Source organism: Choloepus didactylus, chromosome 2 (assembly GCF_015220235.1).
Source record: "Choloepus didactylus isolate mChoDid1 chromosome 2, mChoDid1.pri, whole genome shotgun sequence".
Classification (NCBI taxonomy): domain Eukaryota; kingdom Metazoa; phylum Chordata; class Mammalia; order Pilosa; family Megalonychidae; genus Choloepus; species Choloepus didactylus.
This window is the reverse complement of record NC_051308.1, coordinates 38,182,241-38,254,329: the sequence shown is the minus strand read 5'-3', so window position 1 is coordinate 38,254,329 and position 72,089 is coordinate 38,182,241. Positions and strand designations below refer to the sequence as shown.

Here is a 72,089-nt window from a genome sequence, read left to right as displayed (position 1 = left end):
TTCAGAGATTGCTATGTGGTTATCTTTTTATTTGGAAAAACAGAGAAAAGAGAAAGAGAGTTAGAAATGGGGAACTCTATGCTCTGGAGCCCTTTGATATTCAGGATTTTGATTCCTAAACTCTGCTTGATTCTCTGTTGCTGATTCTCCCTTTCTCACCACTCAAGTTTGTCAATTTCTCTGATTTTTCTAAATTGCCTTTATTTCAGGTCACTCATGACTCCAACGCAACTATGGTGTCCTCTTTGAACAGGTCAGGATTCTTGATGCTGGAAGAGTCTACCACGTGTGGGAAGAAGAATTTTTAAGACTAGATTGTGGAAAATTTATCCTGTTTCTAATTCCCCCAGTTGAAATAGTTGAAAAAAATATTTCGTTTCCTTTTAGCATCAGTTCAAGCATAGAAAACAGACTCACAGAGGAGAAAGATGATAGCAGGGTCACACATTAATTCATAATGGTGTCTACAATTCATTGTCAAGCACACCTAGTGTCAGTGATAAGTAAGGTAGGAAAATAAAAATAAAAGCATCTCCATCCAAATAGAGCCTCTTTGAAATAGTTTTATGGATTCTTGCCATTTGCATCAAACTTATGATTTGATCATTAAAATCCTCTTCACCTTGCTGTTTTTCAAATAGAGGACATAGCTTCTTTTCATTGTTTAAAGCCAATTATAACCCAAAGCTTTCCCCATATACAATAAGCAGCTTGAGGCTAGCTACCATGTTTTATGGATCATTATATTGAGGCAGGATAGAATAGGGCATCAAGGTTGTGGTCCCTGGTCTTCTATTCAGCTTTGGAAGAGTTAATGCGGAGCTGCCAACTTCAGCTGCAAACCTCATGGGACAAAAGTTTCCCCTAAAGCTCTGAAACCTCCCCAAACCATATGAGCTTGTAAAATCATGAGCTCCAAGCAAATTCTTAGTTAATAACAGAAAGCATGGAGTCATAAAGGCTATTAAGCATCTGCCCAAAGACAAATTTTAGATACATGATGGCAGCTCACAAGTTCAGGTAACTATCTACACCAGGAAGACACTTGGTATTCAAAGGTGGAGATAAGAAAATCACTGTAAAACTTCCCTACGTAACAAGGTAACCCTTTGCCACACAGTGCATGCTTCTCCCTTGAACACATGCATGTTATCTCTTTAAAGTGCATTCTTTCTCTGTTTCTTTAATAAACTTTACTACTTATTCCTGCTGGCCCCCCTCATCTCTGATTTCTTACTGTGGCAAGAGTCCCAAACCTGGAGCAGGGTTCTTCCTGGCACTGTTGCCAGCAGGGCACTGGTTGCACTGTCTCTGGTGTGTAGCATAGTTCCTTGGACATCTTAGGTATTCAATAAGTGATAAATTGGGTAAACATGGTCAAAATGCAGATGTCCCAATGGAGCTAATACTTACTGAACCCCCTGATGTGGAACAATACTTTTTCCAAGCAATCTCATTTATTACCTATGACAATGCTATGGAGTAAGTCCTTGCCTCTGCATTTAACAGATGAGGGAACCAAAGGGCAGAGAGGTAAGTACACTCAGCCCAGCTAGTTCATAGCAGAGCTGGGATTCAAGGTGGTCATGTGTGACTCCAAAGATCACTGGACTCCTGATTGCAAGAGCTGCCAAACAGGAAGGCCAGGCTGTCCTCACTAGCATCCTTGCCCTTCCAAATCCTCTTTAAACTCCTTTCTCCTCTTTTTTATTTTTAATGTATTTATTGAGATGCTAAATATCAGGCAAATTAAAGTATTTACATAAATGTCATTTAAAAGCTCAAGTGGGAGATGTTCAGAGAAAGAATATGCATATGATATTCATTACAATGTATGTGGATTCAGGCAGTTTTGTCAATTTTGTCAGTACTGATTAGAGATATCAGAAAACTAACCCAGAGGGAAAGTGTAAAATTTGGTTGGACTGTATAAAAATAATAGTAATTGTAGTTATTCACATAAACTGATCATCACCATGCCTAATTACCATGAATTACAATAATTTTTACGTAAATGTTTAAAGGCAGTTCTGATTACCTTGTGTAGTTTCTGCACTTCTCCAAGTAAGCCTCGGTCAAGACTGCTGCTCAGTCTTTGGGTGTGTTGCCCAGGAAGTTGGAATGAGAAGGCACAAAGGTGGGAAGCTTGCTCAGAAGGTAAAGTTGATTCATGTCATCAGAAGAAGAACCATAAAGGCTAGTCCTTTCCTCCATGCCTGCTCCTCTTTTCTTTTCCCACCCTAAATTTTAATATTTCTGTTAGAAAAGAAAAAGAACACTCAAAACCCAAACACTACAGCAAAACTGTCCATAGAAGTTTCCTTTAATTTGAAACAATCATCCTTTATTTGTACATGTCTGCTTATTGGAAATAGTGGCTTCTCCTTAGAATCCAATCAATTTCATAAGGTTTCATAGGTATGTTTTCAACTGTCTGGTGGCTTTTTAAAATGACATTAAAGCCTCAAGTAAAGGGAGAACACAGTCAAATGAAAATCTTATTTCAAGAATTAATGTACCGTCTCAAAATCTAAGAGGCAAGAAATGTGTGTTGAATTGCTTGCTCTTGGATATAAAGTATTTTGAAAAGCTCACTATGTGTTCCATCCTGAAGATATAAATTTGTAAACTTCCATGGTATGTTGCCTCACTAATGTATGTACCTAAAAGATAGACGTTGTTGAGGCAGCAAACAATGAAAGTTCACTATGGCATAATAAAAAGAGTACCTTGCTAAGCTAGAGCCATATTAATAACTGATAGCATAATTTGAAATAAAATTGGTGCTAGTAATTCAGGAAATGAAACACCTATAACTTAGTTTAGCAGAGATTAAAAAGCAGAGGTAGTTCACGCCATCTCTGCTTCCCCCCTTCCTCCCTTCTTTTCTACTTCCACAAGCTATCAGTACCCTTAGAATGTGCCCAGCAATATGGTAAGTGCTTTGGTGGGGAGGACATGGTAAAATAAGCAAGCAAAGCCACATGTAGTCAAATGCCAGATAACATGGCACCAGCTTCATAGATGAGACCTGACGGGAATAGAGAACCATCAACTTAAAAGAAACTAAATTGACAGAATCGTTAGGAATGATCAACCTATAATGAGATCAAAGTGATTTGAAGAAAGCAGACCTGGATTAGCAGGGGAGAGTGAGAAGGTTGTACAATCAGAGGAAAGAGCTGCCTTGGAGGTGATTCAGAGGCATATTGTGCTTTTAATTGGAAGACACTGCTGGGGATATTCATAGTTGTGAAAAAGTAGAAACATCCTTAATAGCTAATGATATATTAGTAAACAGCATACAGTCACAGTATGGTGTGTTATGCAATTATTTAAAATGATCAGTAAGGTTAAGTAATTACGTAGAGAAATACTTTTGATCTAAAGCTAAGCAACAAGAGTAATGGCAAAATTGTACACACAGCATGACTACAACTATACAAAAAAAGCCCTAGGGAAAAAATATTTGTTAGGAAATAAACCAAAATATTAACATTGGGAATAAGGGGTGAATTTTTCTACTTTTCTATTTCCCAAATTGTTTTTAATGCACATACATTATATTTCTAGTTAAAGGTGCGAATGAGCACGACCTGCTCAGGAGAGGAGGTCACTCGTGGCAAATCTTCTCTGAAAAGATCTCAAACACTACCTGTCTGGTCCTCCATTTGTGAAACTGGATTCCTACTCATAACAATTTCACTGAGTTGCTGTCAGGATAAATTGAGCTGAGCTAAGTGTACACACACATGGCAGTAGCCCAGTATTGTATTTACTGAAAAGACGGAGACCTCACTTTAGGACCCTTGTGGTCCATGCTTCTGCCTTTTGTTCTCTCACGATGAACAGTAACTTTGAACAAATTCTCACAATCTAAAATTGAATCATTAGTAATAATGAGTATAATGTAGTTTTTTCAACCTCCACACTTCCAAATTAGGACTTACCTACTAGTAACGATTGCCACAAAGTCTATAGAGACTTGAACAAAGACAGCCATTGGCACAATCTAACAGGGAAGTTAGTGAACACTGATAAAATTTCTCAGCTGTGAGAGGTCCCAAGTTTCTTGGGTTTATGAACAATATTTTTGAGCCAATTTCCAAGTTATGAATCTTGAAGAAACAAATAACAAAAACCACTCAGGCAAGCTTAAGAAAAAAGAGGGAAAATTAATATTATAGGGATTAAATAGTAATCCAAAGAAGCTAAGAAAAGATGTCAGATCTTAGGAAAGGGACAAGAATCAGGGACTGAAAAGCTACAAAAACCCAAGCAGACCTTGGTGGATGATCTTGCTGCCCTCCCCGCTATGTGGGACCTTACTCCCCGGGGTGAGGGGGTGTAAATCTCCCTGGGAATGCAGGATATGACTCCTAGGGGTGAATCTGGACCTGGCATTGTGGGATTGAGAACATCTTCTTGACCAAAAGGGGGATGCGAAATTAAACAAAATGGAGCTTCAGTGGCTGAGAGATTTCAAACGGAGTTGAGAGGTCACTCTGGTGGACATTCTTACACACTATATAGATAGCACTTTTTAGGTTTAATATATTGGAATAGCTAGAAGTAAATACCTGAAACTACCAAACTCCAACCCAGTAGCCTTGACTCTTGAAGACAATTGTATAACAATGTAGCTTACAAGGGGTGACAGTGTGATTGTGAAAACCCTGTGGATTGCACTCCCTTTGTCTAGTGTATGGATGGATGAGTAGAAAAGTGGGGACAAAAACTAAATGAAAAATAGGGTGGGATGGGGGAGGGTGATTTGGGTATTCTTTTCTTATTTTTATTTTTTATTCTGATTCTGATTCTTTCTGGTGTATGGAAAATGTTCAAAAATGGATTGGAGTGATGAATGCACAACTACAAGATGGCACTGTGAACAGTTGATTGTACACCATGGATGACTGTATGTTGTATGGTGTGTGAATATATCTCAATAAAACGGAATTTAAAAAAAAAGCAAATTAATAAATCTATAAAATACTTGTCATCCAAAAAAAAAAAAAAAAAACCCAGGCACACCTCTCTTTACACCTCTTATCTCTGTTCTCTTGTAATAGCGACTTTATTTTAATTTTCCACACATCAAAAACATAGGCACCAACATCTTCCACATTGCATAGTACATGTTCAGCCACACAGAGAGAAACTGACCTCTCATCTCTTGCCTAATTCCAAATTCCTAGAGATGTTACTCTAAATAGCTTAGCTTGCTCAAGTTTCCATTCTTGATCCAGTAAACAGTGGCCCAAAGTAGTGGTAGAGGGCAAAGATATGAGTTCCAAACAGCTATTTGGGCCCATAGGGCTACTATCACGTGATGTGTAGAGAAGAGACAGTCTTTAGAAAATTGTGTGCGTGTGTTGAAGGATGGAGGCCTGGTCAAACAAAATAACCCAGTAAGTAACTCAACTTCCTTCATGTAGGAACTACTCTTGTACGTAACATGGAGCAAAGAGCCTTGTTAAAACAGCTTTGGCTCAGACACTTATCTGACTTGTCCTCTCTGGGCACTACAATCTTAACTGCAGTGGTCAGTGAGGTCCACACGGCTAATTATCCACAACTGTATCCCCTGAGTGTTAAGTTCATGGCTTTATGAAGGCAGTGGAAGGATATGATGAAAACATCTAAAAATACACATGATATGGCAACAGTGGGTAGAACAAAAAAGAGATTTGGGGGATCTTTAGAAGTCACCTAATAACAGCCTTTAGCCTTCACACAAACCACCCCAAGTAGATGTATGATATAAGTAAAAGCCTACGCTTACTATGCAAATACGATATCAAGTTAAGTAACTCAGCTAACCACTTACATCCAGATCATCAACACTAAATCTTTCCTATATTTAAATTCTAGGTCCACTTCTCTGAAATGACTACACAATTTACTAAACAATTAATTTCAGTATAATTATATTCACCCAATGATACCATGAATACAGCCATGATATTCATTTCCAATTGCATCTTGCTAAGAAGCACATGAAGACCTTTAGCAAGTGCAATTAGGAAAGTCTGTCCTGCTCTCATTTAGATGTTGCATCACTGAGGTTACCTTAATCCTTTCCCAGATGCCCCTCCTAGCCTTGCCCTCTATAGCTCCATGCCAGAGCATTTGCTTGTCTATGTCTGGCCATCATGCTTGGGCTTCAAACTTAAAGTTAACTTTAAGAAAGCACGTTAAGAGAATCTTCATCAAAGATGTGGTTAAAGAAGCTGGGTTTGCTTCAACAAACTTGGCAAACATGGGCTACCAGTTCTTTATTACCAGAGAATGTCTTTTCTCTCCTATTTGGATATCACTGTAGCTTTCTGTCTCTCTTCATTTGGGAATATGCTCTGATTTCTGGCTGATTGCCTCAGTCATCTTTTGAAGCTGTGGTGTCAGTTGAGATACTTTATTACCCTTCCTATCCTATAACGGGAAGAGAAACTCTCAGATTAGTGAAATCCCTCTATTGTGCAGCAACATGAATGCATGGAAATTTCCTCATCCTTCTATTAAACAACTCCCTTGGCCTATAACATTCCAATATTTTGCCCTTTAACCATTTCATGTTGATTCGTGTGTGGTCTACATTTAGATTTCCAACTGCACTTTCTTTCTGCTCACTAAACTGGTAGAACACACGGGCAAGAAAGTAATAGGCAAATGCCAACTGAGGGGAGCATTTTGGACATCCACTGGCTGAAAGACAGGGTACTGGATCACCTGTTCCTTCTCTTTCTGAGTCCCTCATGTCTACATCTGGTCAATGTAATCTATCCTACCTATATAAACACCAAGTGGTTAAATCAAAAGGGAAGATATAAGGGGCTGTTTTCCTTTGGAATGTCCAAAAAACTTTTGACCTCCCTCTCCCAAAATGTATCAAGGTCCTTTGGCAAGGGGAGTTTTGTGTTCCAAACTTTGGCACGGTAGCATCTGAGCTTGGGATTCCAATTGTCTGCAGCAGTTGTCCTCATTTCCTGTTGGGAGCAGCTGTGAGATGCTGTTTATTAAACAACTGCCCTATTCGGCAGCCCACTCCCCACCCCACCACCAGGAAATCACTTGTATTTTAAGGTTGGATAACAGGAAGCCTGCCCATTGTCATGTTTATAGAAAAAGCTCTGTTAACTTGCAAGGAAAAGATCCTCTGTTATTAAGGGGGTTGTTAAAAGGTGAGTATGAGACCAAAATGATAATTGACAGCAATCCTGCACCTTCGTTGGGTAAGAAGTTGTGAGTGTCCTCTCTTAGGTCTGATGCACACTGGGGTGGGAGTGGGGGTGGAGGGGCAGGGATGGACGGGAGACTCCCAGGGACAGAGTCGCAGTCACGGTTTTTCTTTTTGCCGGTCTTCTGAACATTAGCAGTCTCTTTCCCTTTCTGAATAAGGACACCTAGGAAGTGTAAAACAAACCCAGGATCTAATTTGCTGCTGAGAACAACTCAAATCCCTCTCCAGGGACATAGACATATTTCTTTTTGATGGCTTTATTAACTCCACCTTTTGCCAATAAACACAAGCAAGCGTCCATTCCAGGGATGTGGGCTCTGATTGCTCCAGGGAACATGACTTAGGCCTTTTCCTCTAGGTCATTTCCTGTGCAGAATCCACAAGGCAGCTCCATTTGAATTAAAGACTTCTCTCCGAGATAAGGCTGCCAATGCCCCCAAAACACATACTGATCAGACGGGGTGGTATCATGTAAATTATATGTGCTTTTCATGTTTTCCTTGTAGGAAACCATAGAGACAGAGGGAGGAGAGAAAAAGAGAGGAAGGGAAGGAGTTACATCCAAGAAACTTGACAGCTTAAATCAGTCACATTACATGTGACTACAATATATTCCAGTTGCTCTATAGTCCCAGAGCAGTGCCTGGCACACTGTGACCACAAAGTAAATGCTTATTGAATGAATGAATGAGCTTCCCCAACAATCAATAATTAGGGAGGTCAGTTTAACTTTGGTTCACAGCCAATGGAGAGAAATCATGGAGACAAAAACGAACTATGACATGACAAATAGAAACTTCACTTTCCAAAAACACAAGCCTCTGTAATGTTTAAATGTTATTCATTACTCCAAAGAAATGGGATTCAGCACTCTTTCAGTATATCTTCACCTGAATGGATGGCTAACTTGGAAATAACTAATTTAGAGAAAAATGCCTAATCACTGCAAATAGCAGAAATAACCAATTGGAATCTACCCCTAACACATTTTTCATCTACTGAGTGGGACAACTTCCACAAAATAGGTGGAGTCAATGTTCAGGTGGCCCAGTCTCTGGACAGATTTCCAGGCTCTGGCCTCACCTGCAACCCACCCCCCCCAGCTCCCCTCTAAAATGTCACATTAGCCCAGAGAGAGCCAGAGAAATGCTGGTAGATTGCATAAGGAATGAAACCTTCCAGGGGCATTGGGAAGCCTAGACAGCCCCTCTCAGAGCCCAGCCCAAATGCTATTGCAGCAGCTGATGGGAGCAGGACAACAGGTAACGAGAAGGGAGGGCCATGGAGGTCAAAGCAAAACTAGAACATGAACCCTGAAACTCAGCATCACCAGCAATCAGACCTCCATTCCTCTCCTTACCAACCGCTCAGCTATAGTCAGTCATTTGCATTTCACAGGAGATTTTTCGGGGGTGTTATGGCGGTGGGCCCTGCCCTTTGTTAGGTGAAGGAATGACGGCAGCTCGGGTTCACTCAGGTACCGTGGCCAGTTCTTTTCACAGAACACATTCCTCTATTCAAATATTTACTTATTCTGCTCCTCCTTATTTCCTCTGTCAATGTTCCTAAAGGGCAATGTATACTGGGCACTGCTCTGGGACCATAAGTGACTGGAATATAATTTCACATGTGGATGGTGGCATGTTTAAACTGTTTGGTAAATTGGGTTCTGTTCATTCCAAAGGAATTTTATCTTCTCCACATCATATTGGTGTTGGGAGGGATCCAATAACAGAGGAGACTCCAGCTATTCCCTTTATATGTCAGCTTTCTTTACCCTGGTGGCACTTGAATAATGGATGTCACAGACTCACATCTCACTTCTTTACATTTGGACCCGTAGGGGTATATTTGCCCCCCTCACCACTCACCCCATACATGCCTTTAACTCATTTGTACACATACACCTAGATTCTAAATATTATTGTTTCTTTGTGTTGCATTAGGCAGCTGTTTTCCTTGTTTCATAATAATATAAAAAGAATGGTACCCTGAGCCCAATCCACAATTCATTCATACCAGCCTTATGTCTCTAAGAGTGCTTCTAAAGGAATTGTGTGAGATATGGTGGCCCCTTCTCTGGGAAATGAGTGACAAATTGTTGGACAGCCCTCAGATAACACAGAAGTATGCCTGAAGACATCTTGAGTTTGCTTACTCACTTCTAGCACCTCTTCTTGGGGCAATAAGTTTCTAAACTTACAATTATTTGTATGAAGGGTGTGTCCTGTAATTATTTTTCAAATATATCTCTTCACTCTGAAAAACTTTGCTACAGACAAGCAGTTCTCAAAGTGATCTGGGAACCCATGGGGATCCCTGTCTTTAAGAGAGTCCATGAGGTCAAAACTGTTTTCATAATAATACCAAGGCATTATGTGCCGTTTTCATTGTGTTAACATTTGCATGGATGATGTAAAAATTAATGGTGAGTAAACGTGCCAGTGCTTTAGCCCAAATCAAGACAGTGTCACTGAACTGTACTAACAGTCATTGTTTTTGCACTGCCACAAATTTCTATTTAAGAGAAAAGTATGATGCAAAGCTGGACTGCAATCTCTATGAGGGTTACTATATTCATTATACACCCTTAGTCATAGGCTATGATACTTTGGGGTACCAATTCAAAACACAGGAGATTTTCCAGTGCCCTTACCTCCTTGAGGGACTCAACTCCATTGTTTTCCCCAGTCCCCTAAATCTGCCAAAAGCTTTGCTCAACTTTTCAGCCTCTCAGCTGGCTGTTCCATAATTTGAAGATGTATAGGGACAAAGCATCCCCAAATTCCCAACTTACCTCTCCAGGTTTCCTTCTTGGGAATTTTGTCTCCATGACTCAGAATGGCCTTGGCAGTTCTCTGGTGTTTTCACACTTGTTGTTTATATTTTATCCAGATTTACTAATTATTTTCAGTAGGAGAACTGATACAAATGTACTCAATTACTGGAAGTAAAACCTTCTCTGGTAGCTTTTAAGATTTTCTAATTTTCCTTGATATTCAGTAGTTTCTCTATGATGTATGTAAGCATCAATCTGTTTTGTATATATCCTTTTTCGTATTCATTGCTCTTTCTCATTCTGCATCCAGGGTCTCCTTTCAATTCCTGAACTCTCTAACTCCATGTTTTTTAATATTACCTATCCACAATCTCTGTATTCTCCCCTTCTGGAAATTCTCTTAGACATTTGTTGGGGCCTCTCCTTCTGTCCTCTATGTATTTCAACTTTTCCTCCAAATTTTCTATTTATTTATCCTTGTCTAGTACATTCTAAGTGGTTTCCTCAGAATCATCTTCTAACGTATTACTCTCTCGTGTGTTGACTCTCAAATACTTTTTAACCTGCCCAATGTGTTTATGTTTTAATGACTATATTTTTCATTTTAAGAATTTCTATTTTTTTCTTTTCAAATATATGTGTTCTTCATAATTTCCTATTGTTACTTTCTGTAATTTCTTTCATTCTCTTATGATTTGATAAAATTTTGAAGTCTTTTTCAGGGTGAGCATTTTTTTTTCATATTGAAAAGATCTAAATTTTTATCAGGCCCTGTTTTTTGATAAGTTCCCATACTTTCCCATGGTTGGAGCAGTATCCTCAAAGCCATTTCATGGTTGCTTCTGCTGAGACCATTTTGAGCTCATTAGTTCTGGACCAGTTACATATTAGGGTCTTGTCTCTGAATCTCCTCATTGCATAATTAATATGAGTTTCATCTCGCTCCAAAGCATGATGCAGGCTAGGGGCTCTGATTTATTATGGTTGAGTCTGTTTCCACCACATTTACAACAGCAGCCTAATTCTGTGTTGTATCCTTAGCCAGGCATCAGAATTTTATCTGATGATTTGTCTTACTATAAGGAACCCATTTTCAGCTCCAGGTTCAAAGCTTGCTACCTTGGCTCCTGTCCTCACGTGGGTTTTCAGACCCAGTGTTTCAGCGGTTGTGTAACCCTCTGTACCATGTGGCTTCAAATCCCACTTACTCCTTATATTTGGATCCCTTTTATTTCCAATAAGTGGAGAGTTTACTTCTTGCTTTCAAAATTAGCAGTGTGTTTTTAAAAATTTATTTTAAATCTGTTACCTGAATTTCTGTGTGTGTGGAGTTGAGGTTGGAGCAGGAAGATTGCAGAATTTGTTCAGTCCACTCTTGAAAGGGAGTAAGACTATTCTTTAAACTTTTTAAGTACAATCATGCTTTTTCAAGAAGGAAAAGCTGGCTTTTACTTCTGTTATATTATATATATTCTATCTCTTATGTGTTCTCCTGAGAAAATAAATATGTAAATTAATTAGATCAGTAACCTGAACCCAGATTTAAATGATATGCATTATAGAGCATATTTGATGGTGGTAGTGATAGAGGGATATGCTACCTTATACCCCATTCCAGAGAAGTTCTCGATAGACTCCATTGTCAAATAGTCTTTATCTTCTGACCTTTAATCCTTGCAGGGTCTTCATAGACCATGGTCAGGATGTAGGAGGTGTGTGAAAGCATAACCCTATGTACACAACCAAATTTCTTTGAAGGACCTCATAGCAGTCTATCCGAAGAAACCGGAGCATTCACTTGGTAGCAAAATTGGCACCAAATCTATTTTTTGCCAAAGACTAGAACAGTACCTAGCCCATAATAGGATCCTAATAAAAAATAGTTGGATAATTGGAGGAAAATATGATTGGGGGGAGGAGGAATGAGTATGCTAAAATTACAGTATTACTGGCTCTAACTCTCAATGGAGCTTTCCCAAAGTCATAGGCAGGAGGTGAGCCTTAGCTCTGTTGTCTATGGGGATCTGGAATATAAAACCAATAACCCACTGCTCTTTCCTCAACTTCCTCCTAAGTATTTTCACCACATTAATAAACAAATTACTTAAAATCCCTTCAGTTCCCTGTGTAACAGTCATAATGTGTGCAGCAAGGATAAATTATTTTTATTCTACAATGGAAAGAATACTGGCTTGGGAATTAAAAGACCTAGCCTTGGCTATGTAACATTGAGCAAGTCCCTTCCCTCTTCTGGGCTTCAGTTACCTCATCTGTAATTACGCGTTAGAGGAGCCTTGACTAGCTGACATTTTGGTTCCTTCCAACCTGAATATTCTCCCATGGGTCAGAGACCTTTTAACCAAAGTAAAGTACTAATAAAACTGGTGATCAGTCGGGCCATTTTTCAGCAATGTGGCTGTATCTAAACAGCCAGTGGTTATTAACAGAGTGAATACATGTCCCTGTTCATTCATAATGATTCTCCAGAATCAGCAGCTGATTCGTTATGTTCTTCCAACAACACAAAACTCAGGCCTTATATTGATATTAGCTTCCCTTTATAGTGTGCATTTTATTCAAACCTGCATTATGAATTACCATGAGACTTCATTTTGCTCAGCAATGAAACGCAACTACTAGAGTAAGGAGAAAACTCCCCTATGCTCAGTCATGAATCTGTGTGGCCAGATGAGTAGAAAACAATGCATCTGCTGCATTTTGGGGAGAAATTTCCAACAGAGGAAATGAGGCAATTAAAAGACCCTTAACAGGGATCAGAATCTGGAATCCCACCCCTAACTCTGGTACTTCTACTGTGTGGTCCTGAACATGTTGCTTCTCCTTGGGTCTCTAATGAGTGAAATGGAGGGTTTCTCTAGTAATTTTCTAATTCCAATGGGATGGCTGAATCACCCATGCAACCTTTTAAATGCAGGGTCCTGGGCCATCCAATATAATGATACCAGAATTTCTGGAAGTGGGCCCCTATGATTAAAGACATTTTCAGGTGATTCTGACTACAATCACAGAGCCCAGTGTGCTAGAACCAGGTCCCTCTTAAAGCTGATTTTCTAGGAATCGATTAATGCCCCTTTGGATGGGTTGCCCCCAAATCACCTAATGATAGGTAATAAAATCTCATGTGTCAGTTCCAGGTCACTCTGAGGAAAATTTTTTTAAAAATCATCAAAAAGAAAACAACCATGATCAGGCCTCACCAATCTTAGAGCCTGCTGAGAGATACAGACAAGTAAAGAAGGTATTACAAAGCAGGATTACAAAGCAGGGTGATGAGGCTCTGATCAGAGAAATACAGAATGTGGGGGAGGGAAGAATTGGAGGGGCTTCCTGGAGGAAGAGGCATCTAAGTTGAAACCTGAAAAACAAGAAGAGTATTTTTTAAAATTCATTTTATTGAGATATATTCACATACCATGCAGTCATACAAAACAAAGCATTTATTCGATTGTTCACAGTACTATTACATAGTTGTGCATTCATCACCAAAATCAGTCTCTGACACCTTCATTACCACACACACAAAAATAATAAGAATAATAATTAAAGTAAAAAAGAGCAATTAAAATAAAAAAGAACACTCAGTGCCTTTGTTTGTTTGTTTGTTTGTTTCCTTCCCCCATTTTTCTACTCATCCAACCATAAACTAGACAAAGGGGAGTGTGGTCCACATGGCTTTCCCAATCCCATTGTCACCCCTCATAAGCTACAGTTTTATACAATCGTCTTCAAGATTCATGGGTTCTGGGTTATAGTTTGATAGTTTCAGGTATTTACTGCCAGCTACCCCAATTCATTAGAACCTAAAAAGGGTTGTCTGTACTGTGCGTAAGAGTGCCCACCAGAGTGACCTCTTGGCTCCTTTTGGAATCTCTCTGCCACTGAAGCTTATTTCATTTCCTTTCATTTCCCCCTTTTGGTCAAGTAGATGTTCTCCGTCCCACGATGCCAGGTCTACATTCCTCCCCGGGAGTCATAATCCACGTTGCCAGAGAGATTCAGTCCCCTGGGTGTCTGATTCCATGTAGCAGGGAGGGCAGTGATTTCACCTGCCAAGTTGGCTTAGCTAGAGAGAGAGGGCCACATCTGAGCAACAAAGAGGCATTCAGGAGGAGGCTCTTAGGCACAATTATAGGGAGGCCTAGCCTCTCCTTTGCAGCAACAGTCTTCCCAAGGGCAAGTCCTGTGGTACAGGGCTCAGCCCATCAAACCACTAGTCCCTTATGTCTGTGAGCACATCAAAAACCATGGCAGTGGGGAAGCCCAACACCCCTGCATTCTCCACCAGCTACAAGGAGAGTATTGAGAAGAGTGTTCCACTTGGAGTGAGCAGTTTGAGCAAGCACAAGGAACTCTCTGCCAGGATGGGTAGGCCCTGGTGGGTTTTGATGGAGCAGGACAGGAGCTGGGAGGTGAGAACAAGAGAATAAGACAAGAGTCTGAGGGAAAATTGGGACCAGGTTGTGAATATTAGGATCTGAGTTCCCAGCAGTGACCTCCCATTTGGAAACTTGTCACACCCTGACACAAAGTCTGGTAGGAGCACCTATGCACCCAGCTCAATTTGCAGGTGTGGTCCACATAATAGATAGTGAATCCTGTGCTTTTTCCTTCTCCCCAAGGGAAAGTAGAACGCAGCTTAGTAAGTGTGGAATTGTTAATTTTTTTTCCCTTAATACTTGCATTTTGCTGACTAGAGTTTTTCTGTGTACATTATCCTCACCACTGAGGCTCAGAAACGTTTAAGCAACTCGCCCAACATTACAGGATTGAAATCCCAATATGATTCCTAAGTCTTCTCTAGCCATGGTGTCTCACTGAACATATATATATATATATCTTGTTCTCACCTCCCAGCTCCTGTTCTGCTCCATCAAAACCCATCAAGACCCACCCATCCTGGCAGAGAGTTCCTTGTGCTTGCTCAAACTGCTGACTCCAAGTGGAACACTATTGCATTTATCTAACAAAGAACCAAGTATCTCCCAGCACTAAAAGAGGGGAAAAAAACAAAAACAAAAAACCTCTGGCATCTTGTGCATGATCTGTCATTTGCTAACTGTGTGATCTTGGGGTACTCACAAACTATTAGCTGCAGAATCTCAATTTCCTCTTTTGCAAAAGGGGAATAAGGCTTGCCATTCTTAACCTCACAAGATTGCTGTGAGAGTCACAGAATGGGTGTTTAAAGGAAAATAAACATTGTAAATTGTAAAGCTATAAATATGAGAAAAACCTAGTAGTGGCACATTCACATTAAGGTGTACATGACTGCTATCAGATCCCACACTGAGTAGAGACAAAAACGACAGAGCCAAAAAGAACTGAACAGAGTAAAAGATTAAAAATATTGGTCCAGAGAGGTAAATGGGTGCAAGAACAGGCTGGGGGATTTGAAGGACATGTTTCAGCTACTTCATAATTTTTCTGAACCAATCCTGCCTAGAACCAATGTGATATTCTTCACTCTTTCGCATCCTGTTGCTATGTTGACCCAAGATTCCAGAATCCGTAGACTGCTTCCTGCCCCCAAACACACACATGCACACACGCATGCACTCCCCCCATTCCTGGGAAGGAGATCCTTCCCACTCCTAATATGTACAAAACCACCAGCCCCAAGGCCGGCTGTGGGCTGGCTGAGATCAGGGCTATTCTGGGGCAGCCAGTTTGCACGCTGATAGGGGAGGATTAATGAGACAGTCTGCTCATCCATTGCAATTAGAAACAACACTGGAACTATTCTGGGGCTATTTCTATGCAGGGAACTTGAACTGCTCATCAGCCTTTCTCACTCAGAGACCTGTGGGTAATTAGGGCCATGTTAAATATAGGAGAATCAACCCCAAGCAGCCCCATCTGTGCCGATGCCTTTGGAGCAAGGATTCTCTGTGCTGTCAGCTAGCACTCCAAGAGCAGTAAATAGGGGATTTAGCTTCCACCTGGAGGATTTTGGTGTTGCTTAACTAAAGCTAAAAATGCCCTGGCCTTTTAGCCTCACCCGGCTGACAGATACAATTCAGGACTGAAAACCCCATCAGCCCCAGTAAGCATCCTGACATTTACCAGGTCTGACCTGATTAGCCAGGCCACAGGTTAGCCACCAGCTTAGGGCTGAGGGCATGGAGTGAGTGCAGCCTGTCTGTAAATCTTATGTTTGAACAAGAACAACTTGGGAAAACAAAACAAAACAAAACAAAAAGCAGGGGTGAGGAAGGAGCCGATGGCCTGTAATGTGCAATACCCTCCAATGACACTGGGTCATTACAAAGCACTTTTCTGTCCTCATGAAGAGGTACTCGTAAGTAAGGAGCTAATAACACTGTGTTTCTAAGTGCTTTCTTTTGAACAGTTTGAAAATACTTAGCAGACACTGAGCTATTTTTTTCACAATATTGCTGGGGGGTTGAGAAATAACAGATATTATCATCAGCATTTTACACACTTTATCATCATCTCTATTTTCTAGAAATGAGGGCATGGAGAATACAATCAGACTGTAGGTAAAGCCAGGATAGGTCCCAGAGAATGCATGGAGAGGGGCTCACAAGGACTGGAGAGTGTTCCTGGGATCACCAGTATTGGCACCCCCTGCAATGTCAGAAATGCAGAATCTCAGGCTAAATCTCACATCTAAAGTTAGAATCTGCCTTTTCACAGAGTCGCTGGGTGATCTATGTTCACAGCAATACTCTCCAAGAGGCCTCCTACCCAGTGTCTGGGAGGGGAGGGGATCAGAGTAGGCTTTCCAATAAGTCCCAGCTCTTTGAGTATACTGTGAAGCCATTGACTACTACAATGTCCTTGCTGTTTGGGGTGTGTGTGTGTGTGTGTGTTTTAATTTCCTAGTGCCTGAAGATCCAAAACTTTTACAATTCTTCAGGTTCAGGCTGGCATCTGGATAAACTCCGTTCATGTAACATCCATGCTAGGAGCCCCTGATTGTCTGCTGCTGAGCATGTCTTTGAGGGCCCTGAGGTGAATTTCTGGATCAAGCCCTGTGCATCCAACAAGCCTGATAAGGAATGAGAATTCAGGGGTTCTAGACTGGGAGGACCTCTCCCCTGGTTTATTCAGGATATTCAATTGTATTGGTGGTTACTGAATGTTAGAGGGGCTCGTTGCCTATTTATCTATAGCTCAGTGACTGGCATCCTCAGGAAGGGGAGGTGGCCTGGTGTGTTCCTACGGCTGTAGACCTCGTCTCCACTGAACCCATTTTTTATTTATGTAAACTCTGCCTGGCCTTGCAAAACCTCCAGGGTGGTAGCGGGGTCCATTCTACCCAAGGCAGATCCCAGTTCTGGAAACTGCACAGGGGCCAATTCTTGGTGGAAGTTGTTACCAGCAGAGGTCAACTGCCCCAGATAGGAAAGTAAATTGCTGTCTTTCCAGGCACTTATGGGACTTGCTGGCCATGAATGTTACCCTCAGGGCTTGAAAGCACTAAGATTCAGGGAGTAGACACTCAGGCCATGGCAGCTCAGCTGTTGAGACAGGTCCAGATTTTCCATATCTGGTAAGCCATATATCTGTGTATTTTTAGTTCTTTTGATTTTACCAACTCATGGGCTTCAGGCAATCAAAACTGACCAGATGACACCCTTTCCTACCGAGCAAAGTACCGAGAGGTGGCAGACACAGCACCATATTGAGAGACAATATTTCACAGATAATTTTGCAGCCACTTAGCTCCATCTGCAGCTGACTGAAGGGGTCTGATATGGGCATCAAAAGGTGCTAAGGCCACCCCCAGAGGACTCTATAGCAGCAGAGTATCAAGAAGGACTTTTATAATAAGGTGGGAGGTTGCATTTCTCCAAACCTGAATGGTGGGCCCCACATGGTCCTGTGATGGGAGCTTCTAATGGCTCCAAATAAAGAACATCACCATGTATTATGCCACCAACTATCACATGGCACAAGGGAGGGAGTTTCAGAGGAGGAGTATAAACACTCACCTTATTTCCCTAACTCCTGAACAATTCTCTCCTTGTCCAAGGAACCAGCATGGGTGCCAGCCTACTTTCTTAACAAAAAGTTAAGGACCCAGGCCTGACTTTGGATTAGGTGTAACAGGTACAGCAGTGAACAGGCAGACATAGTTTCTGTCCTCATGGAGCCTTGAGCTTAGAAGGAGGCAGACCTTAAATGATCAGAGAAATAATAGCATAATTAGAATTGTGAACAAGTATAGCAAAGGAAATGTTTAGGATACTACATACACTGGTGAGCTGGTAAACCAGCTTCAATAAAGTCCTGATTTGTAGCATTTGCCAGTTTCCATGGTGTAAATACTTCCACCATAGTTGATTTCAAGCTACCGACAGTTGCAAACTCAGTAGTTCCAAAATAGTTAACCATCTGATCTCATGAGCCAGTGTGAGTTGGCTCCAGCATACCACTGGTCATGCAGAAAGTAATAGAGAGGAACCGAACTGGGGGGTCAGAGATTTCCTACTAAAGTGAAATTTAACAGGAGACTTTAAGGATCAGCAATAGTTATCTAGGAGAAGAATGGAGGCAAAATTCCTTCTAGGCAGATGAAATAGTTTGTGCAGACCCCAAGGTAAGAAGGAACACAATGTTTAAAGCAAAGAGAAAAAGCAAATGTGCTGGAACTTATTGTGCCCCCAAACCAGATGAGATTGATACTATTCTTACTCGCATTTTGGACACAAGGAAATGGAGCTACCGACAGGTTAAGAAACCATGTAACTTGTTCAAGGTCATACAATTGCTAAGTGTATGGTATGGTTCTGAGTCTAGGCAATCTTTCTCTAGCATCTTCCATATTATCACAGATTTCTGCTGCTTTTCAGCTGAGACTGGAGCGGTATACACAGGACATGCCACACAGAAGATACTGAAATTTAGAACTTTTAAGAGTAATGTCAATAGGGGACTGGTGGTTTGATGGGTTGAGCCCTCTACCATAGGTTTTATCCTTGGGAAGACGGTTGCTGCAAAGGAGAGGCTAGGCCTCCCTATAATTGTGCCTAAGAGCCCCCTCCCGAATGCCTCTTTGTTGCTCAGATGTGGCCCTCTCTCTCTAGCTAAGCCAACTTGGCAGGTGAAATCACTGCCCTCCCCCGTACGTGGGATCAGACACCCAGGGGAGTGAATCTCCCTGGCAACGTGGAATATGACTCCCAGGGAGGAATGTAGACCCGGCATCGTGGGACGGAGAACATCTTCTTGACCAAAAGGGGAATGTGAAAGGAAATGAAATAAGCTTCAGTGGCAGAGAGATTCCAAAAGGAACCGAGAGGTCACTCTGGTGGGCACTCTTACGCACACTTTAGACAACCCTTTTAGGTTCTAAAGAATTGGGGTAGCTGGTGGTGGATACCTGAAACTATCAAACTACAACCCAGAACCCATGAATCTCGAAGACAATTGTATAAAAATGTAGCTTATGAGGGGTGACAATGGGATTGGGAAAGCCATAAGGACCACACTCCACTTTGTCTAGTTTATGGATGGATGAGTAGAAAAATAGGGGAAGGAAACAAACAGACAAAGGTACCCAGTGTTCTTTTTTACTTCAATTGCTCTTTTTCACTCTAATTATTATTCTTGTTATTTTTGTGTGTGTGCTAATGAAGGTGGCAGGGATTGATTTAGGTGATGAATGTACAACTATGTAATGGTACTGTGAACAATCGAATGTATGATTTGTTTTGTATGACTGCGTGGTATGTGAATATATCTCAATAAAATGAAGATAAAAAAAAATCAAGGTTCAGAGGCAACAGCCTCTTTAAGATCAACTATCAGATGCAGCCCTCTTATGCATACTGTTGACACCCCCTTTCAATATGAACAAGTTAGGGTGCTCACTGCCTAGACACCCCTGAAGATAGAGAAAGATTGAGAGGAAGGAGTGGCAACAAACAAGGTAAGACTAAAAAAAGGTCTATGAATCCTGAAACTTTATATCATTATGTATATATATATATTTTTGGATGCTGGGGTGTTGGAATGGCTGGAAGGAGGTAAATGACATGGTGAACTGTAGCCTATAGCATCCCCTGGGATTTGCTCTATAGCTGCTCATTGAATTGTGCCTTGAAGGTGTTCAACTTTCTGAATATACTTTGTATTGCATAATAAGGAAAGAACTGAAATTGTGGAACTGTAAACCATAACAATTTTTGAAATTACCTATATGACTGCTTGTTGAGCTGTGCATTGAGAGATGACACCTTTCTGTATGTGGGTTATATTCTACAATAACGGAAATGGCTGAAGTTGTGGAACTGTGACCCATGATATTCTTTGAGATATGCTCTAAGTACTTTTGAAATCGTACATTGAAAGTCATCACTGTTATGTATATATGTTAAAGTTCACAATAAAAAAAAAGGAAAAAAAAAAAGAGTAATGTCAACTCGAGATTAACTGTGTTATAAAACTTCAACTTCTGTGTAAGACCAAGGGAAGAGATGTTTTTCTGGTATGAGATCTATATTTTCTATAGCACACTAAATAATTTAACTTGTACAGTCAGTTTATTCAAGCACCGTTAATTACATGGAACTTTGAATAGGAAGTGAAATCTGGTAGGTTTATATAGTTTAGTGTGAAATTCCAATATATCCCAAAGTAATTTGGGCAGAGAATAAAAATGTATTTGCGGGGCTCCCCTGAGGAACTGGAGAAAAATGCAGAAATATTAAACTTCTCCACCTGGGTTATTATTAATGTTCTTGCAAGCATAAAGGACTACCAGTTTGGAAGGCCAAGCCCTCAGTCTTGGGGCTTCCCCTTATGAAGCTCGTTACTGCAAAGGAGAGGCTAAACCTGCTTATAATTGTGCCTAAGAGTCCCCCCGAGTACCTCTTTGTTGCTCAGTTGTGGCCTCTCTCTCTCTAGCTAAGCCAACTCAGCAGGTGAACTCACTGCCCTCCCCCCTACATGGGATCTGACTCCCAGGGGTATAAATCTCCCTGGCAACACAGGATATGACTCCTGAGGATGAGCTTGGGCTCCACATAGTGGGATTGAGAAAATCTTCTTGACCAAAAGGGGGAAGCAAAATGAAACCAAATAAAGTTTCAGTGGCTGAGAGACTTCAAATGGAGTTGAGAGGTCACTCTGGAGGGTAGTCTTATGTGCAATATAGATATCCATTTTTAGTCTTCAGTGTATTGAAATAGCCATAAGGAAATACCCAGAACTGTCAAACTGCAACCCATTAACCTTGATTCTTGAAGATGATTGTATGACTAGGTAGCTTACACGGTGTGACTATGTGATTGAGAAAACCTTATGGCTCACACTCCCTTTATTCAATGTATGGACAGATGAGTAGAAAAACGGGGACAAAAATTAAATTAAAAATAGGATGGGATGGGGGGATGGAACATTTTGGGTGCTCTTTTATACTTTTATTTTTAGTCTAGTTTTATCTTTTTTTGGAGTAATGAAAATGTTTAGAAATTGATTGTGGTGATGAAGGCACAACTATATGACAATACTGTGAACAATTGATTGTACACTATGGATGATTGCACAGCATGTGAATATATCTCAATAAACTGAATTTTGAAAAAAGTGTAATGCCAAATCAGTGTTTTTAAAGCAACTTTCTAGGTTTGCAGTTCTTAACCCATTTGGTTGAGACCATTTGAAAAATTCTGATGAAAGGTAAAACTCTTTCATCATAATGAATATGTTCAAACACACACAAATTCACATGTAGTTTCTGAGGGCTCATAAACACCGTGAAGCCTATTTATAATCTCTCTAGGGGTCCAAAGTCTATAGGAAAAGAACTGTGGGCTGTACCTTCCCCTTGCCTCTTGCCTACTCTCTACCACAGATAGTTCTTTGGATCTAGTTCTTGCTCTCTGCCTGACATCTTACAGGATCCTTTCTAGCTTTTCTTTCTATGCCTGGAGCAGAAGATTTTATCTTCTATCAGAGACCTGGGGCCACATCATTAAAAATACCTCTATTAAGCATGTTAGTCTAGGGATTTGGAGATGTTGGTTTTTCCCTCTCAACCTGCTACCTGGCCATTTTATCCCCTGGTTTCCCCATCTGTTACATGGAAGTGTGTTACTACCAATGTTTAATGTTTTTATTTGAAGACCCATGCCCTGGGACTTCCTTTGTCAAAACTACACAATAAAAATGTCCATGTGAAGGTCAATAATTCAATTTCTATTAAATCCATTGCACTGAATTATATTTCAGAGTAAAATTCTAATATAATTATACTTTGTTCTGCTTTCAGTAAATGCTTTTGAATTCAAAAGAGATATCAAGGAAAATGTTATGAGACCTTTGGAAAGAAAGTACCATTTAAATGTGGAGTATTACAATTATAATAATTATTTTGCTGCTATTCCAAAATTGATCCTGACATTGTCCCTCCCCTTACTTTCAGCCAGCTATTTTCTCCCTACCATCGCAACAAGGAGATATAGCTTTAAGTTAGCTAAATATGGAAAAACAGTCCTTTGGGGTACTATCACCATAATACATCTTATCATGTAAAGGATACCTTCTTGACACTATAGCAAGTAAATACAAGGTCCATGGCAAAAATCAGTGAGTTAAAATGCTCTTAGTCAATAATAAAATACTGAGCCCTTACTACAAGCAAGGCATAGAACTGGATGTCATAGGGCAGGCTAAATGCCTCCTTGCTCCATAAAAACACAAATCAAGACCCCCCAAGTGCACAGTCTTCTCAGTAAGCATGTGCCATGCCTTGGGCAGCTGCAAGATACAGAGAAAGCAAATGTTTGTTGGATTAACAAATAAATGGATAAATGTTAGGGTCCAGTGGTGCCTGGCATTGATGAAGATCACTTTCATGAGGCATTCCATTCACTCATGTCCAGATTAGGAGAACAAGTATCTCTCTGATGACCCTACTGAGACTGATATATCCAAGGAACAGGAGTTAAAGTATGAATTCTTTTGGTCTTTTCTTTGGGCCTATGCCTCTGCCTCTTTAGCTTCTTCTCCTGATATGGTAGAGTATAAGCCTTGCAAAATATTATTCAGTGTAGCCCCCAATGATTTAACAGATCTGTGAAATTTGATATTTTCTCCCAAAAGCACTTATTTGGGGGAAGTAACATTTATCGATCTCTAGTTTTGCCTTAGTCATTATATTGGTTGCTTTGCTCACATTTGCTCATTTAATCCTCATAACTCTGTAAAGTGGGAAACTAAAATGCAGAGAGGTTAAATGACTTGGTCAATATCACACAGGACTTAAGCACTCCTAGGCCTATTTTTTTTACCATACAAGAGAAACTCTTAAAATAAGAGTAAGAGTGTAACATTTGATGTTCTAGGGCATATCAGTTGACATTTTTCCTGAAGAGAAAACATACAACAGCCTCATAATAAATACCTCAACCTTATCCTGGCACCAAAACAACTGGCTTTTATGGAATTCTCTTCAATCACATCTCCTCCTTCAACATACTTCACAAAAGAACACAAAGAAATTCAAGGTTCTGAACTGCTCACCTGTTGACTGAATGCATGGTATTGGAGCAGGGAGAAAAGAAAACTGCAGTGCCCAGAGCTGGAGACTTGGCTCTGAATATGTGCAAAGCCAATCATCAGAGACTTGCTGGACCAGATAGGAATCAATATCTTTTGGAAGTAGAATGTGATTTACCAAGTTCAACTCTCTTAGCAAAAAAAGATGAGACAGAAATGAGATGAGAAATGAAAGAATGAAGGATGTGGGCTCCAGTTAGTAACAAATAACACCCATGAATGGGACAAGACAGGAGACCAGTTGTCATCCTGGACCTCCCCACTTATGGAGGAAAATTCCCATTCCTCTCTCAATATGTCTATTTTCACTGGGATTGGCAAGTAACCCCAAGGAATCACTGGTCAGTTCCACCCACCATGGGGCCTGTAGCAAACATTGTTATCATCCTGCCTTTATTCCCTGTTACGTCCCGTTTCCAGGTTATGCCAGCCCGTTCCAGTTTGCCAATGCTGCTGTTATGCAAAACACCAGAAATGGATTGGCTTTGATAAAGAGAGTTTACTTGGTTACATGGTTACAGTCTTAAGGCCATAAAGTGTCCAAGGTAACACATCAACAATTGGGTACATTCAATGGAAGATGGCCAATGGCATCCGGAAAACCTCTGTTAGCTGGGAAGGCACGTGGCTGGCGTCTGCTCCGGAGTTCTGGTTTCAAGATAGCTTTCTCCCAGGATGTTCCTCTCCAGGCAGCAGCTCCTCTTCAAAATGTCTCTCTCAGTTGCTTTTGGAGTGTTTGTCCTCTCTTAGCTTCTCAGGAGCAAAAGACTGCTTTCAAAGGCCATCTCCAAAATGTCTCTTTAAGCTGCAGCTCCTCTCTCAGCTCCTGTGTGTTCTTCAAAGTGTTCCCCCTGGCTGCGGCAAGCTTGCTCCTTCTGTCTGAGCTTATACAGGGCTCCAATAAACTCATCAAGGCCCATGCTGAATAGGTAGGGCCACACCTCCATGGTAATTATCTAATCAGAGTCATCACCTACAATTGGGTGGTTTGCATCTCCATGGAAACATTCAAAGAATTACAATCTACTCAACACTAATACATCTGCTTACACAAGATTGCATCAAGGAACACTGAGTTTTGGGGGACATTATACATCCAAACCGGCACACAGCCTGACCTGTAGGTGCCAGCACCTGTGATTCTTTGCCTGTGGGCTGACCATGATCACTCTGCCTGCCTTCTGAGAAGACTGGAAGTCACAGGGAATTAATGTCCTCACCCTTACCAAGCAGCCCTCACCTAATGATGAATCAGAGTCAGTGAATAAATATCTCAGCCCCCTCACCCCTTGGAAGGATAATACTAAATTTCATGTTCTACCACATCTCTCAGAATTCCCCATTAGAATTAAGCTCTAGTTATTCACAATGGTAATTTGTTGAAAACTCATTCTTTATTGGCTTCTTTCCCTACTCTATCTCAATTCCCGTCTCCCTTACTGGTTTTATCAGCCATCACCTGACCAACTACTTATTATGAATCCCTGTCTCAAAGTTTGCTTTTGAGAAAGCCAAAGATAAGGCAAGGTTATTCCAAGATCCCACACTTGGTTAACAAGAAGTCAAGCACCCTCTAGAAGGCCCAAGTCTGGAAGCTCATCCTATGTGCTTTCTACTTGTGCAGTGGTGGCCTGTCCAGTGGTGACAGATCATTCCAAGTTCCAATTTCGGCCAGCTTTGGTCACCGATTCTTGAGATGTTATCTATCTTTCCATCGAAAAGGAAAGCCCTGTGTTTCGTTTTTGTTTTTTTTTTCCCCTCCAGGAGCTTTCAGTTTTGTCTTTGTAATAAATCCAGCCAAAGAGAGAAGAGGATCAAAAAATTAGCATTGAGTTATGGAATATAATATGCCTCTCAAACAAGTCACCTTCAAAATTGATTATATTTTGGAAATCTGATCTGGGTGAAATAAGGGGATGGGTTGTGTGGTTCTTAAAAAGCTGGTACTCTTATCACAACCAGGAGCTCAAGCAATCATCAAGTAGGTTTAACTCTCTCCTGAAGTCCTTTTTCCCCCACAGGCCTTGGCTGGAGGAGATTAGTCATTTGGACAAGGGTGGAGTTTGAGTGTTATTCTGGAACTGCAACACTACCTGAAATAATTTATGGAGGAAATAAGGCCACTGTTTTTCTTACTGTTATCCCCATTATACCACCCTCAATAGACTGTTTTTCCATATATTAACTTAGTTGTGCAAAGTGAACTGTGGTAAATTTTAAAAAGCTACGAATTCTTTGCTATTTTTCCCAATGAGAGGTGGTGTCTATTTCCTCTCCCCTTGAATCTGGGCTAGCATGAGTAAGTCACTTGAGAAATAGAATGTGGCAGAAGTGATTCACAAGCCCTGTAGCTTTCTTGTAGGCCTCTTGGAATATTTGCTCTTGGAAACTAGCCACCATATTTTGAGGAAGCGCAAGTATCTCCATGGAGAGGCCCAGGTGGAACAGAGCCAATATCTCCAGTGAAAAACATGACTGAGCTCCCAGGCAACTACAAGAAGCAACTCGCCAGCCATTTGAGCAAGGCATCTTATACTTGGATTCTCCAGTCCCAATCAAGGTGCCCCAGATGACACTTCTTGAAGCAGGGATGAGTTGTTCCTGATGAACTGAATTTCAGGTTAATGAGCAAAACAAATTACTTTTATTTTAAGCCACTAAGTTTTAGAGTAGTTTATTACACACCAAAAGGTAAACTATCTGCCCAAATAAACAAAAAGCAATACTGCACTCCTAAAGGGTTACAGAGATTGTGCCACTAATAAGGACTGAAAAAATGCAGAGGTGGTGATTCCTACTATCTTCCCATTTATCTCACCTCTTTGGCCTATGCAGAACACAGGTGAAACTTGGAGAATTCCACTGAATTTATAAAATCTCAGTCAGGTGTTGGCTGCTGTTCCAAATGTGCTTTCACTGATGGAGCAAATAAACACAGGTCCTGACAATGGTGTGTCGCTATGATCTGGCAAATGCTATTTCTCTAATCCTGTTAGTAAAGACCAAGAGCTAGAAAATGACAGCTTATGAACTAAATCTAGTCTGCTATGTGTGTGTTTTTACAACATACAGAGCCATTTATCCTATAGATGAATCACAGAGCTGATATTTAGGATTTTGGAACTTTTATAGGAACACAGCTACCCTCATTCATTTACATATTGGCTATGGCTGCTTTTGAGCCACAACTATAGAATTAAATAATTGCAAAAGAGATATGTTAAACCATGGACTACAGTAAATAGAACATTTATCAAAATGTGTTCATCAGTTGTGACAAATGTTCCATACCAATGCAACATGTTAATAATAGAGTGGTGTATGGGAATCCTGTGTTTTATGCATGATTATTCTGTAAACAGACAAGTTCTGTAATAAAGAAAAAATATTTTAAAGAGATATGTTGTACAAAGTTTAAAATACTTACTCTCTCATTCTTTACAGAAAATATTTGTTGATCCTTGGTAAAGACCACCAGAAGCCCTTTGTTCTGGCTGGAAGAGCCAGAAATTCACCTTCACTGTCATACTTAGGGTTATTTCAGTTCTCCAGTCTTATGTCATAATTGAGCCCACAGGGACTTTAATTGTCTCTCCATTCCACAAGACATCACACAGGTATTTATATTAGTGATATCAAGTCAACTGGATCTGCTGAGCAGGATGTAGTAAATGTAGATACGTTGTTAAGATAGTTATATGCCAGAGGTTGGGGGAAAAAAAACTTACAAAAATTCAGGGGCCTCCCTTGAGGACCTGGGGAGGATGCGGAGGTGTTGGAGTTCCCCTCCTGGATGGTTGCTGATGTTCTCACAAACAGTGGGGACGGACAGCTTGACATGCTGAGCCCTCTGTCTTGGGGCTTGCCCCTATGAAGCTTGTTACTGCAAGGAGAGGCTAAACTGGCTTATAATTGTGCCTAAGAGTCTCCCCCTGAGTACCTCTTTGTTGCTCAGATGTGGCCCTCTCTCTCACTAACTAAGCCACCTTGGCAGGTGATCTCACTGCCCTCCCCTCTATGTGGGACCTGATTCCCAGGGGTGTAAATGTCCGTGGCAATGCAGGATATGACTCCCAGGATGAATCTGGACCTGGCATCATAGGATTGAAAACATCTTTTTGACCAAAAGAGGAATGTGAAATGAAATGAAATAAAGCTTCAGCAGCTGAGAGATTCCAAATGGAGTCAAGAGGTCACTCTGGTGAACATTCTTACACACTATATAGATAACACTTTTTAGGTTTTATTGTATTGGAATAGCTAGAAGTAAATACTTAAAACTACCAAACTCCAACCCAGTAGCCTTGACTCTTGAAGACAATTGTATAACAATGTAGCTTACAAGGGGTGACAGTGTGATTGTGAAAGCCTTGTGGATCGCACTCCCTTTATCCAGTGTATGGATGGATGAGTAGATAAATGGGGACAAAAACTAAATGAAAAATAGGGTGGGATGGGGGGGATGATTTGGGTGTTCTTTTTTATTTTTATTTTTTTATTCTTATTCTGATTCTTTCTGGTATAGGAAAATGTTCAAAAATAGATTGTGGTGATGAATGCACAACTATATGTACTGTGAACAATTGATTATACACCATAGATGATTGTATGGTACATGATATATCTCAATAAAGCTGAATTAAAAAAAAAATTTAGGGGCCTACACACAATGAAATATTTAGAGGTCCAGTGGGTTGCATCATGTCAAGATATCCTTTTCACAGAGAAGGAGAGGTTTCTGCATCTGGTCCCACCTACCATTAAGAAAGAGGTACAATTTTTAATGTGCCTCTTTGGATTTTGGAGGGAACATATACTTCATGGGCATACTTCTTTAACCCATTTACAGAGCAAGTGAAAAGTCATTAGTTTTGAGTGGGTCTCAGAACAAGTGAAGATTCTTCACAGTTCCAGACTGAGGTGCAAGCTGCTCTCACATTAAGACCCAGTAGATCCAATAGTGCTTGAAGTGACTGTATTACACAGGGATCCCATACAGAGCCATTTATCCTATAGATGAATCACAGAGCTGATATTTAGGATTTTGGAACAAAACTATGACAGCTTCTATGGAAAAATTATTCTTCTTTTGAGAAACAACTGCTCCCTACTGGGTCCTAATTGAAACCAGAAGTTTAATGATGGTCCATCAAGTTGTAATGCCACCTGGGCTTCCCACGATGAATTAAATGTTGTCTGACCCCCTAAGCCACTAAATTGGGCATGAATAACAGCATTCCATTATCAAGTGGAAGTAGAATATATGAGCTCAGGTTCAGGTTCATCTTAAGGCACAAATAAGTTGAATAAGAAAGTGACCCAGATACCCATGGTCCCTATTCCTGCTGTAATACCTCCTTTACCTGAATTCACACATTTGGACTGAAACAAAAAGAAAATGGTCTTGTTCTCAGATAGTTTTGCATGTTATCCTGGTATCATCCAAAAATGAATGGCTTCATCACTACAGTCCCACTCTGGGTATTCTAAAATACTGGTGAGGAAAAGTTTTCCCAGTGGGCAGAACTTCTGGTAGTGTGACTGGTTGTTCATTTTGCCTGAAAGATAGAGGTCTGGATCTGCAATACTTCATAGAGAGTGGCTAATGGTTTGGCTGGAGCATTAGGGACTTAGAAAATTGGTGCTAGGAAAGTCTGGGGAAGAAGTGAATAGAGCTTCCTGAATTCCCAAGTGATAAATGTATCTACTAGGAGATACAGCAATGGTGTCATTAAACTAGAAACTGATAATTCCTGCTGACCACTTTGGGCTTCTAATGCTAGTGAATCAACAGGCAAGAAAGGGGGTTACTGTAGTGGTTAGAATGACTGTGACTTTCAGGGGGAAACTGAATAAGAAGCATGCCTGGAATGAAAAGTTACCTGTTATATTCTCATGTCCTATAATGAAAGTGAATGGAAAACAACCCAATTCAGGCAGGACTGCCAAAGGCTCAGACCCTTCAGGAACAAAGATTTAGGTCACTTTAACGTGTAAGGTACCCTGACCAGGTAAGGTACTTGCTGAGGATGAAAAATAAATGGAATGGGTAACAAAAGAAGGAAGTTATAAACACCAGCTATGACCACATGATCAGATACAGAAATTAGGATAAGATTTATGGTAATTTTTTATTTTAATATGAATATATGTGGTTATATATTAGCCAATTTTTTTTCTCCTTTGTCTACCATAGAATATAAAATGTGTTAAAGGTAATTATCCTTATATCTCAGTATTTATATTAAAGGATATCAAAGGGAGAATGAGTTGCAGCTAGAAGAGGAAAGAACATCATTCGAATTTGGATAGAGTAACATATGGGGCTATGTACCCTCTTCTGTGAAGAGGAGTAGTGTGTTTTCAACTGTAGAAGTATAGAAGTGACAGTTTCATCTCATTAGGTGGAACTGTTATTTTTATAATGTCTTTTTTTGGAAGTTAGATAGAGTTAAAAGAGGTAGGGATGGATGCCAAGGTGCCAAGGGATGAACTGTGGTGGTTTTGTTTGTTATCAATTTGGCTAAAATGGAAATGACATTTCTCAGAATTCCCTTCTTCCTTGTTTCACACTGGGTTAAGGTTAACTTTAGAAGAAATTTGCCTGAGATTGGGAAAGCAGAAGTGAAGCAGCAGTCATTACATTTTGAAGGGGATACCAGGCACTATTGTAGCTTCCATGCATTTTCACTAATCCACAGGCTTACCTTGTTGACCTGGACCAGTGGCCATGATTACAGCCTCTAAAGCTCTCTCCAAAGCTCCTCCTTCATTATTGCCAAATTCCGAACCAGATACATGTTCAGCTCCATGGCAAAGGGTACATGATCCTCTTCCAAGTCACCCGTAACAATGAGTTTGGTTAAAGGCAGATGTGGGTTCTAGTTTTTCTTCCTGGATCCAGTTCTTTGTTCTCCTCCACTTCATGCCTGGCTTTTCTTCCTGACTGCAGAGACCTCAGGTCCCTCATTAGCAGCAGAGGCAACTCCCTCCCATTGACCTCTATGTTAGATCCCACAATTGCCAAAGGTCTAATCCCTAGAATAAACCCTTCATTCAATATCGGTGTTTCTGCTTCTGATCAAACCTGATACATCTTTCTTGTCCCAAACGTTGGCAAAGGTCGCCACAGAGGAGCAAATGGGAAACCATGTGAAGCATTGGCATTCACATTCTACCACCTCCATGCAGGCAGGGCGTCTTCTATAGACAGGTGTAATTTTGGCACTTTGTTCTATATACTTTATTATTGCCCACCATTCTGAGGGCCATTGTTTAAGTTATTTTCTCCCACTAGCATCCCACCGCCCATCTATACATAACTACTTCTCCAATCAGAGCTTAGAAGCAAACATCAACCCATATTTCCTGATATTGAATGTTACAAGTTTGAACAGAGACCTCAAACATAATTTGTAGCTTACTTATTATAGTTAACCCCCAAATAAAGTATAGGCTATTGTTGCTTGATCTGCATTCCATTTGGCTCCCTAGACTTCTTACCTTTCAAAAGAGATACTTAAAGCAATTTATTGACATTCTGTTAGTGGGCATCTGGAGTGTGATTCAGATACTAGTTCTTTACGCTGAACATACTTGTTTTATTCTAACCTCTCATTGTCTTCTGTTTCACATTTTTCATTATCCTTTAGAAGCTCATCTTCCCCCATTTACTGCCGATACATGCTTGCGGGGCTGTGTTCATTTCTTTTTTCATATCTACCCTTGTCCACATCCTCGATTTACCAGCTTCCTTGCCCCCACCTCTGCCCCCCAGTTCCTGATTTGGTAGTAGCTGACATCAGCTCTCTCATGAATGTGAACTCTATATCCTGGTTAATATGCAATTGATAGGAAACATACTAACTATTGCAATAGAGGAGCTGGAGCTGCTGTTCTGTTCAACTTAAGGTAACAATGTCTTCTATATAATTTTCTGTTAGAGATATTACAGATTCATTTATTATACCGTAAAACAAGTCATTCCGCATAAAACTGCCCTGCTGCGTTGTAAGAGCCATGTCTCCTCAGGAAGACACACTAAATTATTTCCCAGCTCAGCCCTAAAGCTTCCAGGCACGTAGTGAGGCCCAGAAACCAGGCAAGTCTGGTTTCTAGACTAATGACTTGGATAATCTGTATTATTTTCATGAAGTAGTCAGCACTCCTCATGAAGAAATGGAGGCTAAGTGACTCAAAGCAGAATTCTTGTTTGCCAGTTGGCAGGATTCCTGTCTGCCCCAGGACAGACTCTCTAAAAATCATGATCTCCTGGAAAAATAAATCATTTCCATGGAGATAAAAAAAGAAAAACTATTGATGCTTCTTGTGCATGTTTTTTGTTTGTTTGTTTGTTTGTTTTTAAAGAAAGAGAATAAACCTTATGCACTATCTGAAACGAAAAATTTGGACTTAGAATAAACAAAAAGAAATGTCTGATAAATCACTAATTATATGTCAACCTGACTCCTTAACTATGCTCTAGCACCAAGGAAATTGTTAGTTCGAAGAGTAGAAAGCACCAGAAGAGAGATTTACTTTTCACCTGATTAATACACTGTACTAAACTAAAGTAATTCAACAGCTCTCAGTTAATTCTTCTGAATTCAGTATTCACTTTTCTAAAAAAAAGAAAATTTTTAAATTGCTTCCACTAGAAAGGCTACTTCAAAAAAATAAATGTGAAAAATATTTCATTATATCAACTACAAGCTAATAAATGTTCACAAAAGTATATATGCCGAATATAGAATTGGACATGCTAGAATTCCTCAACTCTTTCACTCACTCGCAAACAAATTTGTTTGCATGAGTCTTCCATATGGCCAAGTTCCCCTGGACATCTATTTTTAATAAAATGTAGGGAATAATGGATTGTGTTTCTTTCGCTACCTGCACCTCCCAATCCCCTGTGGATCAGGAACCCAGCTATATATTAAACAAATGTTGTCTCATAAAGAAGCTGTACTTATGAAACTGAGTTCACTTTTCTGGGAAAAGAATAGGAAAAGCAATTTGCTGCAGCATGCTACATTGGTTGAAAGTTGCCAAAGGTGTCACTTGAGCAAGGAGGAATTGGGGAACAACTGAGACCCCTAAATGGCAGATTGTCAAGAATATATACATATTTTTAAACAGCCCCAATGAAGAACACTGAAGTTCTACTTAATCCACCTTTCAATGACTTGGTCACCAAGGTCCAGAAGCTAGCACAGAATCTGTTTAACCTGAGTTCTCCCCAACCTACAAGGAATCACATTTACAGAAAATGACAGAGTTTGTGGAAATAAAGGGGTTAATAACTGGGCAGATCAGTATTGGAGCTCATTTGCTTCCTTGCTAATTTTCTTTGGCTTCCCACTGAGAAGAAAGAATATTTTGTCTTCCTCATCTGTTTCCCCAAACAAAAATGTGTTCTTTTCCAATTGTGTTACATGTACAATAGACTGTAAGAGGTAAGAGATGCTTGAAGTGGAGGTGAGAAAAAGGGGGGGGAAGAGACACATCCCAAAATGAGTTTCATTTATATAATGAAAATAAGTTTTTACACAATCAACAGAAACACACAAAGTATCTTTTTTTTGCGAAAAATATTTTTAAATAAATTTTTGTCTTTTTTTTTTTTACATTCTGATATACATATGTAACAAGGTTTATGGCACTGTAACCAGAAACAAATCAAAAAAAAAAAAAAATTAAACAAAGGAAAAAGGTGGGAAAGAAAGTAATTTGTTTTGTTTATTTCCTTTCTATCTCCAAGCTGGCAAATGTGCATTATTTGTCTATTATTAGGCTGCCAGCTCTAAGTTGTTTGCACACTCAAAACACCATATTATTGCACAAGAAGCCAGGAAGGCATATGGTAAAATGGTCAAGTTCCTTGCTATTGAAAAGACAATCTCTTAAACCCAGAGAAGGGAAAAAAATAATCCCAAGCATAAACACACACAACCAACAGTATCCTTGCCTCTTTAAAGAATGTGTGAAGGGTTCTTAGACCACTTAAGCTGTGCTCATCTTCTCTTTGCACCAGTGAGCAAAGCAGGGCTTGGTTTGTTTGGGTTTTTATTTTCTCTATGGATGGCCCAGCAGATCCCAGGCCTTCATGAGTCAATGTCTTTTCTACTTACTTTTGGTTCTCTTTAATTGTTTTAAAGTATAGTATCTTCGGTCTATGAACCTGCACAGACTATTTAGCCATAAACTCTACAAATAGCTTAAAACAAAAGGGGGGAGAAACAAGTATTATTACAGTTTTATTGTTGGCTTAAAAAAATTCCTTCTTTAGCCTCCCTGCTTTACCAGTTTTGGGGAAGTGAATCTCAATGGCATCAAAAGTTAAATTCTTCTCACACTTGTTAAAAATAAAAAGTTTTTAAATGAGTTTGTTTCCATTCACAAACTTTACCCCCCCTTCTAAAAAAAAAACAAAAAACAAAAAAAAGATAATCCACTTTTGCTTCGTCTCCTAATGGAGAACAGCAATCCTTTCCATCCAGACTGTGTCACACAACTGTTTCCACACCCATCAGCTTTGGTGTAAGGATTCGTGGTGTTACGCCATTGTTTAGGTCTTCCTCAAACTCCAGCAACTGCCCCATGAAGTTAAGGTTTGGGGAGATAATTGGTCGTTTGCCTTTGACAAATTTGTAAGCATCAGTCATGGTCATCCGAGTGTGCTTCATCAAGTACGCGATGACGATGGTGGCCGAGCGGGACACCCCAGCCTGGCAGTGGATGAGAAGCCCCTTGCCACACTGGTGGGCTTCCTCTGGAAGAAGGGAGAAAGACAGGAAGTGAAGGGGAGGAGGAAGAGAGATTAGCATTCATCTAGACTTGACATTGGCAAATCTGTAGGGAAAGAATGAATCAAAATAGTTTTAAAACCAAGGACAATTTTACCAGTTAACTATGTATGTTTACGTCACAAACTATGATTGTTTATGTCACAATCTCCAGAACTGACTAGAATCAACATGAGCTTTAGTTATATTCCTAGATGTAGAGAAGCCTAGGTGAAAGAATCAGTCATAGTGACAGTTTACTTCACAAGTGATGGCAGCAGACTTAAGACAGACATACGGCACAATTAAAAGCACATGTTAAGCAAGCTACTGATTAAGTAGACCCTAACAGTTTTTCAATCTCTCCCTCAAATATTTAGTTCCGTTTCTTTTCTGGAATCATATTACTAAAAAGAGAGAGAAGGAGGAAAAAGGAAAGGAAGGGAGGGAGGAAGGGAGGAGGGAGGGAAGAAAGAAATGGGAACATGGGAGTATTCAGGAATAAATAAACCAGTATAGTTAAAGCCTAAGCCGAGACTTTGCTTAGCTTATATCAGACTCTCAGTAAATGTTTTTATGTTTATAAAACCTGCTGTGTTTTCTCTAAAATGAGACTGTGAGATTTCAGTTTATCCAATGGTATATTATTGTAAATACAGTTGTGCCTATGCAGGCTGTGACTCTGAATTGTTCTTCAGGCTAAATGCTGTTTGCGATTAGTTTTGTTTTCCTTCTAAAAAGGCAGGCAAGCCTGAATAATCTACAAAGAATGTGAGTGCTTTGGGTGAAATCCTCTTAAAACAGGCATATCTTATGCCACTCATTAAATGGAAAACACTTTCCTAACTTCCCCCAACTGGAATTGCTAGATGTAATTGTAGTCAGAACGCCATATACCAACCAGGAAGTTTTTCATCTACTTGATGACAAATATTTCTTCCTCAGGGCTCAAGGTTTGGCTAAAATGTTATTAATAAAGAATTTGAGGTACCTCTGCACCCAAAAACAGTGCCAGGTGTGAACTAACAGGGCAAAGTAAACACAGCCCCAGGGTGTTGTAGAAAGACCCCTGGCCTTGGGAGTCAGGAGCCCTGGGTTCCAGTCCCTTCTCTGATACTCCAATTCCTACAACCTTGGAGAAGTTATGTCACTTCTGTGAGTTTGGTGACCACTCAGAATTTCCTTCCAGACTGAACATTCCATGGCCCTAAGGTTAAGGTACAAAGAGCAGGAAAAACAGCTGAGTTTAGTGACCGGTGCTGCCAACTCTCCAGACCCAAAGTCTGTTAAATCAAAGGACTTTTACTGACAATGGAGCATCAAACATGAATGTCTTCTACCTGGGACAGAGACCCAGTAACTACTCACTGCAATATTTAGGAAAAGTACTAGGCCACTCCTTTATAGTAAAAAAGGGTGGTGTCAATTGAAAAAAATGTTGCTACATGCCAGGTGTTCTCCAAATGATAATCTGAACCTTGCAACAGTTTGAGACTATAGAAATACCAAAAGTTAAGGTGAGGATGAAGATTAGGCTGACAGTTGCTTCCTTTAAGAGATTAAAGCCTGCTGTCGCTAGAATATTTCTCTTTGGGAAGGACTCAGGGAACATGATTTGACCCTTCCTACTTCAGTGAATTTGGGGTAAATTGTATAAGGAAATCTAGTACCATCTCATTAGCACCAACACCCTCCCCCTCTTCTGCTACCCAATGTTTGAGAAGTGAGACAAAGCAGTTAGAGGGGAAAATCAATTCATCAACCCCCACTCTCATCTCCCTCCTCTGTACCAATATGATGACTATCCTGAAAATGTTCCTGCAGAACCAGCTCTTCAGCAAGTGCTGCCTTTGCCACAACCTCGTGTAAGGAGCTATACCACTCACAAATCAGATTAACTCAAGGTAAGGAAATCAAAACACCTTTCACGCTAGACGAGAAAGGCTTCATAGGGTGATGTGTGTGTGCGTGGACTATAGTGTCAGAAATTCATGATATTTTATTTCCTGCAGCACCAGTTCTGGCCTCAAATTCCTTACTTTCCATCAATTCAATTCTTCTGGGCTTAGGGTGTATAAATGCTACCTCTTACCACTTCTTGCGTTATGAGCTTGAGGGATGAAGATTTCTAGGTGAACTGTTCCCAACCAAATTGATTACTGTTCTTTCATGTCCAGCCTAATGGCTCAGACGCACCGGATGGCCTATGACTTAGAACAGTTTGACTGCATCGGGCGGCAGAGCCCCAAAACACCTCAGAGTAGCTTTTTTTGCAACACAGGAATAAAGCTTGGGCTTGATAGCAAAGCAAAAGCCTGCGGGGAAAGGAAGGCAGAGGATGAGAATGCCCAAGAGAAGATAGTTACCAATGAACTCAAAAGCCTCTTCAAAGTACTGCCGCAGGTTCTGCTTGTTGCTGTCTGTAGCCGGCAGCCGCTTGTAGTTAAACAGACCTTTCTCGTAGTGGTAGAGCGGAAGGTGAGTGGTGACGTTGATGATGTAGCCGATGTTCAGCCGCTGCATCGTGTCCAGGTCCTGAGCATCCTGCTCATTGCCGAGGAACAGGAAGGGCAGGATGGGGGTCAGCTCCGCATTCTCGATGTCCGGGGTGGCGGGGATGGACTGAGGTAGCATGCTCGAGGCCGCAGACGCACCGCCCCCAACCTCCGGGCACTCTTGGAGCTGGAGGGAGTTGTCACAGAGGTTTTCATGGTTCTGCTTAAAACTACTAAGTCCACCTGGAACCAAAACACAGAAAGGAAAAATGACTCTCCCATGGATTTCAGAGTTGGCAGAGAATGCCACCGACCCCATAGGAATGAGTGTGCGTTGTTGCTTACGTTTGCTTTAAAAAAAATAACAAAATAAAAACTGAAAGTCCATTTGGAGACCCAGGACAAGCTTCGGGGGATATTATTGAATGCAGTACTTTGTTTGGAAATGTGTTTTTTATAAAAACTGGGGCATATTCCCCTGGAAAGAGAGTTCCATGCAGCATCAGGCAATTTCATCAGCAGCAAATTTGATCTGCCTCAAAGAGCCATTTGCTCAGTGGCCTATATAGTCCCCTGCACTTTGGGAGCTGAGGAAGGCACAGATGACCTCTTCGGGTGGAGAATCTGCAGAGATCTCAGTACTGCAGGTGGGAATCCTGCACCCTTCATAAGCTCACCCCACCCAAATGCAGCAGTATGGCTAAGAGCAAGGACTCTGGAAGAGCCAGACTACCCTGGCTATAATCTCAGTTTCACCGTTTCCTGGCTCTGTGGCTTGGGCAAATTAATTTCTTTCTCTGTACTTTGGTCCCCTCATCTGCAAAATGATGATAGTAGTGTCTGTCTTATAGTTTGATTGCAAGTCAGGAATGAATGAATATTATGTAAAGTGCTTAGCACATTGCCTGGAACATAGTGTATGCTTAGCAAATATTAACTATTTTTATTAATAGTATTTATATTATTGTCTACAAATACAAGCAGCCAAGAAATGCTTAGGAAATAAAAAAAGACAGGGTGGGATGGTAGCTTGTCTTTATGATCCCTTTCTTGATATTCTCCATGTAGATGCCTGACATCTGTCAACCCTGACTTCCAGTAGAAAAGGTCTGAGAGCTGCCCAGTCCCTGGTACTTGACTTTCCGAGGACTGTGCGTACATAAACCCAGCAGGAAACCTCTATTGGATCCCGTCAATACACAGCTCTAACTTAAGGCTCAGCTTTGCTCCTAAGAGCTAAGGGTTAAAGCATAAAAAGTTTAAACTGAGCCTGTTTCCCCATGTTTAGAATACAAACCTCCCCCTCAACAAGTGTAGTCTTACTTATGGGAATAGATCTTCAGAAAACTATCTGACCAAATATATTCAGTTAGATGCATAAAGATGTTCACTACAACACTATCTGCTTTATGGAAAAGTCCAAATACATGACAAAAGGAAAGCTCAAAGTAAAAGTTATTACATTCATTCCATGGGATATTATGAAGCCACTACAAAAGTAGATTGTAAAAATTACATGAAAACAAAGAAAATGTTTCTGTTCAATAGTAAGCGAAAAAGGGCAATTAGAAACCATTCACCATACATGTGATCAAAAACTGAAGGACTATGCAAAAAAAAACAAAAGAACAATTGTTCTTAATTGAAGTTAGGAAATATATGGATCGAATTTATGGATCATAGTTTCTTATTTAAATTTCCTCTTTAATATTTCACATAGATAATACCAAGGGGCTATTAGGAGGCTCAAATTACACAATATACATGTAGGAACTATGAAATTTGAATTGGCATTTTTACCATCAAATGAGCTCTAATTCTAATCAAACAGAATTAGATACACTCAGTCCTTCCCTTTGAAAAGAGGGGGACATTGGAAAGGTCCTGTAAACTAAAAGCCACAAGAACAAAACATTTATACCCAAGATAGTCAGATGCCTTATGACCATCTTGATAGCTCCCAGAGATAAGGCAGGAAACACGAAGTGTGAACAGGATATGACAATGTTGAAATAAGGATAGGAAGTCTATCTGCCTGCTAGTTTCTGAACTCAACATCTGTTCTTCTCCATTTCAAGTCTCATCTTTGGAAACCAGAGCAGGAAACTCCAGACTGTAACCTAGACTGAGACCGTGACCATTCACAACTGACGGACATGGTGAGAAGTCATTTTTATTAAGTATGATAATGGTCTAAAGAAAATACAAAGGGTAATATTATGATCACTTTACTAATCTGTAAGAGTCAAAACTTACCTTTGCTTCTTGAAAAGAAAAACAAAAGAGCTAAAACTCATTTTGACTAATTTCCAGTATTAGATTCTATCCTTATATAATATTAGTTTATTCTGCTATGGAATCATGAAAATAAAGTTAGGCTGGGCCCAAAGAGATAATTTTCAAAGTAGAAAGAAAAAAATGGAAAACCAGAAAAACTTCACCAGCAAATACTTAAAAAAAAAAAAAAAAAAAAGGTTACTGTCACCATCAGAGGCCCCAGAAAAGGGACAGTAAAGAATTATTTTAAAATCTGCTCAGCTATGCCTCATAAATACTAGTAAACAGTTCCACATAGATTCTGAGACAGGGGCCTAATTCACTTCTTTTCTTAAGAAAAAAATGTGGTTGTTACACTTTTCCATATAAGATGAGAGGAAAGAACAACAAACCAAACTCAATAGAAGTCTCTAAGGGAAAAGAAAGAAAAAGAAAAAAAAAAAAAAAACAAAAAAACCCCACTTCTTTCTGTTCTTATTTAGGCACTGAAGCTGTAATTTGTCTTAAAAGAAGCCAGTTTTTTAAAAAAGCATGTCAGAAAACCCCACACACAGAAAAGGCAGCATACAGCTTTTTAAAATTCTGTCTCTACACCTCCCTTTGCAATGACATCAGCTGGAGGCTCCCCACCTGCCCAGTTGCCATAGCAGTTACACAAAGACATACAATGACATCAGTTGGCATGATATCAGCTCTTTGAGTGCAAACAATACAAGAAGAACTACTTTGTTTAAGGCTTTTCGTACAACTGTGTTCTGGGGAGCCAATGATGTAATGCTAACAGGTGGCATGGGCCTTCCATTTGCCTAATGGGGAACCCATGGAGGAAGGGGGAAGGGAGGGAATTTGAGACAGACACACTCAGAATGCACCAATTCAGAGGGGTGATATGTACAAATTAAGTGTATATTGTATGTTTAAGCCATGTGGGAACTCTATAGACAATATGTGGAAAAAGAATGGAAAGGAAAGGAAATATTGAATTTCAAGCATATTTAGCTGGACAACGAAATTTTCACCAAGGGGCCTAAAGAAATAATTTTCTGTTCAACTCAAGTCTGCGATCAACTTAGTCATCAGTTCTCATTAAGAGTTATGCACATCTGTACATTGCAATGCAAAACTCTGTAGTGGCGCTTAAAGCAAAACGAGCTAGTACAAACTCACAGCGATTATTTAGAAAGAGAGGAGTGAGGGGGGAAGATTGTTGTCTTCTTCTGGGGGTGTTGGAAAACAGAACTGGAAGCTGGCAGGGGGCAGAGCAGGGCTAGCACAGTTTCTCTTCCCACTATTTTCTCCCCACCTGACCCCATTAAATACCACCAGAGGCTGAACTGACCAATCACTTAATCAGGATCGTTGATTATTTTATATTTATTTTTATATAATAATATGAAAACATAGTAACAAACAATTAAAGTAGAGGCAGGATGTCACTGTGGTTAAGAGCAGGGGTTAGAGGCAGACAGACCCAGGTTGCAATTGTGACTCTGCCTCGTACCAGCCCTGAGACCAGTGCAAATCACATTCCCTCAGTAAGCCTCAGTTTACCAAAGTGCAGACAGCATCAGCTACTCCTAGGTCTTAGTACCGATGAAAAACAAGGCTGTGTGGACATCTTGGTATATAACAGGTGTTCAGTAAATAACATATGATTGCACCAATATCACCGTGGTGGTAGTCCTCACCTCCAATTGCTCCGTGTGCTTGTGCAGCCCCTGAGAGTCTACGAGCAGTGCAGGGAGCCCAGGAGGGACTCGGAGGGCAGACTGCTTGTGTCTGCACCCAGCACTGCCAAACACAAGCTCTGAGACCTTGGGCAAGCTTCTTACCCTCTCTGTTCCTCAGTTTCTCCACATATCTACAGGGGATAATAATAGTACCTACCTCCCAATACCTTTCTGAGGATTACACTTTTGTCCTTAGTGGATTTGAAACAATGTCTAGCACATAGTAAGTACTACATACATGTTAGCTTTTATGATTTTCTTTTATAACTTTGGTCTTTAAGACCCAAAACAAATATTAATATAAAGACCTAAATGATAAGCAAGCTAGTGTTCCAGAGTTTTTACTTTTAAAACTTTAGTCATGTTATGTGAGTTTTAACTCAACAAAAAGAAATAATTTCTTCTCAGAAAAAAAAAAAAGAACTAGGAGCCAAGATACCTGATCAGTTTTAAAGTCTGAAAAATATATTTTTACCATAAAAAAGCAACATCTTGCTATTCTTCCTAAACAAATGTATCTGATTTCATTTTTGGGGGGCCTTGCTTTCCCAATAATAACAATCACATGTCTTTGGATTCCTCATTTTTCCAGAGGAGGACTGAATTTTTAAAATAATTGCTCTTTTTCCCTTCACTCCCTCCCCCAGTCCCCACCCAGTTGGGTGAGTGCCCTATGCACACAAATATTTGCAATTAATCAGTGCAAATATTTTCTAGGCATGAGCAGCAATGCAAGGGGACAAACATTTTCAAACCGTATCTCAAAACTAGGTTTAGCTCTGCCAAAATGAGTGCCGTAGGCAAGTCGAGTCAGTGACAACAGCAAAGAATCCCCAGCACACCTAAAGAAAGATTATGTCGAAATACCATCCACTGATTTCTTCCAACAGGAGGTCAGTTAAGTGACAGTCCCACGGAAGCAACGGATTCTAGTTTTAGTGGGAACCAACTCTTCGTAGATGCACTTCAGCTTCTGTCCCTGTTAGGGCTACTGCAGTCCTAGAGACCTCTGCCAGGCGATTCTGAGTGGCGTTAAAGAAACCACATCCAAATACAGTATCTATAAGGAAGAGATTTCCACATCCTAAAAATGGTTAGCACTTTCACACACAAGTTGTTTGGTTTCATGCTAAGATGAAAGTACTTTCCAGAGATTTAAGAAAAACTCTCTCTGAAGGTCAACGAACAGAACAAAAAATAAATAATAAAAGAGGCAAGGGGTGGGGGGAGGGGAATAATTGGATTCTTCTATTAGTTTGCTAGAAGCATCTTCATCACCCCTTGTTGTTGCCTAGTCTTACTTACTGGGTGACTAGTCTTTTAAAGTAAGACGGTCCTTTGATGATAGTGGTTACAAATGCAGACCCTGGAAGCAGACTGCTTTAGTTTAAAATCCAGGCTCTTACTAGTTGTGTTGCCATGGACAAGAAAATTATTTAATAACTCTGAACTTCAGTGTCACACTGTTAATATAGCGATAAAAGTAGTATTAATACGGAGAAAATGCTATATAAGAGTTAGACATTATTATTATAAATGGGAAAGATATTAGTGTAAAATGAATCCCTAAAGGATACTTATTCTGTGGATCTGTCATGGAAACTGAAGTACATCAGGGCACACTATCAAAATTCTACCTGCATAAGGATCCTCATAGAAGAAACAAAGCTGGGACAAATGAGAGCAGATGTCAGACTTCCAGCACTGAAACTCTCCAAGAAAAGGTTGTGGTTATGGTCACTTCCTAATTTTCAGGGCAAGAGTATCATCCACCTTAACAGGAGAAATATTTAAGTTACCAGCTAGATCACAAAGACTACTACTTCTTGTCTTCTCTGAAATTGTCTTTTCAGCCCATAGACACAATTGGATATTTTACAGTAGGGATGATTTCAGTTCAATACCACGTGGTATCACTTAAATTGTCATATGATCCTGTGCCCAGGGAACTTGTATTTCTTTCCCAGGGAGAGTGAAAGGAGGCTATATTAAAGAGAAAGAGTGAGTCATGAAAGAGTTCTGTGCAACTAAGAGGCGAAGGGATAAAGAAACATTTCTATTACCCTGGGGAAAAACAGAGCTTTAGGGGGCCCAGTGCAGCAGTTTTGCTTGTGGGGGCTGAGTCAGAGAGGCGTCAGAGAGGCGTACTCTTACGGTCACATCCTTTGATTACTTCCCTCAGGCCAGCGTGACCTGGCTTACATGTGAAATGTCTCGCGTGTGAAAAGACATAAGCAAGGAGGTACCACAAGCACAAAACCTTAAGAAACCTCAGGATCCTGAATTCATTTGAGTCCACACTGATTATCTGGGCAAGGTATATTGTTAAGTGTTCCAGGAAGATACCCCTACGTAGATGTGGAGCCCTTGCCTCATGGGTTCTTATGGTCTGGTTTCCCTGGTAGGAGATACAGGTTATCAACAGATACGTCTTAAAAACCAACTACAGAAGCCAGTCTAGGATATACAAGTCAGCATGGAAAGAGCTTTCGCTTGGATCTAGAGGAATGTTAAATTGATTGAACGTTAAATTTATTGAATCATTTTATAGTTAAGGGATAGTTTCCTTAACTATAAAATAGGGATGCAACTACTCAGGGCTTTGTAATGATTCAAAGAGATTGTGTGTAAAATGCCCATCCTGGTAAAAAGACATTCAAAACCTGCAGCTCTTTGGAAGATAATTGTCAAGAGAGTAGCAAAGATAACAAGCACTCTAAGCAGTCAGATACAGGAACGTTTTGCCAGAAGTGAAACCCTGGAGGGTAGAGTTGGTTCAGAGAGGTGGGAAAAGGGGGATCAGAGGGGTGGAAGGAAGGAGGTCACCTGCTAGAGCCAGTCCAAAGTAAGGGCAAAATCAAGGAAAGGATGGCAAAGAGGAGGCCGCGGGGGCACCTTGACGGCAGCAGTACTGTTTGGTCACAGCTTATATGCCACACATGCAGGGTGAAGTGGCATGCAGACTGGGGACTAGGTCTTTGGGGTAGTGGTCTCCATTGGAAACCTCATTATATGTAGTCCTGAGAGTACAATAGACTTAAAAAAGATAAACTAAAAGACACCTGATCTTATAAAATGGCCAAATATGCATACCTGGCAAAATTTCTAGGGATATAGATACAGATATATAACTTTTCTACACCTCTATTTTCTCAATAAGTTGAGGTGTCCAAAATTCTTTTCAAGGTCACTCTATGGAACTTAGTTCCAAAACTTAATTATTATTATTAATATATATATGATCTCACTCTACAATTAAAACTATGCTATTAATATTTGTTTATTCATTTTTCATGTTTTCCTTCATATGAATATCCAAATTAATAGCTCTTCTAGAATTTAAGTTATTGGAGAGCAGAAACATTCATATTTAAATTCCTTTGTACACAGGACTTAGCCATGTGGCACATGAAGATTGATGACTTGCTAATATGTTAGAAGACAACAGGAGCTAAAGGGAAGAGATATTGAGATAGGTGATCAATCTATTTTTGGAAACAATGTACCAAAATTAAAATGTAAAATTAAAGGATCTCCCTGGTGTATACTTACCAAGTGACAAACGATAGGTAGAAATTACTTCAGGCATGCTTGTCACAAAACTATAAGTGTCTTCCCATAATATACTAAATATTATTCCTGTTCTTCCTTAATATGTTAATCTAACCAAGTTGTGATCATTTAATAATGTTTTGAGAATAAAAGAAAATCCTGAAAAGTTCACACTAAGATTTGCTTGAATTTTGAGTTAATAATGAAGTCCTTTCATTGAATTTTCTGCTAGAGAAAAAAAATATTAGACTGTTAATGTATACATGAAATAGACATCAGCATTGCTTGTATAGTCATTGTAGCTCTGATATCATAGTCATTTTGCTCAGTTATGTGCCATCTCTCATACACCAACATCTTGGTATATTATAAAACCTAGCATTCTAGGAATAAGCTAATACAATGCTCGACTGTAACACTTATCAAGAACTGAAAGGAGTCATATTTGCCCATTCCTAATTTTTGCATAATTTACAAAGTGCTTTCTTCTAAATTTTTGGTTCTATATATTTCTACAACTATTTTTCATCAATAAATTGTTTGGGGGCTCTTGCAATTATTATTATGTTTTAAACTATATTGCTTCCTTCTTTGATTGAGAACATCTTTGTAATGCTTTCAACAGAAAGAATTAAAAAAAAAAAAATTCTTATCTAAATACTTACGCCCAAAAAGCAAACTGAGTCAGAAAGTTCCAGTGATTTAGGAACTGTAATTTTTAAAAATTGAAAATAAGGCTTTAATTTTAAGCCTTCCAAAAGACTGACCCTGGAATGTTTGTATGAGAGTTTAAAAAAGATTCTCCATCTCAGCCCACCACCCACCCTCCCAGTTCGCAAAGTCTGGTATGCAGAAGTCCTCTAACTACAAAATTGATGCAGAAAAGGACTGGAAATTAAATTTCAGCCTGTTGAAGTAGCTATGTCCACACAAAAAAGTCAGCTTCATGTTACTACCCCAAGAAGTGAAGGAACGCTCCTAATGCCCCTTTTCTGCCATTTCTACTTTAAGGTTTTAGTGAGTAACCAGTATTGGGAATACCACAAGTTTAATTTGTGTGTATTTGAATAACACAGGCAGATTGTTTGAGAGGATACTTCGCAAGTATGTAAATACAGCCTGTTCCTTTAAATCTGTTACCTCATTTATTTACATTAGAACAGAAAGCACTGCCAGAAGCAACAGCTGATGACAGTCACGTAATTTTCCACAAAGACAACAATTAAACAGCTTTGTGTCATTTTAATGAGCAGATGATTTTTATGTGAGCAGGATTTAAACTGCAAGAGGGCAGATTTCCCACAGCCAGGGACCCCCTCAGGTTTTGCAGAAGTCAGTGTGACTTTAAGGAAGATCACCCTTTGGCCCCTACTTCCCACAGCCAGTTTGAGCTTGAGCTTTCCCTCCCTCCCCACCCCACCCTTGTATACCCTTCTGGAGGAGAAAGAAAAGGGAGCTTCTACACGGAATACATTTTGATTCTTGAATTTCCAGTGAATCCACAGAATACTTTTAAACCTATTTTTAAGACTTCAGGGGTGGGATAGGCTGGGGGAAGTGGTTGAACCCTCACCCAGCCCCCCGCTTCCACATTTTAATTGAGGCCGAGTCAGCGCACTTAAGTTTCCCAGCAAGTTGCAGGGCCCTGAGGCCCAGACAAGGAACCCCATTCTGTCGCAAAACGGTTTCAGTATGAACTGCCTGGAAGGCAGGGTAATGGTTAGCTGCTTGCTGCCAGAGGGGAAAGGAGAAGACTGTCTTCTACTCTCCATTAGGTCTGGCCTGGAATGGACAGAGCAGACGTTTCTGGTGGGTCTGGTTACTCCTTTCATGCCCCCACTTCCCACCAGAGGACCAGGCTGCGGAACCTTATTTTCATGGGGAATTCATCCGCCTCTAGAATGAGCTTCATTCCCACTAACAAAAATGCAAACTAAAGCATGTAAATGTAATTGTTTTTCCTTTCAGGACAGGGGTTTGGGATTCAGTCAAGTGAATTGCTTTCTAATAACAAGGGTACCTATCAAAATACAAGCTGGTTGTTTAGTGGGGAGTTCGGGGCTACAGGAAGGACAGCCAAGTTCAAGCCCCCACGTCCCTGAAAAAACTTGCAAGTTCAGTTTTGCTTCTGATTCCTCCAGCCCTCCATGCATAAACTTTACCTAAGTGACTCTGGTATCACAGCCCAATTCCCAGGGGGAAAAGCCCATCATAAACACTCAGCTCAGAGTTATATTAATATATTTTTCACTATTATAATCTCTCTTATCTAACAGCAAGCGCTCCCAAACATTTTGGGACTTGAGGAAGTAAGTGACATGCTGATGACTGTCCCTCGGCTTCCTCCCTAACCTCTCCAGTTAGGGTCTGATGGGAGGAGACAGATGATAAACATGTAAACCCTCAGATAAAAAGACAGTTCTAAATTATGTTGGGACACGGAGCTGCCCTCCAGTTCTTGAGTGCTGTGAGATACCAAAACTCAGGGGACAAAGGGTTCAGGGAAGGCCAGTCTGAGGGATAAGAGGGAACTGACTGCTTTGGGAAAGGGGTATGAAAAGGGAGGGATCCAGGAGAACAGCCCAGGCAGAGGGAACCAGACCCCGTGGAAAAAGGTAGGAAACTCATAGGGCCTGTGGGTGACTCAAAGGAGCGTGAGGAGGCCAGCCGGAGCGTAATGAACAGGCAGAAGGGAAAGAGTGACCACCGAGGGCAGAGGAGCCAGCAAGGTCCCGCAGCACAGGGCCTCGCGGGCCACATTAAGCAATTTGGATTTTATTCTAAGGTCAGTGGGAAGCTCCTGAATGTTCGAAAGTCCATCACGGGGGATCAGTAAGTGTCAGAAAAGGAAAAGGGAGGAAAAAAGGAGAGAGGGAAGGAGGGAAAAGGCATTAATATACCAGCTCGTACAATTTACCTGTACTACAAAACCTGGGCAAAAAAAACATGTCTTTTCTTTCCCAGAATGCTTTTCACAACTTCTAATTTTAATTCCCAGTATAACTTACTTTTTCAAAATATAAACCATAATTCTCACTTTCAAAGGGCCACACCAAAACCTGGGAGTGGCCCAGGTCGATGCCATACCTTAAAGTGAAGCCAGAAATGACCCAAGGTCGGGACAGGGGGCCCCTAAAGGACCGGCATGCACTTAAGGGGCCACGGAACCTTCTAGAACCTCAGATCCAGGAGCGAGGCAGGCACAGAGACCCACGCCTTTCCCTTTCCCGAAGACACATTTCTGCCATTACTTACACACTCCGTGTAGATCAGCCTTGCCCCATGTCCTCTCCGTAGTGTCTCTCTCCGGGCCTAAAGACATTTTAGCTGGAAGCTTTCCATGTCTTTGGGAGGCTACTCTATATCACGTTAGGGCCCCACCTTCTCTGCTCTCTATAAAGCTCAATACTGGTTAATCCATCAAGACAGATTAAAGGAGGAAAAAAAAAATCCATGAGCTCATGCTGGAAGGCTGCTGAAGGAAGAATGTTAACAGGAGAAGAGTGCTATAAAACACAAAGCCATATTTTTCCCAAGAGCTCAACCAGATACTCTCCATTATTGTTTAATTCTCTGAAGAGAGGGAAAACATTCTTTGCTTTTCAGTGCGGGAGAAGTTTAAATAGTGAAGCATTGCTAAACAAACAAACAGAGGAAAGCCCAGTCAAGCTATTCATTAAACAAGCCCACTGTACAAAAGGAAAACTGTTGCTTAACAATCCAACCCCCCTGAGGACCGACATTTATCTTAGACCCCAAATTAAACACATCACAACTTCACAGCAAAAGTATGTTTCCCAATGGGATTTAAGTAAAGTCCAATTAAATAAATCTCTAGAAATGTCAAGAGGAAGCCTCACGGGAGAGCATACTTCTACTGTGAAACATTCCCTTTGGAAATTACATTTACAAAAGGTCATCTAGAAACATTCATGACAAGAGGTAGGGAGGAAAAGCAGGAAGCGATGGAAGGTTACACCAGGGGAGCCCAGGTTGGCTGCCATCACTAAACTCGTACAAGAAAGCGCCCGGACCAAACTGTTACATGCACCTTAGCTTGCTTTGAATGTAACCCCATGTCCAAACAAACAGCTTTTATGACTATGTGTTTTAATATGAACTGGAGGTCAGAGGGCTGTGGCTTAGGGAATTCAGGAAGCATTAGGAGAGAGTATCAAGTGTCAGCATCAAAATCTGAATTGTTTTACTCAGCTAATGTTTTCAGTTCACAAAAGGCACAGCTACAGCTTCCTCAAGTCACCCAGTCGAATTCTGTATTTGGTAAGAATACTAAGCAAGGCTGAGCATTAACGATCAACTGTCAAAAAGAGAAGGTGTGAACTATCCTTTCAGATGGATTCACCTACTCAGCCATGCCCGACACACAGACTATTCCAGAGGACAGCCTGGAGGGGTCAGCCCGAAGCTAGGTGAGGCCTCCACGCAGGCCAAGACACTCAAGGTTGCATCAGGTAAACTTTAGGCTACATGTTCCCACCTGGGTGGACTACCTTCTGAGACTAAGGGGATGAAACGCAACCCAAAAGGCCAGCACATCTCTGAGGAGGTGGACTGGGATTATATATTGTCAACAAGACTTTGAGGCTCAGCACAGGGCCAGCCAATACCCACAGAGGGGCTCCGTCAGACTTCCTGGCCCCATCACTCTGAAGCCACAGGTAACAAGCCCCAACAGCAGTGACACCGGGTTCTAGCTCTGTGACCTCAGCTGCCCCCTCTATAAGATCAGAAGCTTGGATAATCTTTACCTTTCTCCCAATTCTAACATTCCGAAACTTCCACCCGGCTTTGGGCAGCTGGAGAGAGGTGCCCAACGGCAGGAACGTGAGCCGCTGTCTGAGGGTGAGTGAGGCCTGCATGATCTGGTTCCCACCGCAGGGCCTTTGCACTCACTGGACCCTCTTCCTGGAACTCTCTTCTAGTTCCTCATGCAGATGACTCACATCTCAGCTCAAATGTGACCTCCTCAGAAAAGTCTTCCCTGACATTCAATTTACAGCCACCCTCCCAAGTCTCTCTTTTATCATATCACAGTTTTATTCACCTCTGAGCACTTAATAGTATTGAAATTACTTGTACATTTCTTCATGTGTTTCTTAATATTAAAATGTGGACTCCCAAGAAAGCAGTTAGGTGTGCTGTGGTCAGGGCTGTACCACTTTCCAGCAGAATGAGCTTGGGAGGATCCTTGTACCTTTCCAGACATTCTTGTACCTTTGTTTCCTCTCATTTGTAAAAATGGGAAAATAGTACAACAGGTAAGAATAGTATTATTGAGAGAAGTGAATGGGGTGGCACATGGCAGTTGTTAATAGAAATGGTAAGTATTCACTGTTTAGCACCTCGAGCAATACCTGGCTTGGATAATAGGTGCTCATTAAATATTTCTCAATTAAATGAACAATGGGCACTGTTTAGCACTATGTAGGGATTCGGGGGATTAAAATATAAATATATATATGTAATACCTGGAGTTAAATATAATGAGGGAAAGGAGGAGGGATAAAGCAACATTAGAGGACACTTAGTGAAAGGACTGGTAGAAGAAATGTTTTAAGAGCACACTGAAGAGCGACTGGAAATGATGCCCGTAAGGCAGGTGCTGACCAACCAGTCTACCCAGCATGAGGACGGAGAAATCCTGTCCCACTCCAGGCTGGGAAGGAGGGCTGACAACACTCAAGGAGAAGAGGCAGCCTGCAGGAGTGCCAGGCCTTCACTGTGACAAGGGTAAATGACCATCCTCCTGGGAGGGCTGGGATCCAAACAAATCACACTGGGTGGCCTTTAACCCGTTCTCCATTCTCCCCTCTCTGTGCACCCCCACCCCGTCTCCGCCTTGGGCATTCCACATGAATCATGAATAGTGAAGATGGATGGAAAACAGCCATGAAAGGGGAAAGTGGGCTTAAAAGAGAACACTCATCCTGAGGGTCTTAAGGGAACAGTGAGAGGGACCCTCAGTTCAGTTCAACACATGAATCAAGCACTAAATGTGGGCCGGGGGCAGGTGCAAAGTACTGGGTGTGCAAAACTGAACAAAATCTGGTTCTGCCATCTCAGAGCTGGCCGGCCGTCCCACTTGGAAATGGTGAGCAGTAGCAGGTAGATGGTTCAGCAGGGTCTCTTTACCGTCCCCAGGTGGCTGCATCTCCCTTGCCCTGCCTCCTGCTGGAGGGATACAACATTGGATCTAACGTGGGGAATTCTGGGTTCTTCTAATGCTTCTTAGTAACTGCAATTGTGAGCAGGTCATCTAACTTCAAGGCCACTTTAAAACATATGGTCATATGGTAAGAGCTTTTACTTCACATCCAGGAGTTTCCTCTTCTCTAGGCCCAGTTCTTTCAAAGGGGTATTACAGGTGCTCTTGGGAGGTAGACAAGACACCTCGGAGCCTCTGGATGTCTGGGCACTGTGAGAGAAGGGAATGTCTAGTTTTCTGTACCTCTTCAGTGAGTTCAGATGAACCTGGCTCTACCTCTCTCAGAGACGGGGACTGATGTTCCCAGGATTACTGAGAGCGGCAAGGAGAGCTGCCTCATAGTTATCTGGTGTGAACTGCTGCCACCTTTACAAACACCTCTAAAGGCAAGCCTGGCTTAACAGTAGCATGAAAAGTGCCCAGGCTGGCCAAAGTCAGAAAGAAATCAAGTCATCTTGCATATGATTTGAGAGGTCTCCTTATACACCTCAAACCCTTTCTGTTTTATTTCTGATTTTCATGGGTGAAGGAACTCCCCATCATAATAACAACAGAGTTTAAGTTTGTCTTTTCTTAGAAGTCTGCGTTCCTAGGCAGCTCTGGGATGCACTCATAGGAGCCTACTTTCTAGGAGACAGTGACATAAATGGGCCTTGCAGGCCAACAGATGACCCCGAACACGAATAGAGGGGTATGGTTAGCAAGCTCCTAAGCAAGACACAGAGCCTATTTTAGGCAGGGAAGGAGAAAGCAAACGAAAACAAAAGAAAAAAATAAAGCACTTGGAATCATGACTTAAAAATCCAAACAAAGGCCCCTCAATGAAAGATAACAATTGATTTGTATATCCTGTTTATGAGATGTACTGGAATGCACCCTACAGAAGTAGGATTCTAGGCAACACAAACTATTAAAAACAAAACAAAACAAAACAAAAACAAACAAAAAACATCCATTCCCATATTATCAACCTACCTTTGTTGGGGACTCAATCCCAACACCAACATCTAAGAAGCACTTATCTCAAAGGGGTGCCAGCTCACGTGTTTGAAGCTACCGCACCTGCGGCGCTGCCTGGGAGATGACAGGTGGAGGAGCTCTGAGCGCAGCGGGGTGGGGGCTCTGGGCCACGGTGGGAGCAGAGGGCTGCCTGCCACCAGGCGGAGTCTAGTGGACAGAAGCAACTGCTTGAAGACAGAATCACTTTACAAGTCTAGAATGTAACTGACCACTGTCCCCAAGGAAACGGAGATAGAAAGATAAACAAGATAAGTTACAGCACCTAGCTTTCTCAACCACTGTGACTCTGAAACACAGGTGCAAGGCAGAACTGTCCTGTAGTGGGGCAGAGTGTGGGCCCTGGGTCAGGCCTGACTTTGGTTTTCTGCTGTGTGGCTTTGAGGGATTTACCTAACCCCTCACAGCCTTAGTTTCACCATATAAAAACTGGGGATAATAATACTGTTATGATATATAGGTCAGCACCATTCACTAGACATATAATGCAACCACTAGCTAAACTTTTTTTTTCCCTAATAGCCACATGTGAAGAAGTAAAAAGAAACAGGTAAAATTAACTTCAGTAATATATTTTACTAACTCAGCATATCTAAAATATTATCAGTTCAACATCTAATCAATATTAAAACAGTTATTAATGAAATATTGCACACTTGAAATCCAGTGTGTATTTTACACTTACAGCACACCTCAATTTGGACTAGCTCCACTTCAAGTGCTCAAGGGTGGCTTGTGGCTACCATATTGTTCAACATAGATGCAGTTAATAATACTGCTGTTATCTCATCACGTGAGCTAATAATACTCAATGTCATTATCATCCCCATTTTGTAATTGTTAACTAAACTGTATGTGTGGGGGCGGAGAGAGGAGAGCTAGTGACTACAATCTAAGGCGCTAAGAGCTAGCACACACTGTGCTAGAAGTTAGCTCCCACAGAACATCAAGCAGTCTCTCTCCTCAGGAAAATACACTTCAACCTGGAGACAGAGGCTCTAGGATAGATCACCAGCAAACTCAATGGACCATGGACGGTTGCTTTCAATGGGAAAAGATGCCTCCAAAGCACCATGCAGCTGGATGGGGAAGTCTCAAGGCCCTCTGCATGGGTGGGGTGTGGCAAGGACAAAAACCTGCAGGGAGGAGCTTTGGCTCATGAGTCATTGAGCAGCCCCTCCTCACCCTCTCAGGCTACCTCCCTGAGTCACTGCCAGGACACCAGCTAACTATATCTAGCCACCATTCCCAGGAGAAAACTCTGTTTCATAAATCCAGAAGAATGTTACTAGTAGGAGATTGATTTCAAGGTATTCATTTAGGAAGCTTGGTAGCATCTGATTCTCAGGCCTCAAAGCATTCTCAAAAAAAAAAAAAAAAAAAAATACACACACACACACACACACACACACACACACATATATGTAAATGCAGATATTAATATGAAAGCTCTAGGCCTTTCAATGGTGGTGTCCCACACTCATTTTCTCTCAACCTTTGCAAGAGAAAGCTTCCAGGAACCCATCACACTGATATTCATCTAGTTGGATTCTCATTGGAGTGGGAGGTGGGGCTTCCTACCCACCCTCAAGGTAGGAATGAAGAGATTCACCTAATAAGTGCAGACAAATGCGTTTTTACATAATATGCAAAATTAATTATAATAAATTCAATCCAATTCACATGCTTTATCAAGGAAGACAAGCTAATTATCTACCAGAGTATTATCTCCTATTTAAAGGGCATATTACCTCAATTTGGCAAAAGGAACTAATGGGAATTGTCTTTCCATTCTGATGTATTCTTGCTGCCTGCATTTGTTTAAGTACACAGAAGACTTCAGCACTGCCCTAAAATCTCAGGGCTTAAAAAAAAATGGAAAACAAAACAAAACACAACACATATTACTCAACATTTCAGAAAGTCTAACTCTTTCTGCTAATCTTGTCATGATGTCCCTTTCAAAGTGTTTTATCAACAGTGTAAAACTGGGAGTGACTCATATTTATGAAACAAGAAGCTGTTGTTGGCCCTACCAGATCATTCACTTCCACAATAGCTTCTGTTTTTGTTTTGTTTTTTTTCTTTAATAGTGCTGAGTGGTGCCTGAAAACTTCCTCGCTCTTCCCGCCAAAGAAGAAGTCTACGATTTGCAGCATGCCCATTAAAGTACACATGGTAGACAAACACACTCAGGATATTTGGGAAGACCTGTGATCAAGGATAAAGACTTTCCTAAGAACTAACAACCTTATTAAGTAGTTGTCTATTGTATTCTGAAGAGAAAAGGCAGGAATGAAAAAGTTAAGGGGAATAAGGAGGAGAAAAACATCAAGACAGCTGGCAAACTAGCAACCATTATACTAAATGTGGGCTGGAAAAGTACTCCAAACAAGAGATTCCCCCAAGGTGTTTCAAGAAAATATAAAAAAAAAATTTGGTAACAATCTTAACTTCCATTAATATGGAAATTATTTAAGTCAAATGTGGTACATCCATAAAATAAAGCATGTTATAGCATTAAAGAAGAAATTCTATGATGACTATACATGAAGCAAAAGTACATACAATATAAAGTGAAAATTAATTTCAGTTTCTGTATGAGAAACTTTGTGCAATATGCACATATATGGGTAAAGAATGAAGAGCATATGCAAAAATAAAACAAGGCCAGTCAGGATGGGATTAGTATATCTCTTTTTTTCAGTTTCTAAAATTCTCTTAATAGTCCAACAATGGGCATACAATAAAAAGTCTTTGCTAAGACTTAATTTTATAAAGATTTCTTTGATAGAAATATTATTATATCATTTTCCAGGATGACACTGACTCAGAAAAATACAGATGTAGTTATCTGACCACCTCACTAGAAACACTGGGTTTTACCAACCTTTCAACAAAAAGTCCTACCAAGCATCTAAGATTCTCTCCTACTTACATTGTACCAGTGGCAATGTCAAATCATTTTTCTGAATTTTACCACCCAAATATTCCTCAGATATAAGTAGATGATGAAATTCATCATCATCATCCATTATCATCATCATCGTCATCATGGTAAATATTCAATATTGTAATTGTCATAAAATTTAATAAATGTTAGTTATTATGGGTCAGGCATTGTTGAAAGCACATACACATATATTTAATTTAGTCCTTAATTAATTCCATGAGAAAAGTGCCATTATCCTCCCCATTTTATGGACAAGGAAACCGAGGCATGGAAAAGTTGCTTAACTCAGGTTTGTACTTCTGATAAATGGCAAAATCATAATTCAAACTCAGCAGTCTGGCTCCAAAATCTGTGCTCTTTACCTCCATACTATAGTTCCTCTGCCAGAAAAGATAAAAATTCCTGTAATATTTGTCCTTTTGTACCTGACTTATTTCACTCAACATGATGTGTTCAAGGTCCATCCATGTTGTCACATGTATCAGGACTTCATTTCTTTTTACAGACAAATAATATTCCATCATATGTATACACCACATTTTATTTATCCATTCATCGGTTGATGGACAATTGAGTTGTTTCTATCTTTTGGCAATTGTGAATAATGATGCTATGTATGATTTCACTCATTCGAAATAGTTAAGCAAACTCCTAGTCAGAACCTAGAATATAGGTTACCAGAGGACAGGGTGGGGACAGGGAATGGGAAGTTAAGGCTTAAAATGTATAAGGTTCCTATTTGGTAATGGATGGTGATGATGGTAGCACAACATTGTGAACATAATTAACAGCACTGAATTGTATATCTGAATGTGACTAACAGGGAGAAATGTCAGATTGTATATATGGTAACAGAATGAAAACATTTTAAAAATCCATGGAACTACACTACACAGTGAACCCTAAGTTAAAGCATGGGCTATAGATAATAGTACAACTATAAAAATGCACTTTCATCGATTGTAGCAAGTGTTCCACACCAATGCAAGGTGTTAATAATAGGGTGGTAAGTGGGAATCCTGTATTTTATGCATGACTGTTCTGTAAACCCACAACTTCTCTAATAAAGAAAAATAAATAAATAAAAGATATAAATGCCTAATAAGAAGGAATTTCATATGGAAGCATCAGCTAAATGATTCATTAAGAAGTCACTTGATAAGCTCAATCAAGTAAAAGAAAACATGGAGCAACATGGCTGAACACTTGTACACCCAGGATTTGCTTATTTAATAACAACTCGGATACAAACCAAAAGATTATACTCCCTGGGAGAAAATAAATAAATAAAAAATAAGCACTGAGAGTTAGGAAACATGGATTCTTGGTCAGCTCTGCTACCAGCTATTTATATGCTCTTGGATGAAAATCAATTTCTCTATCTCGAATGCTTGACAGAGTCTCTCCAAACTCTGTAACCCTGTACTCTATGAAAAATACTCCTTTTTTTTTTTTAAATTCAACAATTAGTGAGTAAGAGCTTGCTGGTGCAAGCAACTATCATCAACAGGTTTTTCATAATCTCTCAGGTTGCTCTGGAATTGCTGGGGTTCAGAAAATCCACCTTGATTTTCCACTTGTAAACATGAAAAACCCATCACCAATGAAGTTAACATCCTTGAATTTACTTAAAACTTTTTAAAAAAAACCTATAGCTTTTATTTTTTAGATTTTCTTCTCCATTTACTAATTCCAGCACCTTGATCCAGCACCTGCTCCCTCACTGGGGGACCTAGAAGGTTTGGAGTGACGTGACCGACTCTTACAGGGGTGTCTGAGAGGACAGTCATGCATTTCCCACTGTGAAGCTGGGTGTCCCGTCAGGAGAGAGATACTGCCTCAGCAAACGCTGCTGCCAGCCGAGGGTCCCCAAGGGTCTATCCTGCTATCCTTCAAACATGTCGATTACACTTTCCCAGCGTCTGTCCTTGCCACGCCCCCAGACTACCGGAGCTATACTTGTAGGCTTAGGCTGTCGAAGGAAGAAGAACAGTAAGAAAGGGAGGGACGAAGAAAGCAGTAAAAAGCTAATGGTTTGACAAGGTCCCTGTTCACTTCTCCCAGAGAATTAACTTTCCCAAAGGCTAATGATAATCTAGTAGAAATTTTTTCTTCATATACTTGGGAGGAAAATGTATAGCTAAGTTTGTTACTGAAATGAATAAGAATGGTAATGAATATAAGGCATAAGCAATCTAATACCTGTCTTTGGAAAGAATCATATACACATACTATATGCCTTCTCACTCACTGTACCTAACTTTATACCTGCCTTCCTTCTCATTCATCTAGTTCTCATGCTGAAAAGTGAGTATATTAAGATGTGCAGAAGAAGGAAACATGACCCTGTATCCATAGGCCTCTAGGAGAATGCACTCAGGTTCTTGCTGTTCAAGATGCACAGAGCAGAATCTTAACAGGGCTAGGCCCAGGTTTGCCATGCACCAGCTGAGTGACTTTGGACAAGTGCCCGGACCTTTCTGAGTCTCACTCATATGTAAAAGGGAGTGTTATCATGGGACATCATACTCACAGGATAGAATCTGGCATATGTGAAATCATAAGAACTGGGTTTCAATTCCAGTTCTCCCACTAGCTAGCTAAATGACACAGGGAAAATATTGGGGTTAGGATTATCTATAAAACTGGGAATAATACCTCTCTCACAGAGCTCTTTGGAGAATTAAATAAAATACACAGAAAACATCCAATTGCTATTAGTTTTCTTCCTTCTAAACTATCTGGAAAATCATCTAATTTCAGGGATGAACCTAATAGGTGACCAAATGATGTTCTGCTGGCAGATTAAAATATCACTTCAAGAGAACAATAAGACCCATTATTTTAAAGTTTTAACATAAAGATGTGGTATTTTAATCAGATTAGAAATACAAGCCCATGGAAATTTCCCCCGTCCCTTCGGAGAAGCCCCTCTTCGAAGTTCATGTCCAGTCTAATTATTTTAAGAGGAATGCAGTAACATAGCAGCTAATGACAACCGCTCACAGCCTTGAACTTAAGTTCAGGAACTGGAAGATAATGTTGACGTCACTCTGACAGTATCTTTGCCCTCAGACCATCTTTTTTCTCTCCCTTCCCCTTGTCCTTCCTCCCTCTCCTCCCAATATTTTTATTTTCCCTCTCTTGCCAGAAGCAACAAGTGGTAATAAGCAGCCCAATGATAGTGGACCTCAGGGTCGTGGTGCAAAGAATTTTGTAGTATTTATTCTATAGAATAAATACAAGCTATGAAAGAACTGGGCTGTGATGCTCCTAGGCCTCCTTACCCAGTGACACAAAATGACATCAGCTGAGTTCACATTACAACATGAGAGTTTTCTGTTCCTCAGAGGGAGGACAGGCATGCCTGATGGCGTCCCCTGGATTGGATGGTTTCATTCATTTGCTTGATATTAGAAACGGGTGACAGATGCAGGCCCGGGGTTCCATCCAGAGAAGCAAGACAAAGAAAGGGAAACTTTGTAGAACACTCAGGGAGATTATGGCTTTGGTTTGTTTTCATTGAAATTCTAGTCTTGGGGGGTGAGGGGGGGGATGGGGGTGGGGGCAAATGATTCAGCCTTCACCACAAATAAAACATTAATGGCAATATGGGTAATTTGATGACTATGCAAAGCCTTTTCTTCCTGTTGGTGCTCTGCTTTGCCGGAGGCTAAACATGCTGAAATAGCCTTTAACTTATATGAAAGCACCAGGCATGCACATCTCATTTCCTTATCTAAAATCTCAGGCTCAAAGCTCCTTTTCCTTCAAGTTACATAAAATATGAGTCTTGCTAGGGGAAAAAAACATATGTATGTTTCCCAAAACTTTTAAGTAAAAATAGATGATATAAACAAAACCTGGGAAAACAAATGATGATAAAATCTTGCTCTTGGATTAAAGATGAAAACGTCTAAAAAGCCAGACTTTAGAATTAGAAAGGAATATAAACATCAACTTGAATATAAAATGTATTTTTTTCAGTGTTCTACAGTTAAATTCAGGCCATGATTCATTCTGTTTTCTCCTCACCCCAATTTTTCTGAATAGTTTATACTATATGAATGTAGTTTGGCAACAAAAACAATGAAAATTTGCCCAAGAGGGATCTGTATGGTTGAGGGGAAATAACCCAGGCTTTGAAATCACAGAGACCTGTCTTTTTGCCTCAGCTCTGACTCTTAGAGTGATTTTTAATTGTATTCGCAAACAATTTTTTTAAGCAGGCCAAAACCTTGTCTCTGAAATGTTGTTAACAATGCTTGTTTGCTTAGCATGTCCTCTTTTCATAGACAGCCTACAGGAAAAAGAAGCATAGGCTTTGTTCCTATCAGCAACATGTCCAAAATTAGTGGGTCCAAAATACCAGATTCCTCTTTCCGGTACGGAAGAGGCCTGTCAGCCCTGAGCTTCTGAGGCACAGAGATCGCCAGCCATATCTTCCTTTTCATTAAAAACCAACAAATGATTTCTTTCCGGAACAAGGCTTTGGGAAAGAAATTCTGTTGGCCCATGAAGATGCCCCTAGGAAAGGCCAGGCTCTTTCATGAAAGGGAAAAAGAAAGGAGAAAAATGCCACACAAACCCATACTTCCCAGGAGAACAACATTTCCTGAAGATGAACCTCTCTCTAAACAAGATCACGTGGCAGAAGAGGATGACAAAGAATACAAAAGAGCACATGATTTGCAAGGCCTCTTCTGTATATGCTCTCATTTAGATCCTAAACTTTGCAATGGCAGATTCCCCAGCCTGCAAACTAGCTTAGCTCGCAGAAGGCATTCCATGATATTTGCTGAACAAATGAATGAATTCCTCTGCCCAAATGGTTGTACAGCCCTGGAGACCACCTACAAAAAAGACAGCACCTGTTTATACCCGGAAGCCTGAGGCGCTTGGGTTCAAGGCTGTCTTCTGATGAGGTGTTGTACCACCTTCCTTAAACCATTAAGTTTCCCAGAAGATGGGACACTAAGTCAATGTTAATGTGGATCCCCTACTTATGGGACCCACGTGAACATCTGGACCAAGAGCTGCTGGTTTCAAAAGTCTTAAACTCAGTTCCTTTTAGTTCTACACTGAAATCTCAAAATTCAACAAAATATATCCATAATCAATTATGGATTAAATATGTTATTTTATGTTAGACTTTAGATACTGTAATTATTAGATAGTAATACACACACACATCAATCAGCCAATCCTGGCAGGATCTTTTTTAGCACTAAGGACCAAGGCTCTAAAATTAATCATCCATGTGACTTTGAACACCTCATAAAGCTCTCTAGGCCTCATTTCTGTAACTGCATAATGAGAATCCTAGACTAGATCAATAGTTCCCAAATTTGCCACATATTAGAATTACCTGGGGAACTGTACCACAGACCAATTAAATCAGAAGCTCTGGAGAGGGGACCTGGGCATCAAAGATTTTAAATCTCTACCATGTGATTCTACATCAACAGCCTGGGGTAGAAACTACTAGACTAGGGAATCTCTAAAAGTTTCTTCTAGTTCTAAAAGCTGGGAATCTTCAGTTCAAAGGTGAGATGACCTCTCCTGGGTTTATAGTTTCTACTCACAGTGTGCATTCTTGTGGACCTACTTGGATTAAATTGCCTGGGTACTGCACTACACTACATTTTTATCCCCAGACTCTCCCCGGCAGTGCTGGGGCAGGGAGACTTGGGCTGCTGCTAATACAGGCTCTAAGGAAGCAGAGTCTGCTTTCGGTCAAGGGCTCACACCTAGCACCCAGGGGCCTATACACCAGAAGGCTCTGGCAGAGAGTTTTTCTGCTACTATGATTCTGTTCAGATGGATTTGCCTAGAGGGCCAAGTAGAAAATTGTACATATTCACCATTCTTCCCTCTCCTTTCTCCTATATACACAGTTTTAAAACAAAATTAGGCAAACTATCAGTTTAATTTCCTTCCTCTACCCTGCTCTTCTCTTTCTAATCTGAAAGCATTATCCACCATTGCCAGGAGAGAAGTTTCTTGAACTGGCCCTTGACAATCCAGATGGTTAAATTAACTGCTTGAATTGTTAAGGGCAAGGATGTTCATATTTAATATGCTCCCACAGTACTTTGCTTAGAACAACTCGCTACTCCCCACCCCACCCCCCACTCCCATGTAAGGGTATAAGACATCCTTAAAGGAGATGGTGGTAGGAGGCAGGGTCTGGGGCCTTAATTTATTGAGAGCTGTCCATGTGCCAGAAGCTTCATTTGCATCATCTTCATTTCATCCTGTGATGTTGGAATTATTCCTGCTTACAAGGGAGAGAAACTGGGGCTCTGAAAGGAAAAGTGAGCTGCCAAAGGACACACACAGTTGGTCCGTAAAAAATAAAACAAGATTTGAGCTCAGGTATAATTGAGCTAGACTTCGCTCTGCTGAGCACATAGTGAAGGAGAGACAGAAGGAGCAGGGACAGGGATGGGGGAGAGAGCTCATTTATATTTTCACTTACAATTTAATTTGGATAGTATATCCATAACCTCAGATAGAGTGCAGGTAACTGTGAATCAGTTCAGGGTAAGGATTCAGGACTCACCTAAAGAAATCAGCAGGCCTTTCAACTCATTCCCTCCTTTCTCTTTCACACTCCATCTCTTCGCAATCCAAAGCTTCATGGAACTTTCAAAATGAAGCACACTTGGCCCTCCCTCCACCCACCCAGTTATAGTCAGACTACAATCGGTATTCCAAAAATAAACCAGCCTGATGAGAGGCCAGAAAAAGCAACGCTTAATAGTTTTATACTTTCATTATTTAGTTACATGCCATTAGCTGGACAGATTTATGATCATATTTTTACAAATTTCCCCTACAAATAAATAATTCTAGGATATGCCCAAATTACTCTGGCCTCTCGACCCAACATGTTTTTGTAATTACTTGGCAACTCCAACTGCATGCTACTTAAATTAGTTAACAGTCACCAAGTTATTTTTAGGCCATAGCAACACATACATACACACACACACACACCACTACACCTACTAGAATTTGTACTCCTTTGGAAGAGGGTCCAAAATTGCCTTTTTACTGTACCATCATTTCTGTTCAGTAAGATGGTTATTGAGTGTTCATTGTATATACTCACTTATTGAGTGTTCATCATGTTCAAGGAACTCTTCTCAACGCTTTGCATGCATTAAATTCATTTAGCTCCCAAACTAACGCTATGAGATAATTACTGTTATATCCTCTTTTTGTAAATGAGGAAACTAGGAACTAAGAGATTAAGCAACTTGCCCAAGGGCACCTAGCTAGCAAGAGGAGACCCAAGACTAGAACTAAGGCAGACTGGATCCAAAGTCCTTTTTTTTAATTTTTCCACCATTTACTACAAGGCAAATGTTTGGCATGTTTGGACGTTAAACAGAGGTTCAGAATAACAACAGTCAGTTTATGAATGTAGATACGAATTGATTTTTTTTTTTTTTAAAAAAGCCCTCATAACTTCCCTGAGAGATGAGAGGGGACTTATGTTCCCCCCAAAAAACAAAGCAGGAATAGAAAGAACATTTTCACATATTCTTTCTGAGCATAGCCATTCACTTCTAAGCATAGCCATTCATTTTGTCATCAAACTCTATATTGCCTCCAAGTGTTTATTTCAGAATCATTTTTGATGGTGGAAAAATATTCAATGTATGTTGCTCATTTCTTAGGAGATATGATAGAACATTTTACAGTATAAAATTCTGACTCCATATGTCATCAAGTCTTTTATGTACTACCTTCCTAGTTTCCCAATAAATTCCTCTGGTATTGAAGCAGGCCTGCTGGCGAGTGCACAGTCAGTTTATCTTTGTTTGCTAACAGCTCAGAGCAAGCACAGGCCTGGGTCTGACATACTGTGGGAAGGTGTAGATGTAGACCCCGAGGAAGCTCCTGGAGCCTCTGGCTTTGAGGGAAGGAAGCTTCTCCGCTGACCTGATGGCGAGTCAGTCACATGGGATTCTAAGTTTGGAAAAGATCTCAAAAGTGGGCACATAACACTGACTTATTTAGGAGTGAAAATACTATCAATATCATACCATAAAATATCCCTATTTTATTAAATTTATGACATTAAATTTTAACATTTCTCGAAGGATGACTCGAAGGATGTCTAAACAATAAAATATTTCAACAGAAAAGGAAGAGGAAGTAAATAGGGAAAATATGAATAATTGTTTAATCTGGGTGATAGGTATATGGATGTCTGTTACACTGCTTTCTACTTTTCTATGTTTAAAATTTGTTTTATAATAATTTTTTTTAAGGCACATGTCTTTAAGGAGGAGGAGGTAGGTAGTAAGCTCTCCTTTCCTTCAAAGGTAAATAACAAATTATCTCCCTGAACCCACCTTTGCTGAAAGAGAGGGAACCTTGCAAACATCTCAGCAAAGTGGGTCTCCCTCACTATGGAATATCGAGAATTGTGTAATCTTCCCAATCATTTTGATTAGAAACCATATTAAGAATCAACTTTGGGCAAAATGGACTGTAATTCTTTCAAAGACTTCTCAAACCCCTGAATACTTATTCATTTGGATCATTTTCACCAGGCAGAGTGAAAACACATGTCTGATGCCATTTATTCTTCAGAAGAAGAAAATAAAACATGGATTCACACATACGTCACAACGGGGAGGGGACTGAAATTAGAACAGTACTTAATCCCAGGGGCTTCTGCACCTCTGATCAGTTTCTTCCCAACCTGACACAGCATTACGAAAATGGCAACAGAGCAGCCACCCACTTGACAGGCAGCACCAAAAATGGAGAACATGGCACTGAAACAGGGGGATAGGGAGGGTAGCAACCAGTGTTTACAAACATAAGACAGAGAATCAGATGGGCCAGCCATAAATTACCCGAGATAGCACTGAAATCTCTGAAAATCAATTAACGAGGCCTTAGAAGTGTCTACTCTATATTCTAACTGCCTCTCCACCATGCCTCCTCGGCAAAAATCACTCATCCCCAAGTGGTACTCTTGCTGAAATAAAATCTTAAATCACCAAGGGAGGGGATTACAAAAATAAACCTCTTGTCAGAGAAGGAAGACCACAATGGTCTGCTCGACCCACTGAAGAGTATTCTTCAGAAGAAACTAAGAGCAGCAGCTGGCCATGACTTTTGAGAGATGCCCACCCAATCCTTCACATCAGTGATGCTATGATATTAACCTCTGGTTCACCCAGATGGGAGGATAACTAGGGGTATTCTAAAATTGATCCCTTTCCCTTCTTTCCCATCTTGGTTCCAATGTTAGTCAGGCCATTCCCCCCAAAGACACCAAAATAATAACGATGTTAATAACAAAGATTACAGACCCTTTTGCTCCTGAACTACATATTTTCAACCAAATTCCCAGATATTTCAAGAAGAACACCCCAAAGCTACAAATAATCCAACCTCTACCACCAGAGCGTCTTCTAAGTCGACCGCCACAGCATCGCACCAATCTGAAAATGACGAGCCCTCCCAGCGCTGCCCAGGGCGCTCATGGTGAGGTCAGCAGCATGTCCAGCCCCGCCCCACTGAGGCAGTCCTATTCTCTTGACCCCGAGGAACCAGCCCAGGCTGCCCTGAGTCTCGGCTGCATCTACAGCAAAGCGGGAGAGGAACCCCACTTTCCTCAGTAGCACCAAGGAGATTCATTCCTCAGTGATTAACAGGCCACCCCCATATGCAACACAGCCCACTGCAAAATAGAGGGTAGGATCTACAACTCTTCCTAATCACCCCCAGGGTCAAGTACAGAGTCCTGTGAACTTGTATTTTTCAATGCCTGTCCTCAGATCATGCACACAAGCAAGGCCTCCTTTTTATCAAGAACATCTACTCTATGTGAGGAAAGAGGGGAGCAACAAGACTGTTGGCCAGCCCTCTGAAACCTCACCAAGACAAATCATTACAAATGGGAAATTTACAGGTGATCTTTTCTCATCTGTAAAGGACAAGAAAACCAAGATCATGGTAAGAGAACATTAGCAGGGTAACCCTACTGGGAATCACTCAAAGTCACCCAAATAAGAAACAATAAAGCACAGAGCTACATAGGAAATCTGAATGTATTTATAACTTCAAGAAAACCCATAAGTAAAGAATATGCCTGGGCAGTGCTGGAACTCTATGATACAACCTCCACGGTGTTCCTCGTCCCAACAGGGTCTAAGGAAAGTTGCACCTTTGGTAATTGAGTCCAGTGAAAACAGGCTTGAGGAAGCGGATAGAGGTGGGAAGAGAGGGCATGTCAAAGGGATTCAGAATGATTTTTTCCGGGAACATTACTTAATAAAAGGCAGAATGTATCATTGGAAGACAAGGAGGGCTGTCCTACAAAGGGCTGTCCTATAAAGACAAAGCAACCACCTTGCTCACCCAAATGTCCTATTGCAATTTAAATATGCTAGATGTTCAAAAGCACCCACAGTATCTTTGGTCAACACATTTCATGAGATTGGCAATGTGGCCCAGAAAATGCACCTTGGCTCATGAGAGTAGAGAAGAAAGATGACTAACTCTCACTACCACCACCAGGAAGAAGAGGCTAAAGAGGAAAAGTCATGTGCAGGACCCCAAAGGATGGTGCCTAAGGGCAAAGAGGCCTGACTGAGATGGATGTCAGATGAGAGCTCCTCTGTTAGATCAGGGAACACTGTGTGGAAGGAGCTCAGAGAGGACTGAGCAATTCATTCCTCCTGCAGGGGCTCAGCTCCACTGACCTGGTACTCTGTATCTGATGTACTGGGCAGGGGGCTCCCCACCCCATCTTGGGAGGAGCCGTGATGCCCACAGCTGTCAGGTAAGGCCAGAAAGAATTTCGGGGAAAGTCTCTGTCACCTTGGAGCTTTGACAGAGGAATGGACGTATTTGGCAAACATATACTTTCCACAGGGCCTTACAAGTAATGTTAAGGATCTCTGCCCTTCTTGAAGGTCACTTTGCAAACCATATAAATGCCAAGCTGGTCAGAGAGGTGAGATGGAGGAAGAACTTCTGAGGTTTACTTGTGGTTCATCGTAGTTGCTGTTCCTTCCATTCCATCAACATTGGTTAAGTCTGAGAGACCATAACTTTCCAATAATTGTTGACTGGAATATAGAGCTACCAGACTACGCATGACTTGAAGCCCCATTTTATAAAGGGGAGTAAAGTTTCATGGAGGGGAAATGACTTGCTCCATGCAAATTAGAAGCAGAATCAAGACTAGGACCCAGATCTTCTGGCTTCCAGTTCAACATTGCCAGTTGTGTTTTGTTTTGTTTTTCTGACTATACCAAAATAATAAAGAGTGAGCATGGAAGGAAAGACAAGAAGAAGAAAGTCTACTTTGATCTTTTGTAGCTGGGGTAAGGAAAATGCAGTTACTTCTAGGAGAAAACCCAAAGTGAACCCAGGCTAACAAGGATTGTGCTTGGGAGGGGAGCAGGGGCATTACCTTTTAACACCAGAGGTTCTTTGCCTTCTCTCTTCAGGGACTCGAGGACTATGTGAAGTGGCTGGGAGGGCATCACTCGGCTCGGCTCATTGGTATTCTCATCATAAACTATAATTTCTTTGGAAAAGATCCTCTTGAAAGAGTCCTTGCCTTCCCTACAGGAAATCAAGTCTAGGACAGTGATCTTGCCCTGCTGCAGTCTCCGCCGGCTTATCTTATCGGCACAGTTAATGTGGACAGCTCCTTGGATGTGACTCTTGTTGTACTCCATGAAGGGCCTGCAGTCAATGATGACAGGGCCCTGGCTCGGCAGGTGGCTCTTGCATTTGGTCATCTTCTTCGCCAAGTCATTGGGATAGATGATTTTGATGCTCGCTAGCTGCTTGGGAGTCCCTGACACAGGGCTGCCCACCCCACCTGATGGACTTAAAGGGCCTGCATTCTCATTGTTGTTGACCATCTGGTTAGCAGGGCAGGTGGTAGAGGTTCCTATGGCGGTAGTGGCACTGCCAGCAGCAATGGCTTGGGTTTGGGCCTGATTGTCCTTATCGTAGGTTGCCACAGTGCAGCAGCTGGCACTGCTGCATCCACAATTCAGGGAGCGGGCAGAGCCGCTGGATGAGGGCATATACGTCAGATTCGCAGCCTTGAGGGACACAACGGTGGTGGCGATGACCGGAGGGTGGCCGTTACTGCCCGGGGTGGCAGAGCCAAGGTAGTTAGAGTCTAAACAAAGGTTGAGATCCTGAGGTCGGACAGGCCTAGACAGTGCCACTACTACCCTGTCGTCTAAAGGAGATGGAGGCATGAGGAGGCTGAAAACTGGCAATTCAAGAAGAATTCAAAATAGTCTGTAAAGAAGGGGGAGGGGGTGAAGAAAGAATAAAGTCATATGACACAAAAGGCACTCTAATCTGATCCTTCAGGGAAGACCGTTTCATCCCTCTGAGCAAAGTCGTCCTAAGTGCCCTTTATCATGCCACTATCAAAGCTTGAAACTCATTTTTACATATTCAAAGATGATCCAAACCTGAGGGCCCCCATTGGTAAGTCTAAGGTTAAATATATAGTCTGTGCAAATGTTGATGAACAACATTTCATGGACCTACATCAACGTTCAGCTCTCAAAGGTAAAAACAAACAAAAAATTACAAATGCTGAAGACAGAAAGGAAGGCACTTTAAAAGGCCATCTGTTCTTGGCTTTATCTCCCAGACAGAAGTATATGGCAACCATCTGAAAAAGACCCACTTGTCCCCCCTTGCATGCTTTCCATTTAATTCCTTCACCCACTGCAAAAGCAAAGGGATGGCCAAGAGCACTGGCAAGGCTCACAAAAATACACAGTAGCTGAATACACATTGGGGGTGGATGTCAACTTTCTACAAATCAGAATGAAAGTAGCCCCCTGAATGAATCTCTTTGACTAGGAGCTATTCTTGCTTTCCATTTTACTGGGTCCTTTGAAAAGCACAACAGAGTCATATTAAAACTTCCCATGTTTCCTGTTAGCCTCTTGTAAATTAAACTGCATTTCCCCTTTTTAACTACCCACTGGTGTCCTAAAACAAAGCCTCAAGCCCAGAACCCAGGCCTGGAAACTTCAACCCTGGCAGATCCATCACTCATTTCTCCCCTGCTATACCCTCCACTTCTGTCTCTAAGCCTTAAAGGACCATCTCAAATCTCCTCCTGGCTTCATCTCCCCCACTGGCATAGACTATGAATTGGAGAGCTTCTCTCAATGGGAGGCAGCAGGTCTGTATACTTCAACTAATACAGATAGAACCCCTCCCCCCCTTTCAAAAGGAATGGACCTCACATGGATTAAAGAGACTTCCCAATCAGCCCGTCTCTGTTGGAGGGGGCAGTGAGTGTCGCCCACCTGGACTACCTGCAAAGGGACAGGTCCTTTCTCCCTGGCCCCGCTGGCTCCTCTCCCTCTATTAGGCATGCACACGGCGAAAAAACCAAACCCCAAGCAAAAGCTGCTCACCTAAACGAACTTCAAAAGCTGTCTGGAAAAATGTCATCTATCATCCATCTACACACCACCATCACCATTCTCTGACACAGAGCCAAAGTATCACAGGCGGAACAACACACACACACACACACATACCCGTCTGGCACCCATCACATCCACAGATCCCCATCGACTCGGGTTTCTCTCACCCACCTTTGGATGGAGCGAAGGATCCAATCCCCCTCCCTCCCTGCCTTGCGTAGTATTTTTTGAAGAGCGAGTACTATTCCAGAAGCTATAACTGTTTCCCATCTGGACCAACCGGTGGAAGTCTTTGCTATTGTGTTACCTGGTAGGCTATGTCCCAGGATCAACAGTCTATTTCTTTTGAGAGGGACGCATATGCGTGTTCGTGGAGACACACACTGGGACCCCCACCTCTACACAAGTGCGCGGCTCGCACACACGCACAGGGTGTATAAAGAGATCTGCATCCCTGCAGCAGACGGTCGGGCGTGTATATTGCCCGTGAATTCATCCAGTCTGGAACAGGAAACCTTCCAGGGAAATACTGAGTGAGATATGCCCCCTCACCAGTCGCACTCCCACCACTAGGCAGGGGCTGAAAAGAAAATTAAGTGCTAAGAGAATGCTCCCTCCCCGCTCCTGGAGCACTTATCTCTCTTCGCAACGCAGCGCACTAGCAAACCCCAGGCATTTAAAACTACAGCAAAGCATCCCAAACGAACCTCATTTTTGCTTCGTCCCAAATCCAAGTAGACTGCAGTGAGTAGACGCACAGGACAGCAGGACCCAACAGCCCGAACCCTACAACCTCACCTGCTGTGCTCCCCCAACAACAGAGAGCATCTCTCTCTCTCATTCTCTCTCCCTCCCTCCCTCTCTCCCCCTCTCTCTCTCTCTCTCTCTCTGTCTCTCTGTCTCTCTCTGTCTCTCTCTCTCTCTCTCTCACACACACACACACACACACACACACACGCACACACACACTCGCACCGCTTAATGCTCCTCCACCTCCACTCGCGGGCCTCAAGAGTATCGGCTGTGACTTTCACTTACTTCATAAATAAAAGTGTAGCCCTTCACCATTTGGCGCTCGGCGTCAGCTACGGATTCTCACATTCAGTCCCCATTCAGTTGGCTTCATTGATCTCCAGCAGCAACATAGTTACTTTCTCTTTTGCCACACTGTAAATGTAAGGTTCTCAGGGGGCGGGCTGTCCGCCGACCGACAGTCCCTTGGGCCAATAGAAGTCCGGAGAAATCCAACAGCGGCCTGCGACCAATGAGTGGCCGCGGGGGGCGGGGCCGAGGGCGTGGTTTTGTCTCTTTAAGGAGGGCTTATTCGATACCGCTTTGGGGCCTCTGTGTTACAACACGGGCGGTGATGTCATTGGCAACCAATCAAAAACTTAAAAGAGCCAGCCGGGGCCCGCGCGGAGCAGCTGCTCTCTATTTACATGTAAACTGAATCGGCAGGATGCAGTTAACCCGTTCTGGGGCTGAATTGTCAATGGGCCGGACTCGCAGCTCCGCTAAAATTTCCTCCTTCCACTTGACGGGATCCTCCCACACCTGCTCACCCGCGGACAGACCACGCTGGTCCCTCACACCTCCACTTCTTACTCTGGATGGATTATCAGAAGTGTCGAAGTAACTTTCCAAAGGCGGGAGAAAAAAAGAGAACAATCACCGTCCCCAGTGGAAAAAACCGGGTTCCCCAAGTCACCCGAGGGGACTTGACAAGCCCTAACCCGAGATTTACGCATCTCGCCGAGTCGCCGGCTCTCCGGACCGACGTGGGCGCACAGCTAGGGCGTCGTTTTTCTCGGAGCTGCGTGCCCCGAACCACGCGCTGAGGGCCAGGGCTCGGGCGCAGCTGGCAATCGGACCTGCACCCCCAGGCACTAAGGCCCTGCGCTCCACCCCGCTGCGTCCTCGGGTGGGACACCGGTGGGCCGCGCGCCCCTGGGGAGCGTCCACCCGCAGATGTCGCTGCCCCTCCGGCTGCCCTACTGCTACCCAGCGCCGGCGCCCAACCAGTCGTGGCAGCGGCGCGGCGCCCGCCAGTCCTCCGTCGTCGGCTACCCCATCACGCCCCCGCCGTCCCCCGCCTGCCCCGCAGGGCTCGACCCCCAGCGCGGAGGCAACGCCCCGGGGGACTGCTCCGGGGAGAAGGACTTGGCCCGGGCCAGAGACGGTGGCGCCACCCACTTGGGCAGGGGGTTCCGGGGCTCGCTGCGCGCCCGCCACAGTCCCGGGCAACGCCTCCGGCCCGCCACCTCAGCCACCCGCTCGCCCGCCCGGCGCGCGGGATCCCAGCTTCGCGGCTGCTCTCCGCCCGGCCGCCCCGCGCCCTCTTGCCGCCGCCGCGTGGCCCCGCACGGCCGCCGAGGAGGCGAAGATCGACAGCCTGCAGCTTCTCTATCTGCCGCCTCTGGGGAAAAAGGGCCAGAGCGGAATCTAATTAGTCAGATTGAGAGTGGCCAGAGGAGCGTGCGGAGAGAGCCGCCAGTTCTCGTGACTTGCGCAGTCGGGAGGGGTCGCTCGCCAAGGTGTTGCATCCCAGAGAGAGGAGCGCCAGACGAGGCAAGAGGGACTGCGTCTTGTCAGGAAAATATCAGGGAAATTGCGGGAAAGTTGCCTGGGGGTACCAAAGGCAGTGGCGATGCCAGAATGAACTGCCTGGAGTCTGCATCAAAGAACTCTAAAGAAATAGTGCCTTTTGCCTTTTACTCCTCTCTTGTCTCGAAGAGGCAGGGGAGAAAGAAATAATTACACTGGAGTAAAACATTACGAGGATTATGGAATTTGGCTGTGGTTTTCTTTCTTACCAAATTGGAGGTGTTTGGAGACACACTTCAGGCTCCAGGCCTAATAAGTAAGCTAAGTGGCAGCGACATATTCATGTAGTTTCTTGAAGGGTAGATCTAAAATCAGGAAATGCCAATCCATGGCAAACCAGCCAGCTACTCTCCATGAGCTGTTAAACAGAAATCCCCTTGGCTACCTCTGAAAAAATTATAATATCACATATGTGCATACAACACATCCACATTCCAGCTCCTAACACCAGTGTTTCAACATGCACCCAAAGCATAAAATTATCTTGAACAGGAAAGGAGGTGTCCTCCCTCTCCACCCACATACACATTCATCCCCCATCCTTCACCCTTAAATGATAAGGAATGCTTAAGGCACATATGTCCATATGCCTTTGGACATTTGCAGGTCATGGCTAGGAAAGTTTGATTCCGGGTAATTTCCATAGAAATCAGAAAACAACTTCCTACAGGGTCCGTTCTGGATCTATTTGGAGCAGGGAGGATACAAGCTTGCTTTTTCCTACCAGTAGATGATTTTATATATTAAAAAAAATGTTCACTAACTAGGTTCAAGAGATCTGGATATAAGTTCTGATTCTGACTCTCATATGTTGTATTTGTTCATCCAGAATCATTGTTCAATTTTTTTTTTTTTTTGGTCTAAAATGGCAATACCCCATCTCAGAATAAAAAGAGACAATGCTTGTGCAAGTGCTCAAGGGAAAAATAGATTCTCTGCTGATAAAAGGCATTCAGTAAAAAAGTATTGTCATTGCTTCAGGAAAGGAGGTGCTTTTATTTATTTAAAAATTCTTATGATCTATAAGGTATGAATTCATTGCTAATGCCTCTATTAAAGCCCAAACAACTAAGATTTTATACACTTGCAGGAGAGTTCTTAACAGCTTTCCCCATGAAGCCAAAAAGGGGAAAATAACTTTAAAAAAAGTAACTCATTTAATGAGATGATTATTTTATTATAATTTCAAACTAATGGATTATTATAATTATAATTTGACTAAGAATTTAAGCCAGGCTGAAAACTTGGGAAATATGGCAAAATTCCCTCTCATTTATTAAACCTGAAACATGGAATAATTGCCATATCATTAACATATTCCAGGATTTAAGTATTTTTTAAATTAGGCATCTCCAAGAATATACCACTCTATATTCAAATTAGAGTGATAGAAAAAAATCAGATTGCAGATGGAGGTTCAA

At 41.5% G+C, this 72,089-nt stretch overlaps 1 protein-coding gene across 1 annotated transcript; it reads right to left on the bottom strand.

The window, feature by feature from the left end:
• Positions 1-33,813: 33,813 nt before the first annotated feature.
• Positions 33,814-69,639, bottom strand: DUSP10 (dual specificity phosphatase 10). Its single transcript, XM_037823416.1, has 4 exons — positions 69,103-69,639; positions 66,057-66,907; positions 36,721-37,092; positions 33,814-34,341 (listed from the first exon to the last, which is right to left on the bottom strand). The coding sequence occupies exons 2-4, from the start codon at positions 66,862-66,864 to the stop codon at positions 34,076-34,078; spliced, it is 1,446 nt and encodes a 481-aa protein (XP_037679344.1). The 5' UTR covers positions 66,865-66,907; positions 69,103-69,639; the 3' UTR covers positions 33,814-34,075.
• Positions 69,640-72,089: the final 2,450 nt, after the last annotated feature.

Bases quoted from the DNA above. Each gene is read 5' to 3' on its own strand.
- DUSP10 (XM_037823416.1), bottom strand. From the start codon at position 66,864: ATGCCTCCATCTCCTTTAGACGACAGGGTAGTAGTGGCACTGTCTAGG. The intron at 37,093-66,056 runs GTAATGCCCCTG...TTTTGGTTCCAG, and splicing joins AGAACCTCTGGTGTTAAAAG to GTGGACTTAGTAGTTTTAAG. The intron at 34,342-36,720 runs GTAACTATCTTC...CCCTTCTTCCAG, and splicing joins AGAGGCTTTTGAGTTCATTG to AGGAAGCCCACCAGTGTGGC.